Genomic DNA, 60,948 nt, shown 5'->3' with positions numbered 1-60,948 from the left:
AATGCTGATCTAAACCCAGCTGCATATTCTGCTAACACCAGCCTGGGTGTCCCACCTAATTATCCACCTAAAATTATCTTTGTTACCTTCACACACAGCCTAAGAAACTGAGTGCCTACTGTCTATTTTGCCTGACAAGAATAACCATACCAATATTTATGCTGCTGCAGTTTGTATTCCTGCAGATTTACATCACTAACTCCCAAGTTCTCCAAAGTTTTCAGCAGTGATTTAGTTATATTCACACAACTCATCCAACAGAGACCAAACAATCAATTAGATTTAATCATGTTTACAAAATTTTAAAAATTGACACCTGCAAGGTGATGCCTTAAAGTGCCAAGCTCAGAACTGAAGAGCAGCCGCAGTGTTGCAAAGCCAGCAGCAGGTGGCAGGAGGTACCTACTGAAGCACAATTGCTAATAAAGCAGTCAGAGAACTCTCTCCGAGGCTGGAATCCCAGCAGAATAGCTACAGAAACAAACCTCACTTTATTACTTATGCTAGTATCACTTAGGTCACAGCACGCAGAGTAAAACCAGATAAAATATTCTGTAGCCATTTTCCAAGAGGAAACAAATATCTGCATTTCAAGCGTGGCAAAGTTACCACTATTGGTGAAACCCCAGATTTCACAGAATTAAAACCTAGCTCAATTAAAGTTGTAAGACTATAGGTGGGGGAACCCAAATTAAGCACCTAGTTTAACAATAGCAAAGAAAAAGGCTTGGGAAACCATGAATCCTCAGTTAGCAACAGTAATTCCTGACGTTGTAGAATCTTACAAAATGAAAATTCAAAGTGTTGGAGAACAGTTACATGTCTTACTTCTGCTGTTATGACTCAATGGCTTAAAAAAGTATACCAAGTATGAAGCAGTATTTTAAAGACACTGGTTTAAAGCTGTAATTTTATCTGTGTCTAAAAAAAAAAAGATGCAGCTAGCTATGCCTCCCCTCATTTGGATGGAATAAAAAGTCAGTAAGAAAATGCCCAACATTACTACATTTATCTACTTGGTAAGTATTTAATACATTCAAGGAAGATTAAATGTATACAATAATAAAATTACTCACTCTAGCTGTGCATATTAATGCAAGCATGCAATTTTAGATGCCAGCATTGTTAAATTAATCCAATAAGGCATTTACTTCTTATGCATTAAGACACAAGAGGAGTATTCGGAAGAACAACATCCCATGGACACAGTGAATTCTAGTTTTGCCTGAAATAATTTAAAAGCTCATTAACAAAAAAGCTACATAAATTGAAGAAACTTCCCCCATAGATTGTAATTTTTTTCCCCCTTTATTACAGAAAGGTAATTTAGTAAAATTAGCTTCTTATTCATACAAAACCCATATTTTACCACAATTTAATGGGAAAATTAAGTTCATTTTCCATATATGTATGTGATTCATCAGGCAAGCATTGCAAGCTTTCATTCCTTTGATCAGAAATTATTCTAAAGAAACATTGAAATATGCAATTGCAAAGGCATCAATTTCCAAGCTTAGAATTCAGTATTTTCAGTAAAAGTAGCCTTGATTTTTTAATAAAAAATCCAAATAACCCAACAGATCATCACAGAAAAGGACTACAACTTGAAACACTCAACTGGTTTCCTGATGAGGGAATACAAAGCAAGAAATACCACAAATTTATTCCCAACGTGGACACTGAGGCATCTAGTTTTGTGTTAAACTTTAGTAAGAACTGTTTAAATTCCCAGAATGTAATTTTGAAATTACAGTACAAAATAATTAAACAATATTTAGTTATGTACATTCTGCTCAAAAAACGGATTGTGGGAATTCTTTACACTTCTCTTAGAAATACATAAAAACCACTACACAGCTTAAAAATCCACTGGCAATTAATAGAGACAAATCAACTTAAAGGAAATATACCTGTGGAAAGTTTTAACACATTACTGCTTCAGTAACAGCATTTCAATGTCTCTTCAGACTATTTTAAGTAGTTTGTTCTCCTGGCCTCAAAACATTATCCCAGTTTACGTTGGACGTTGGATGATTTCTCATTAGAGTGAGTCTTGGGACAGAAAAAGGTGACAAATAACAGGAAATGAGACATTCAGAAAATTATAATACAGGAGAGTCCAGGCAGGTGTACACTGTTTTTAAGTCATCTAAAACAGAAGTAACATTGACTGTGCCACTCTGATACCACATGTTTCATGGAAAACTTTACGTAGCTCATGTTCATCTTACTTCAAAACACACCACTTAAATGACCACTTAAAAACAACACAAATAAAGTAGTTGGTTTGTTACACTGTAAGAACAAATAGTTTAAAGCTCTTTCACATATACATTTATTTGAATGGGAGTTCACACCAAATGCTGCAAGAAAGCTATGACGTTCAGAGAAATGGCTATCAACAGCCACCCCACGTTTACCATCAGTATACACTAATCATCATCAATTTGGGTGAGGAAAGCACAATAAAAATTCTCTTACATGGCCCCAAAGTGCAAATAAATAATTGGTTAAGAAAAAGAATAGGTGCAGTAGTTTTTCCTACAGGTGACTGAATTGCACATAATGTAGAAATTGTTTCTTTTTAGTTGTGTTTTATTTTGTCAAACAAAATGAAGAAACTACAACTTCTAATCCCATAGAAGTCTGCTCAGACCACAGCCTTCCCATTGAATCAGAGAAGCAACAGTTCCCTGATTTGACTCAAATGTTCGTGGAGTAACAAATTCATCCATTTTTGCATTGTGCACATTCATTTTGAGAATCTTTAGTGTTCTGCTTCTCCTCTCTTCACTCAAACCAATTTAGCTGGGAAATAATTCAGAAGTTGCTTTAAAGCTGTTTTTCAGTTACTTGATGACAAAAAAATTAGACTACTGTAATAACATGAGCATTCAGGCAAACACACTGCAAGTTTCTTCAGTTCATTAGAGACAGACCAAAGTAGGGATGCACAGAAAGTCAGTATTTATGAACCAGGGCATTAAATAAATAGAGATCCCAGCTGCAATAGGTTTTCCAGGGATGAGAACTGAACTTTAGCTAGTATTCTGTCTGAAAAACATGTATGCCAGTCACCAAATATCTCTCAGAATTCTGAATACCATCAGAACAGATGAAAAAACTAATTGTGATGCCTATGTTCTTCTATTTACATAAATATATATATAAATTAACTTACATTATAGTAGTATCAAACTGCATAGCATTACAAAATAAGGCAACTTGAATGGCTGAAATGAAAAAACCTGAACGTTACCAACGCAATTATTACCATTCTGAAATTTATCATACCATAAACTGATACTAATAACAGCTGTAGCCCAGTTAAAGCAAAGTCTGCCTTAATTCCAGAGAATGCAGAAATTATTAACTTGGCCAGACTGTTGCATGCTCTGCTTTCACGTCCTCCTAGCAGGTTTTGCTGTTAACTGCTTCTCTCTTTCAAGTTCCTTCTCACGTTGCTGCTCTCGTTCCAGTTCTTCCTTCTGTCTCTTTTGTTGCAGCTTAAGTGCTCTTTTCTGAACAGAAAAGACAAGCAATTACTGTAAATTTTGCAGCTGTATTTAAGTTGGATTTACAAGCAAAACCCCTCACATTGGCTTAACTTTCTCTTCTCCAATCCACACTGCTCATGTCTGAGCACTGCATAAACTGCTCCCTTTTTTTCCCTCCCTCCCACTTCCATCTTACTGGTCAGAAGCAGCAAGTCTGTGACTGACACAGGTTAAGTACAAACTGGATCCCCTTCCATGTGTCTGGAAGTTATCCCTTATGTGTACCAGACAAGGTGAGTACTGTGCAGTTTGTTGCCTCAAAGAAGAAATCCTTTTGCTGAATATACTGAAGGACTGATCTTGCCAGAATGTAACCAGAGGCTGCCTGTAGAGCATGAAGTCAGTGAACTTAGCTACTTAATATTACATTGGAGAAGTTCTTGCATTTATGCCAATCTAGTTTTCATTAAAAAAGCATAGAAATTGAAACAACAAAGAAGTAGTTGGACCAGAGTGGATTAAGCAACAGAAGAAAGTGTGATTCTTACACTTAAACATGATGATGACACTTGAGATATACTAGTAGCTCACATGTGCAAGTTGCTTGAGCATGGGCAGGAGAGAGCAAGTGCAAGTTTAAAAGCATCCATGGTTTGGTGCTATTGAAAACATCCTTTTAAGAAAATGACTGAAAACTATTTTAATCAGAGTTTTCAGCATGCATCCAAAATAAAGTTAGATATTTAGTTATGTATCCTTGTATTCTTTGTTGGTAAGTAAAAACATTTACCCCACTCACTTTTAACTTTGATGTCTTCTCATGGAGCATCATCATCTCATTTCTAATATTCACTAACTTGTTGTGATAGAGCTTAGCTTCTGAAAACTGAAAAAACATAAGAGTTGAAGCAGCAACTGTCAAGTTGGAACAGTTGTTTTATAAAGCTACACAGTGGGAGAGCAATCAGAGCCAACCATTGCCAACACAGTTTGGTAATTACACATGCTCAGGCTTTACCTGTAAAGTTTATGTGTTACATGCAGTAATATAGAAACCGACCATACCTCAACAGGTTCACCCAGTTATCTACTGAACCAAGATTTGTTAAACAGAATAAAAATAGTACCATTTTGTGCACCATGTATTAGTACTTCATGCACTGCTAACCTGGAGAGGTGCACAGAGCTCATGCTGAAGCCTCAGTCCTACCCATAAACAGAACCCATTTGCTTCAGCAAGTGGTTTTGAACAACTAGACTTAGTACCACTGGCTGACTGAGCCTGCCCTTTCTTCCCAGTGCCCTTCCTATTTCAGGAAAAGATGCTGGTTCCACACCCTCTCCAGCAAGAATTTGTCCCATTTGTCCTGAATATCTGAAATGGTTGGTTCTCTTCCTGTAGGTCATATAGAACAAGGAAAATCCACAAGTTGCTACTAATGTTTCAGCAGGAACATCTGCACGAGTAGAGACTTAAGAAAGCACTAATAGTACTTACCAAAATATTGATATCCAGAATGGAGTTACACTCTCTGAGTTTTGAAATTTCTTGTTCTAATGTTTCTAGTAACACCACTTGGTTCTGTCTGAAAGAAAAAAGTAAAGCAGCACATATACTTTTCAACAAGCCCTTGCTTTTGATCATAACATCAGCACCACAAATAGCATAACCCAGTACCAGATTCTGCTTATGCACTGCTAAGTGATTTCAATTAAGTCACAAGTAAATGGTTTTAGAAAAATCCCAGCTGAGTACACACAAAACCAGCTGGCATCATAAGGTATGATAAGTTATCAGGGAGAATATCGGAAAACTCTGAACAGGCACCTTGCAGGATGCAATGAGTAAACACCCCAGGCTGAATGAAGGGAAAAACAATTAACTCTTGAGTTTCCACTTGGCTGCCTCCACATCATGTGCCGGACTAAGTTATTTCTGCACAGAACTTGCATGGATTTTTGGTGCTTATTAAGGATTTTCCACCTCATACAAATCAGCTAAAGTCTTCCCAGACACAGGCTGTCCTTGGCAGCAGCATAACCACATCATGCATCATGAAACCCAAATCAGTGCACCCTGCATAACCCGAGATGGCTCTGTGTAAAGTCCTTTCCAGCATCTTTGCATTTCTGGCAGATCCAATCTGCATTTGATATAGACTATTCTTAGTTGTCAGTGAGGTGCCAATGTACAAAGAATTATTACCTGTTTAGCTCCTTAATTATATTTTAAAGTGTATCTTTTACAACACAGTTTAGAATGCACTACAAGCTGCCCTGAACCTCAACTGTGTCTCTGCAAACAAACCAAATCCAGCTTTCAGCAGACATTCCACTACAAAAGTAAGTAATTTAAGAAATATACATGTCTTCTGCTATATCTGGCTTAGGGGATTTTATTGTACTAGCATTATACATTCTTCAGATAAAGTTCTGATAGGCTACACTGCAGCTTATACACACCCCAGTATTCTGCAAATCACGTAGCTATTCAGGGTGCTATAGCCAGAACACAGAAATGCTAAAATAAACTATATTCCAGTTAAGGGCAGCTGGAACATTATATTGAAAAAAGGTGGCAAACAAAGTGTAGAAGTCGGCTTTAAAATTTTGCTTACGTAAGTTCCTGTAGTGCTGATTTTGATCGCTGGAGATCAGGCAGATAATGAGAAATCAGTCCTTCAGTTAGCTGCTCCACAGCTTTTTCATCTATTAAAGGCAGATCTTCTACTACTCCTTCATCTGGAGATGCATCACTAGGACCTACACCAGCAAATAGCAAGGTTGTATGTCATGGATCAGCATGCACCTCAAGTTCCACCTAGAGCAACTATATTTTCCTGTTTAAAAGTTAAAAGCATAGCAAGACTGAAGTCACAATTATTTACGCTTCATCAACTCAACAGTGCTTCCTTTTTTTCACCCCTCTCTTTACCCCTTTCTTATTCCCAGTTCTGTATTATGAGCTTCCTGGTGAACAGTTCTATCTGAACAACAGTAGAATAGAACGAGGGAAACAGAATATTCCAAAGACATGTTATAAAAAACCAAATCCAAGTACTGCAGTCTACTGAGGAAAGAAAGGGGCAATGTGAGCTGTTGCAGCTGTGCATCAAGAATACCTAGACATTAACACCCTCGTGCTTTCAACGGTAGAGAATAAGCCTGGGTCTTATGCTGCCACTCCAAAGACACACCACCACCGAAACGCGGAACCCCAAAGTGTGCAGCGGTCGGTTATCAGTTACTGTGAATCTGTCTGGGCAAGCTACAATGTTTTACTGCCTGCAGAGCTCTCGGAAAATAAACACTTTATAACCCGCACCGCAAGGGAGAAAACCGGGCCCGCGGCGGCGCTTGGCTTCCCAGGGAGCCCCGCCGTGCGGGCCCGCCCGGGGCGCTGCAGCCCAAGCCCGGGGGGCTCGGGGGGGCACAGGGCGCTCCCAGGGCTTCCATGCCCCGGCCGGGCCGAGCCAAGCTGCCCAGCCCGCTCCACGGGCCTCCCTGCACGCCCCGTCCGGCCAGGCCGCCCCTCACGTACCCAGCGAGGGAGCGGGGCTGCTCGCGGCCGCCTCCGTCTCCCCAGACGGCTCCGCTCCGCTCATGGCGCTGCTCCCCGGGACGCCCGTCTCGCCGGGCAGGGGCTGCTCGGGCTGAGGCCGCGACTGCGGCGGGAGGGGGCGGGCAGGGCCGGCCGCGGGGGAAGCGGCAGGGCCGGCCGCGGGGCTCGGGCTGCCTTCACCGGGGGCGGCCCCAGCGTCCCGGGCCGTCACCGCAGAGCGCCCGGAGCCGGAACTGACGCTTGCGGGTGAGGCGGGGCGGGGCGCCGTGCGATGGCGGGGGGTGCGGGGGGTGCGGGGTGCGCCCGGAGCGGCCCGGGAGGAGCCGCAGCACCTTCCCCCCTTTTATATGTAAAGGTCTTCAGGAAAGGCGGGTACAACTGTGGGAAGAAGCCAATGAAGGAACCACTCCGGGAGTGTTTGAACGCAGTATTTTCGCAACAGCCCAAAGCTACAAGACTAAATGACACCCAGGTGGTCCTACTGATGCTTTTCAGAATCACACAGAGGCGAAAAATGGACGTCTGAGATGATATATCGACATCTTTAATGACAGGATTGTTGCAGATTAATTAATATTTTTATTCTCGTATATCGTATAATTAAGTGTTGATCACAATTATGTCATTATTCTGTAATTGAATAATAAAAAAAATACCTGTGTTTCTTTTTTTGCTTTTGTTTTAAAAAAGAAGCACCAAAGGCCTGATCTGAAGCCAGCTTTGCAACAACAGGAACTTGTCCATTCACATTAACAGACTCAAATTCCCAGTTACAGCTGGGTAGCAATTTGAAGTGAAGTTTCTTTCAGTGAGGAAAAAATTAAACTTTTTTTCAAAGTTTCTTGGGGAAAGACATCTTGGCTTCCAGATGGAATTTCTAGTAAGAACAAGTGAGATAATCACTTGAGATATGGGAGTTTCAGAGATTTGTGCTCCTGCTTTGCCTGTTCCAGGCCCTCCCACGTCTTCCAGAAATAGATAAAGGATTGGAATATAAAATCAGTACATGTTTTCCAGACAAGTTAAAATGTAACTATTGATCAACCCAAATGCTCCAAGAAAAAGAGAATGATAGAAAACCTTTCTTATCCTCTTTAATCTACAAAACACTCTCTGTTTCAGAGTAACTATTTCCCAAGTATTACTGAGTAAATTATCCTGTGAAGGACTAGGTAAGGTTTTGTTCTAAGAGAAAAAAGACGTTTGGAAAGAAAGTTAAGTGCACCCTGTAATAAGGAATGTAAACATCTGGTTAACTAACAAAAAGCACAGTTACCTGTTGGTCAAAATTTTTAAGTTCAAGGAGTTGTGCAAAATCAGTACTAACATTACCATTGTTACCTAAAACTAAGAGACCACCCAACAGCAAACTCTATGAACCATGGAGCCATACCGTGAAACAGCTTTAATTAACCAGAATGAAAATCATGCTGAGAACACTTCTATATAATTAGTGGGACTGGATTTATAGTCCCTACACAGCAACAGAGCTACTCAAGGGAGACTGTGAAGACCTGGACTCTTTAGCTGGTGGCTCTTCCACCCACCCATGGGCAGCACTGCACATGAATCTGTGTTTAACATCCTTGTGTGCTTCCTCTCTTTCTCCCCTGTTCCCTCTTGTATTCCTGCACTCATTTGTTACTCCTAACCCAACAGCAATTCAGCATTTCCTCTCTATCTCCAGATGATTCTCCACAGCTAATACACAATTTTCTAGCTTTCTTGCTGAGGTTTTACGATTGGAGACTCACATCCTGGGAAACTTACATTTCAAACTACTGGCAAGACAAATGTCTATGTATGTGACACCATGACAGTGAATAATCACTTTTCATTTTGTATTGTGGCCACTGTGTTCAGAAACATTTAATGCAACTCTCACCTACACGTTCTGGATTGTATTCTAACTGATTTGGATACTGATGCATGTAAACTCCCCTTTCCCCCGCATCCTAAATCTGACTAAAAGTGGAATAGGTTAGTCAAATTATACAGCAAATAGTATGTTTTAAATCATCAGCTTTAAAAGTATGGTATGACTTAAAGGATGGCAGTATGAAACTGAAATACTTCACATTAATAGGTGGCTTCTTAAAGACTCTCTGTCCTTATAAAGTAAACAAGACTACAGAGGGAGTGCAGCCTTGGCTGTCACAATAAATAAATGGTATGGAACAGGTTGTAACAGGCAAGCTGGCAAACCTTGGTGCACTGGTTTAGAGTTTTAAGTCCCCCCCAAATTACCATCCTTCTTCAGGGCTAGAAGTTTTTGTCCTCGTGGGAGGGGCAGCAGAAAGGGCATAAGCCCTCAATCCCCCAATGCAAAGCCCAGCATTTTAAGACAGTTTTACAAGGAGTTGTTTTGGCAGCTCCTACCCAGACAGTTGTTCATGCCTCTGAGTCCTCACTCACTTGTGCTGGAACAAGTGGTGAAATTGGTGAAACACCAAGTGTGGGTGTCAGAATGAGCAGCTGAGGCTGGGAACCTGTGGTGCCAGCCTTGCTTCCTTGGGAAGCAGTCCCAGCTGTGTTGAGCCATGTGAATGCTTCTGTACGCTGCTCCCTCAGTCATCATATGGATGTCTATGCACGTTGTGATCACGAAGCAGTCTCAGTTACACATACATGTGTACCCCAAACCCCTCCAAAATGTTAATCTGTTTTTTAATTCTTGCACATTTCAGGGCCTCAGTTCATTGTTTGACCCTAAAACAACTGTGCTGGTATCCCTGCTGGGGGGATTACGAGGTGGATGAAAGGGACACTAAAGAGAAGACTCTTTAGCCACCTGACAAAGAATAACTTGATAGTACATGCTCAGGACTATGACCACATTGTACAGTGTCAGGGGAGCTCAGACAAAGTGTAATGCTGTTTATTTTTGGACATCATAATAGAAAACAATATGGAATCTCCACCCAAGGCCCGTTTACCATGCAGGACTCCCTTCCTGCAGGGCCTGTTCCAAGAAGGGGCTCACTCAGTGTCCTGAAGCACCACCATGATGGCTGCCAGAATCCACTGAGCCCTTCTCCAAATGCAGCAGATCTGCACAACTCCTTGGTCTTTATTTGGTAACTTCCTTCAACCAGGGCAAAAAAAACAGGGTATGTACTTTCCCTCAGGCAGGCGTGTTTTTCCAGAAATTGTTAGGACTTAGGGAACTGACTGATGCAGTAACAAAATTTGGCCATGGGTACAAACTGGCCCTTAATACATTCAGGCTGGAAACGAGAATAAAATTTATAGCAATCAGACTGGTGAGGAAGGCGAATATCCTCTCAACACAATTAATAAAGGCAAAAATAAAATTACTTTCCAATTACAGCAGGGTTTTAAAGGAATGATATGACAGCAGGGCCTCCGCGGTTTCTTTCTCCCTACATCCTTGATGGAATGTTCAGAAACGTGCATGTGACTCCCTACAGCCCTGCCCTGGCGGGAGCTGTTGGAAGCGGTGTCAGGAGCCGTGCCTTTGGCAGGGAGAGGAAGAAAAACAGCTACACAATACAAATCTGTGGCGTTTTAAAATGCGCATGAAAGCAGCTGCTTGTCTGCCAATAGATCACGTTTGGATTTCACGCCTTTGGCAGTTCAGTCTCTGCCTCGCATGACATTTATCCACCGAAGGCCGAGACACGTAGGGACGGGACCAGCCTGCCGGGCTGCCGCGAGGGAAGCGCGGGATCCGCCAGGCCGGGCACCGCTGACCGGTACCGGCACCGCCACCGCCACCCCGCCGCCCCCCGCGCTCCAACCGGCGCAGGCGCGGTGCCGCGGCGGTCCGCGGGCGCGCAGGGGATGCCGGCTGCCGCCAGCCCGGCCCCTCTGCTGCCGCCCTCCGCGGGGCTGGCCCGGGGCAGCGCCGGGCACGGGAGCGCGCAGGGGGTTCAGCTGAGCGCGGCCGCCGCCCGCGGCGCTGCGCGGAGCGCGGCTGCCTGTGACGCGCATGGCGACGGCGGCGGCGCTGCCCCTGCGCCGGCAGGGAGGCGGCTCTGCCTGCCCGGCCCTGCCGTGACCCAGCGCGGCGGCCAGGCGGGCTCCGCGGGGTGCCCCGCGGCTCAGCGGTGACAGCGCCCGCGGTGCCTCAGAGGTCGGTGCCGGGCGCGGAGCCGCGGGCGGCGGCAGGCGGTGTGGAGCGGTAGCGGCGGGGCGCTCCGCCGCACAGCCCCGCGCTGCGTTCCGGCCGGGCTGCGCAGGGCCCGGCGGGGCGAGGCGGGGGACATGCCCTGACGGGACGGCGGGTGGACGGGCGCCGCCTGCGAGGGGGAGCTGCGCCAGCGGAGCCGGCCGCGGCGGATCGACCGCACCCGGCCAGGCCCCCGGGCGCCGCCGCTATGGCTGGGCCCGGCCTCTGGAAGAGCATCAAGTCGCTGCTGCGGAGGAGCGAGGACCCCTTGTTCCTGAACGACTCCAGTGCCTTCGACTTCTCCGACGAGGTGGGGGACGAGGACTTCCCTCGGTTTAACAAGCTGCGCGTGGTGGTGTCGGACGACGGCTCGGAGACGGCCCCGGAGACGCCGGTGAACGGGGCTGCCCTGGGCCTGCCCTCCGACGACGAGTCCCTGCTGGAGCGGGACATCGCCCTGCGCGGCGCCCGGGGCGGCCCCTGCGGCGGCTGCAGCAGCCGGCGGGAGCGCTCCAAGCAGAGGAGGGTGAAGAAGCGCCTGACGCTCGCTGCCCTCCTCTACCTCCTCTTCATGACGGGGGAGCTCATAGGTAAGTCGGGGGCCTTCTCTGGCGTCTCGCCGGCCCCGGTCTCGCTGCTCCGGCATCGGTTTTCAATATTTACTAAGAGAAACCGTCTGTCATTTAGACAGCGCGGAGGGATTAGCTGCGAATTCAGAGAGTGAGAAGGCGCTAAGTCCGCTTCTATTTTCCATGCATGAGAATAAAGAGGAATTTGCAACTTCCCTTAACCTGAATTTCATCAGTCCCCCTCCAGTAGCATAAAACACATTCTTTTGTATGTCTAATGGGTTTTTGTTTCTCCTTGTAAGTTCTTCTCATAAGTTGGTCAGGTGTTTTTAGCAAGGGAGAAGTGGCATTTTATTACAGGCATAAATAAGAGAGGATGAACAATTTAATCCTCAGTAATTTTGATTACTGCCATAAAATCTGGCTGTGTTTGCAACAAGAGGAGGGAAGTCACTGAGAGCATATCTGTCGGGGGCTTCGGGTCTAATTCATGCTATTGTAGACCTCTCCATAGCTAGTACAGGGAGAGCTTTAGAAATAATAGGTGTTGAGAATAAAAATACTTTCTCATCACTGTCACACCATCTGGTGTTTCTCTGTCACAGCCAGGACTTTTGCAAGCTCAGCTGAGGGTGCTGGATTTGTCTGTACAAAGTGTTAGTGCTGCAGTGTCGGCTCATCCTCCCCAGGTGTATATAGGCTGTTACCAGCCCTGTTTCATTATTTGGGCACCGAGGCAGACAGCACTAAGGGCCAGACCCACAGAATATCTGGGCATCCATAAATACGAATAGAAGACTTGGGTGGCTCTCTACTTTTACAGCTCTTGACCTGAATGACTTGTCATAGGACAAGTAAACAGCAGCAGAACGAGTAATTAAGATGGAGCCCTCAAGTCCTGGGTCAGTGCCCTGTTTAATTTATTTCGCTCCAGACTGGAATTGTGATCCATCCAGTTGGTTTCAAATTTTGGAACTTTTAAAATTGATCTGTAGCTCAGGTATTAGGGAAACTTTGGTCATATAGGACATTTTAACTTACTTCCTTCTGTGATCTTTGACAGAATTGAGTTTCTGAGAAAAAGGCAGGAAACTCTATCAGACAATTAATTCGTTCAGTAAAAATCTTTCTGCTGTCTGTTACTGATGTCAAGATGAAGGAAATCCTGTTGATTGGCATATTTTTTCCAAAGTAAACGCGAGCTCATTACCCAGCCCACCTCAGTGTTTGTTGTTGATAAACAGTCGTTGTCAAATAAGTTAGATAATTTGAACTTTGTGGGAACCACGTTGCATCAATAAATGAAAAACATGTTGCAAGTCCTAATTAGCTTTTCTGACAGGGTTTTGATGTTTTCAGCTATGTTTAGAGATTTCTAATTGATTGTCCATGGACTGCTGTCCTTCACGGGTCACTGAAAACAGTAGTGAGCCATCAAGCTGTTTGTAAAGGTTACAGATGTCTTTTTTTTGCAAGTTACCAAGCGTTTAAACAGCCCTTAGGCAGTGCCTTTAACCAAGCAATGAACGGATACGTTTGGAAACAGAGAAGTTTTCATTTCAGAATTCCATAATCTCAGTTATGTTTTCTTAATTCACATGCTGCATTACAATTAGCTTCAGTACCTGAATTCCTTCTTTATAATTTTAATTTTAAAATCTTTAAAAGTGAGAGGCTAGCTGAAATAGAATTGACTTGGACTTCTTGGAGTGAAGTGACTCTGAACATTAATACATGCGAATTAGCATACACAATGTTATGATAATAACGTTGATCATACATGTAAACTGCTTAATTGTATATCCTTAGATGTTAAGTATCATTTCTTCTCTGTTGACTATGAAAGAGGCAGGGTTGCACATTTCTAAGTAATATTTTTTAAAATTATGTGAGAACACAAAGTAATTCAGAAAGGACAGACATAACTCATTTTACTCAAAAAGCTGCTGAGTTGCTAAGCCTTAAAAACATTATGTTTGAGCTGTGCTGGCCTTTGGAAGATTTCAGCCTCAGAAGAATTTGACTTAGAAACTTACGAACAACTGAAGGAGGATGGAGGAAAGGAACTGGTTCAAATGTGGTGTATTTGATAGTTACCCACAGTACAAGTGATACTTCAGGTATCAGCCACACTGCTTGTGGTTGCCTGGGGAGGAAAGTGTAGCTGTGTCTGAGGATGTGTGTGCATACAAACACCCACAGCCATACGCACACACACACACATTTTATGACTAGTCTTGAAAGCAATCAGCCAGTTACGAATTTCCCTTTGCTCTTTCCACATGGTCAGGCTCTTCACTAAGACAGTTTTAATTATATACAAAGACACCTTTTCTCAAAATGTCAGTTGGAGCCTCAAGCTTCCCAAATAGCACACCAGCTGCACGCTTTGCAGAATTTACAGGCCGAACGACAATTTCAAGGTAAAAATAAACTAAATCATAGGTGAGCTTATGCTGAAGATAAGACGTTTTCTGAGAAAATGGGGCTTAACTTCATGCAACCTATCCTTGATTACTATTTGGATAAGGGATGCTTAAGAGAGAGGTGCATTGTTTAAATCTCTCACCCATCCAATGGTAGCATTAACAATTGAATTGGAACAAAGATACTGACGTTTGATCTGAGGTTCTTTGTCTCAATGCAGCTTATAATTACAAGAAAAAATTATGGTAATAAATAACAAAGAGAAACGCGGTGCAAGTGAAAGTCATTGTCTGCAATATATGTTGGCAGAACTTACACACCTCTTCTAGGACAAGGAATAATGAAGCTAAAAGATAATGTCATAAAAATCAAAAGAGGGCAGGGTAAATTTCCTTGCCATTGAGTCATTGAATTTCTGTCCCTGTTCTGTAAGGTCAAAAATATATAACAGATGTGATTTAATAAAAGGATCAGCTGATTAAACACATATGCAGTAATATATAGAGAAGAGATAGAAAACTGTCGTGGGCCTGATCTTGCCAATGTTACAACACGAGTAGTCTCTAGGAGAATAGCAGGAGTGAATCCTTTTTGTGTTACTCTTAATACAAAGCACACTTCACTACACTTGTAACTATGGTAGCTTTAAATTACAGCATGGCATTTTGATTGTAATAGTAACACCCCCCCCCCAACCCCTGTTCCCGTTTAGTGATTATAAGGACTCTCATGCCCTTAACACGCTGATCTGAAAATAAGTAACTGTAAGCTGTGCTAAGAGGATATAATCTGGAATCATCAATGTCAAACGTCCTGACTTTTCCAACTTTGTTTTCAGGTGGCTATGTTGCTAACAGTCTAGCAATTATGACAGATGCACTTCATATGTTAACTGACCTTAGTGGTATTATTTTGACCCTGCTCGCTCTCTGGCTGTCTGCAAAATCTCCCACAAAGAGGTTCACCTTTGGATTTCATCGCTTCGGTATGTAAATAGCAGCTTTTGCTATTAACAGTATTTTCAGCAACAACTGTAAGATCACCTAATTCTAGAAAAATAGGGAACTAGAAATAAAGCAGCAACAAACCAAAAAGTTTTACTCAAATGTCCTTTCACTGGCCATTGTGGATCTGCTACATAGGTTGTATTGCCACAAGGGAATAGAGAATAAAAATATAGAATTTTAAAATTTAAACCTCTGCTAAAAGTGAAGTTTGATGGCAGAGTTTTACTCATTGGGAGCAGGATGAGTCTTGGCATCTCTGCAGAAGTAGGACTTGGCAGATTCAGAGTTAAATTTTGAATGCCTGGTTCATCTTCCATGTTAAAGAGGAAGATTGGGGAACTGGATACATGATGACATTGTAAATATTGTAAAAGTTACTTTCTACAAATGAACAATGGCCTAAAAAGTTTAAAAAGGGTTCAGAGGAGGGAAGCTGTCCCCAGCAAGAACAAGGGTGGATGTGCAGCTTTCTTTCATAGCCCAGTTGCTGGGCTGTTGCATGAGGTGAGGCCACTGTGCACCTTTATGCTTTGGAATTGAGGCTGTTGAGCAAAATACAGACACATTCTTTGGTTACTCATTGCTGTACCACTGTTACTGCTTGTGTGGTACAGTGTTGGTGCAGGAGCTGTATGCGTTAGTCAGTTGTTCACTACAGATTATTGCCAGTGCTCAGGATTTATGAAGTCCCGTTGACTTAAGTAGAATTACGACATGAGAAGGTCCTATTCAACTTGAAAAATGACATCTTAATCCAGAACTAAGTAGTTTTGCAGAGTGTATTATTAGAGAGCTCTGCCCTGCCAGAAGCCACATAAATCAGTATTCCTCTTGCACTCTCCAAACCACATAAAGCAGAGGTCAGAATGTCCCATAGTTTGCAATACAGTAAGTTACTTAACCCTTGCCTATTTTAAGTGTATCAACAGAATTATGTACTAAACTTGGGAAGGGTAATTTTAGGATTAATTATTTCATGGATGGAAATGTAATGATGGTAAAGGGTATTTTCATGTGGTTGCTAACTGGATATAGTAGTTCATAATACAGTTCATAAGCTGCAGGTCTTGTGGACATGTTACCAAAAGCTTCAACCTTTCTTTTTCATGACATACATAATTTCTACTGCCACAGTTAGCTACCTCTGCTGTATACATTCTATAGTGTAGATTTTTCAAGAAATTTCCAAGTCTCGTAGTCACTTGCAGTTCTTACTCTGGCTGCTAGAACACCAATAAACTTCAACAACTCCATCACTGAGTCATTTGTCATCAGTTAGTCACTAATTCATGAATGCATGACTCTGTATACTAGCAAAGAGCTTTGGGGCTTTAGCAAGAAAGCATTAACAATGCCAGCATTTCCCATTACAAACTTTTCTTTCAAGAAGTTTTAATTTTGCAATAGGAGCTCCTCTAATACTGAAACCTGACCTTGCAGGTATGCCCCTGGCATTTTCTCCTGCTCTCCAGAAGGTTTGCTAGCCTTTATATATACTTTAACCCTAGTTAAAATAATTTGAGTAGTTTATGTGTCTTTGTACCTTTTCTAAAATCAAATAGTGCATACGCTGAACATGCCATAGCCTAGCTTAAAACATGTATTCATCTTAAGAAACATAAACAAAACTTATTTAACCATTAAAATCTTACCCAGTTCTGCACTTCAATTAATTAATTTGAGGGCTCCAAAGCACTTTGCAAACACAAATCCCTGAGAATTGCTGCCACCTCAATTTCTGTATCTTTTTTTTCCCATTTTGCTGCCAAGACAGATGCAGTGGTGGCCCATGGGCCGGATCTGGCCCATAGAATTCGTCTGTATCACCCACCTTGGAGAACACAGGGAGCAGCTTCTCAGTTCTGCCACAATTACTTCTTTTTTTCTGCTCAGTGTCACTAAATGGTCAAACACTAGAACAGGTTGTGAGGTCTCCACAGTTGGAAATTCTCAAAACCCAACTGGATGCAGCCCTGAACAACCTGCTCTAGCTGACCCTGCTTCGAGCAGGACCACGCAGTTTCCAAGAGCTCCTTTCTGCCTCAGCTGTTCTGTGTGAGCAGCAGCCGTGCAGCTTTCTCTGCAGGAGGATGAGAGCCTGGCAGAGGCCTGGGGGGAAGAGTTTCTGTGTCTGCAGTGAGGAAGGTGAAGTGGGTAAAGGCCCTGCAAGAGACCTCCAAACCTTGACCTAGGCTCTGCAAGTGCAGAAGATGGGATGATTCAAAGTGACTATACAGAGTTTTTTGAAGTCACATTTGTGAAATTTACTTGGCCGATTTTAGGCACCCGATCTGAATGCCATGGCCTGAGGGCCCAGTTTCACACATCGGTGAATGCTGTCAGTGCAACAAAGCTGCTTCTAGGTTATATCGTCTCTGTAACACATAAATAACCTATATATAAGAAGCTTGTCAGCAAAAAATAGGAGCTCAACAAAAGCTTGAAACCCATGGGAGAGATGTTAAAACATGACAGAACGTTAAAAATAGGGTAAAGATCGAGCATCTGTCACAGGAAAAAATGTTGAGCACTTGTTTAAAGCTGGGAATATGCAGGATCTATCTCATTGCTGACCTGCTTTGCATTAAGTTTTAAGATAATCTATACATACAGTAAGCATGAAAACATAATGAACAGTGTTTCTGGTGCTATTACTTCTGTTTGCAGAATAATACATTTTTCAATCTTGTTCCCATAAACATTGCATTTTAAAGACAACAGACCTATTAGTTGTCTAGTCAAATTCCTGAAGGAAATTAGTACTTGTTTGAATTTATTTGAATTCTCTTTCAGTACATAATATGTATGCTCCATCTTCAGTTTTATTCCATTTTCAGTGGTGCAAAGGAAACTGACACTCGGGAATTATACTCTTTAAGCCAAAAATAGTTCAGTTTCACCACCAAGTGGAGATACCTCCTTCTCAGAAAGACCCTGGGTAGATTTCAGCATGGATACAGAACCTGGTATTTTTCCATTGCTGCAGAGACAATGTCAGTAATGACAGAATCAGTCAGTCGGCTGAGACTGTGGATACTTCATTTCACAAGAAGTGAACAAATCTACAATGCTGACATGACAATGTCTCTGTGAAAGAAACTGCAAAGAGAACACTGGTTTCATTGCAGAAAGCGTGTTTTTAGACTCTAAAACCACAATATGTTACTTCTCTGGTAAATGCTAATGTGCTATGGCTTTACAATTTTTTTTAAAAAGCATTCTGGAAAACCTAAGCAATGTCGTTGTTTTTTTTTTTTTTTTTTTTTTTTTTTTTTTTTTTAAGGCAGTTGCCCTGAATAATCTGCCTGCTTTGTAAAGAACACTACCACTTGCATGGATATTTCCAGGATTTTTGTGTTTCTCTGAAATAATCTGAGATTGTGAAATAATCTGAGTTGCCTTTCAGAGCCTTGTTAACTGCCTGGTAATGCTGGTACTCCTCCAGGCATTGACACACTACTGAACAGTTGAATGTGCTGGTGTGAGTTTCTTCTCCCATAATGATGTTAAAAACTCAGTGTCTGAATCAAGAGATTTTGGTGATATTAAAATGCTTATATAGCTGCATGTTTTTGACGGTAATATTCAATACATGAAATTAGGCAGTTCTGTGTCAGAAATGACACCTTCTGCAGTAACCAAAGTTGTACTACATGCTGACAAATTCAAAGCAGAGGGAGAAGTCAGACAATTCTCAAATCAGTATTCATAGAGCTATGGTACAGCCAAGAACAGAATTTTGCCCTTACTGGGGAATAAATCAGGGAAACGTGTGGAACCAGGGGGAAGAACAACCATTACAGTTCCAAGTAAATGAATTCCAACTCTGATCTTTGAATTTGCACAGAAAGGCTAAGATCTCAGTGATTATCTGGCAAGTGACAGTAATGAGCATTATGCATAATGATTACAGATTACTCAGGCATGGCTCTGAATTTACATGCAATACATAAGCATTAAGGTTTTCCCAGTGCTTTTTGCAAAGCCCTGTATTAACTTGCTTATAAATGAGACAGTTTTAACTGGGCCAATGTTTTCTCTGTCAGGTACCTTGCCTTTTTTTTTTTTTTTTTAAGAGTTCTGCCTGCAACTGGGCAATAATTTTCAGAATATGAAGCTAGTGGGTAAAAGTTTGTTTATATTAAAAGGAATCTAGTGACCTATTTGGAAATACCTGTATTCTTTATAGTGGGACCTTAAAACTGTAGTGTGAACTCATCCTCCTCAGGTTTATGCAGGCTATTATCAGCCCAAGTGCATGACTTGGTAATAAGGCAGACAGCACTAAGGCTCAGACCCATAAAACATGCAGCCCTATTTACCTCCCATCAGAACAGCAGGAACTGTGTCGAAAACTGTAACCATGTTCCACAGATGTAAACAGCAGTGGAAGGTGCAGGACAATAAAATATGAGGAGTTTTTATTAGCTTTCTAATTTTGTCTTTATTTAGATGTATGTGCCCTTTTGAAAGTTCCTGCTGGTCAGATAAAAATCCTACACCAAGATCATAGACTCATAGTTGGTTGTAACAGTAACTTTAGTGAAATACCAGTATTTGGGAACCATTAGGTAATGTTAAAACAGCATACAGTAATAGAGAAACTTACATTAAGCAGCCCTTCATAGCTGAAATCTGCAGTAAATTACTTGTATGTACACGTGTCAAGAAGCTTAGTAGTCATATGTCTGACAAGTTTGTACTGTTCAGTTTATAAATATTTTCTTTTTTTCCCCCTTCATTCTAAATGCAAAAAATATATATATAATATATATTATTATATATATAATATATATAAAGTAATTTCTAAATCCAGCTTAATACTGTGGACACTTTAAATCAACCTTTCTCCTACTTGTAGGTGAGCTGGTGATGTTTGAGATCACCTGTTTTCCTCTCCCCTGGACAGGGCTTTTGTCTGCGACTTCTCAGGCAAAAGTTGTTTGAACAAGTCTCAGTCATGACCCATGCAGATGTTTTCAGAGAAAACATAATTTGAGAGATACATTGACAGGGAAGGGTGAAGGAGGAGTTGGTTAGAACAAACTCCATTTGTTAATCCTATTTTACAAGTTTTATTTACCACACAACTTGTTCATTGTGCATTAGGGTTACAATATACATAAAATAGTAAAAATAATTGAGGCTCTGTCCACATTCTAATTTGGAAATAGAAATAGACATGAGACTCACTTTTGTAATGTTGTTTGCTTTCTGTTTGCAGAAGTATTGTCAGCCATCATTAGTGTATTGCTGGTCTATATCCTTATGGCATTCCTCTTGTATGAAGCTGTTCAAAGAACTATCCATATGGACTATGAAATAAATGGCGATATCATGCTGATTACAGCAGCTGTTGGTGTTGCAGTTAACTTAATGTAAGATCTCCCTTTCTCTCCATTAACACTCATAAATGTATTTCTGAATAAGCTGCTAATTCTTTCATGGCCTGTAACTTTGTCATGGGGTGTAATTTTGCTGGACCTCTTCGTTTTCATAAATGAGAAATGATACTGAGTGTTACTTTTTCAATCCTTTTGTTTAAAAGGAAAGAAAAAGAAAAAAGCATCAGAGAAAACCCACCCACCAAACCCTAAAGCCTGGTTCTCGGAGTGTTTTTCTTCTTTCACTTTCAGAATGGGTTTTTTGCTGAATCAATCAGGCCACCTTCACTCCCATTCCCACTCTCATGTCCCTCAGTCGAACTCTCCTAGCACAGCCCACAGCGGCAGCCACGGGCACAGCAGCCTTGCCGTGAGAGCAGCATTTGTACATGCCCTTGGGGACCTGGTGCAAAGCATTGGTGTGCTTGTAGCTGCCTACATCATCCGCTTCAAGGTAAGGAATGGCCAGGCTTTCAGCAAGGTGGATTTAGTTTTTTAATTTCACCTCCAATGAGTATGTTAAAAAGGGACTTGTTTCTGTAAGTTATTTAAAATACTTTGTGATATTCTATTATAAGCTTCATACATTCCTTCAAAATAAGCAAACACTAGCTCTGTTATGTATTTTCTAACTATTAAAGCAGAAAGAAATATTTGTGAAAGCTGGAGCTAGGAGTAACTGCATTTTCTGAGTCACATTTTTTATAAATGGGCTTATTTTTATACATCTTTAACACTTTGGAACTTCCCTTGCAGCCAGAATACAAGATTGCTGACCCTATATGTACATACATATTCTCCATACTGGTGGTTTTCACAACAGTTCGAATTCTGTGTGACACAGGAGTTATTATTCTGGAAGGTAGGATCTGAGCACAGTATGCAGTACTTCACATGTCAAACACCAGTGAGCACTGGCACTTGCTTGATGTCATGATCACCATCTCTAACAAAAAGGACTGTGTCTGAAGACCTGTTTATCCTGCTGCTGCTTTAGTCTCTTGGTTCTTGATGACATTTAAGTTGCAACAGTCTTCAGGTGTCTGACCTCTGCAGGGAAACGTACAGAACTTTCTTGTGTGTCTGCCAAGGCTGTCAGCTAAACTAAGTGAACTTTTGCCCAGACTCAGTTCTACACTTTCACTTTAATTACTGTAAATTTGGAAGTGAATGCCTGTAATAGGAGGAAGCAAGTTTAGGCCAAATGGCTGGTCAGGTGGTTCACCCATCTTCCCCTTTTCCATCAGTGCTGTTGTATCACTTGTGTGCTTCTACTGTTACCAAAAGGGAAGCTACCTGTGAGTAAAAAGTGGTGTTAAAAGGAATTAAAGAATTAATTAAAAAAAAAAAGAAAAAAAAGCTGAACATAAGCTGAAGAATCTTACCTCCTGTAGTTGACTTGTAATAATGCAAAGAATGTTGCTGGTATCTCTCTCTCTTACTAACATGCCAGCAATTACTGCTTGATCTAGTACTTTTACAGTATGAAACTGAAAATGTTAGGGGTGGGAGAAAAATTGGATCTGTCGTGACATTTTAAGGGCCACTGAGATTTTGCAGAATTAATTTTACCTTACGCTTGCTGTCACAGGAGTTCCAAGGCATTTAAATGTGGATCGCATTAAGGAAGACTTGATGAAAATTGAAGATGTTTATTCTATAGAAGATTTAAATGTTTGGTCTCTCACTGCAGGAAAAACAACTGCCATAGTCCACTTGCAACTGGGTAAGCTGCTGTATAGCATAATTCCAAATTAAATCTAAGTATAGAAAAACCCCCAACAAACTATTTTATCTTCATATTGTTATTTAATTAAATTAGGAAGTACACTTCTGGAAAAAAATCTACTAACTATGATTTTGTACAGCGAGGTGTAGAACCCATTGGCCCAGAAAGACAGTGTAACTGAAAACTGTGCAAAGAAAATATATTCTTAGTGAAACATCCAGTACAGATTCCCTGGCTATGTGGGGGGGGGAAGAAAAAAGAAAAAAAGATTTCTCCTTAGAAATTCTTGTCCATTGTGAAGTTATCATCTGGAACAATCTGACATATGAAAAAGAAATATGTTTTGCCAAAACATGCTGATTTAGACATCTGTCAGTACCATGAATATTCTTAGTAAGAAAGCTTAATGTTTTTGGGAGAGTTAGGGGTGGTGTCTAGCACACAGTTTTATCAAGATGTGATTCTAGCTAGAGGATATAGAACTAAACATGTAAAATAATAAAAGAGTAAATAGTGACCAGAGAACAATATTGAATTAAGAGCGTGAACAAAGATTATTCTAGTTCTGTGAAAAATTTGAGACCAGCTGCATTGTCCAGGTTTCTTGAGGACCAAATTCTACTAATTCTGTTCTATTATTGATTTTCCAGTTCCTGGTAGTTCATCTAAATGGGAGGAAGTTCAGTCCAAGGCCCGACAACTGCTGCTGAATACATTTGGAATGTACAAGTGCTCTGTCCAGCTTCAGAGTTACAAACAGGAAATGAGCAAAACCTGCGCAAGTTGTCAGAGTTCCAGTGCCTAATTTAATATGTTTTGGGAACTGCTGCCTTATTCTTGATCTTGTAGTCAAAGACTGAGAGCAATAAATGCAAAATGAAAATAACCAATTAGAAACCATTAATATGTGGATTTTTACAATGTAACATGCAGCAGGGAGAACTGGTGCTGCAAAAAGTGCAGTGTTTGCCCTACAGAACACATATTTCCCTCTCTCCTGTGTACTGGTTTATTCAATTAATTATGATTTTCAGACAAATCTTTTTCAGATTATTGTTTACAAACTGCAACGTGGCTCTGCAGATACCTCACAAATTACAGTCCAATATAACTATGTACCACAAAGTACCTGTGCTCCAAACGGAGCATCATGTATTCAGTATTCCAATTAAAGTCTCTAATGCTGATCATGCCAGGGTCCATACTATGTCATGATCCCTGAATTCATTAGACAGTATTTTTGCAATAGTAATTTTCATACAGTATCTTAAACTGTAATGCATACAGTGCTAGTTGAATTATTTTGGAAACTGTCTCTTGGGAGACACTGCAAAATACCGAATTTAATGTACCCAGACCAGAAATTTAGCTTTAATCTGGGCATTCAAAGATCCAGACAGGAAGATCCTTGTCCAGACTTCTGGTATATAACTAGAGACCCAACAATGGATCCAAAGTGTTTTAAGTGATCAGTTATCTTTAATGTATTTTAGAATAGGGTTTATACATTAGAAACAGGTTATTTATTTTACAAAGCTTTGACTTGTAAGATGAATTTCTTATTCATAATCTTGAATGTCTAAACCAACATTTGATTCAGATTAGAAGGCCAGTTTATTAGCATGCATTCTAGTTATAATTAATAAATGTCCTGTAATTGATAATTTTTCCATTATTGTTTTGTTTCAAAAGGAAAATCAAATGATAGAAAATATGCTTGACAGAGAGATATTCTCAGACACAATCTACAGACTTGCAAAATACATGCATCTTCTGACAGGGAAGTGGGGAGCAGAAGTTTGAGATACATGCTGTTCCCTCAGCCACAGATCTCTGACCTTTTTGTCTTTGCTTTGAGCACGGTATGGCAGCTCCCACAGGAATGCCACTGCAATAGCAGTCCTTAACTACGTAGCTTTATGAATAAAGCAAAATCCAAGCAAGCTCAGTAACAATGATGTTGGACAACAATATCATAAAATCCTACAGAGGTAGAAAGGCCTTTTCTTATTTACAGAGTGATTAGGCAATTTGAAAAGACTATTTATTCATCCTCAAAGTACACAAACCTGAATTGTTTAGCCTCATGGCAGTGAAACATTGAATGTACACAGGCTAGTAAGACCTGGCTCTAAGCTATCATATGCCTCTGAGCTCAGATTTTCACCTGCATCCAGAGTAATTTTTATTGGAAAAGCTAAGGGCAACAAGAATATGACCAGCAAAGTTCAGAAGACAAACTCAGAAAGGAAAATTCTTGCCCAATAATGGATGTTGTGGTATTCAGCTGTGAATACTTAAGCTAATGCTGGTCTTGAAGTGCTAAGGTTTCACATAGTCATCAGGCTGATTTACACCTTCAATTAGTGGTAACAATCTTGGCTTCTTTTCTCCCCTTTTTTTGAGGTAGGAGTCACATAATGACTTTTTAGAGCTGAAAACTGACAGCACAGTATTAATTTGGACAAAGTGCACATAACACTGGATTATGTTTTGTGTCTGTTCTGGCAAGAAATGGGAATACTTGAGTACAGCATGGGAGCATATACAGCTCAGAGGCAAAGTAGCACTGTACTTGGGAAGTTAATGCTTCAACAGAAACACTATCATTAATTAAGCCATATCTCAGTTCATGGAAAATATGCATCCCATCCTTGCGAACTTACTGGAAGAAAAATGCCACAAACAAAAAAAAGGTACTTTGCACATACTGGTACTCAAATGGGTTTTAATTAAATTGGGGTTTACAGTTGCTGTAATTAGAAGTTGAAGTACAGTAGAAAAGTTATTGTATTTGGAGTTTTTTATTGTAATAATTTACTACACATTTGTTTAACTGAAGAAAAAAGCAGAAATGTGTTGCTTTATTGTGGGTTTTATTAAATCAATTATTAAACTTCACATCATTGTCTTATAAAATATTTATTTGTATTGCTTTGTCTTATCATCTTTGATTCCTCCAGCAGCTGTTTTTTGACATCTGAACACTCAAGCTTAACTCAGTTTGCTATATATAGAATGAATTGTATCTCCCTCTTAGAACAGTTTAAGTCTTGCTATTTCCCATGCAGTAATTGCACTTTCGAAAGTCCAAGCTGACAAAGCATGATAAAGGAGCAGCCATAAAACAACTGACAAAACATGACTGAAACTTTACATTCACCTTGAGGGGCCCTTGTTATCGAGGCCTGTAGAATAGAAGGGATTCAGAGAAAAAGCAGCGGATGGTGAAATGAGAACCAAGAAATGAATGCACCTGTCTCAGGGAGACTCCAAAGTGTACATCCCCTATTTAAGGTATAAGTAAACTCACATTTAAATTTGTATCTGTGTGCCCTACCTCTAATCCTTTTCTTACTCTTCATAAATTATTCAAGGCACAGATTGGCACTGCTCTGTTTAATGTAAGAATCCAATATTCTTCTGAATCTGTATTAACATCAAAAGGAATATGCATATTATCATTTATAATGCTCTTAGTGATGGAATAAATGAGCCCAACAGAACCATAAAAATAACGAAGCAGAAATAAGGACTACACTTACTTATAAGGATAGAGAATTATTCAGAAAATAACACTGGTTTGTAAATAAACTACCAGGAACTTGTGACCTAATACACCATAACAGCACTCAGGAAGTACAAGTGCCTATAAAAGAAGACAAGTTATTTTTATAGGCATTGCAAGGTCACCTTCAGTATCAGCTTAGAGGAAAGGGGCCTTTGTATAAATAACATTCAGGTCTAACATCTTTCCAAGCAGGTCTGCAGCACGTCCAGTTATTTCATTTACACACTCTTACACTACTCTTTTCCTTCTACAAAATCCCCTGCTTGAAATTAAAATGCATTTACTTAGTGGGATTTCTCCCTCACCAAGAGACTCATAAGATTCAAGTGACCGGTGTCCCTGCTTTCCAGAGCTGTGCTACAATACTCTTGCTTACTGAAGAGCTAAAATCTTGTGAAAATTCTTCCACCTCTAACAGTATACGTTGGGAAGAGATTTTCGATTTCTTATTCTTTGATAGTCAACCATCTGTTTCTGAAGGATGGATACAGCTTTGATGACAATGTAATCATATGAGTCAACAAAGCATTTTTATATCAAGCAGACTGCAAACCCTCACATCCCACTCTTACTCTGAATTGTTCTTATCCTAAGTAAATGAACAGAAATCTACTTTATTTCTGAAGGTTTCTTTGATTAATGTTGTGTAGGCTTTTAGTTAATTCTGTTTTTAAGTTATATAGACATTTAGTCCTTTCAAAACCAGCAGAATTTCTTTGAAGACCAGCAGAATTACCATTTAAAATATCATACTTGAATCTTATCTTCAATTATTTTACTACTGTATATATTTGCTATTTCTTGCAGAATCACTCCTGTTTGGCAGAGTGACTATGAAAAGCAGCAGGCTGGCATTTAGAAGTAGCTTTCTGACATATAACTAAAAAAAAAACCCAGAAGACACCCAACAACTAATAAGTCTTTTGTTCAGGTATTTCAGCAGAATCTCACGAGGATGCTGCATTGGTGCTGCACAGAGCAGAGCTGTTAAGTATTATTTCTCTCTACAGATACTAAAAGAATATAAAAAAGAAAGATTACAGTTAACAAGATGCTACATACTTGACCCTAACATCTTGATTTTTTATAGATTTCACGAGTTCCTTTTCCCAAGTCCACTCTAAGAGCTAGTATGACAAAACTAGGAACTAGTAGTCTCCCCTGAAGTGTCAAGGCCTTTCCCATGTTCACCAGAAGATGGTGCACTGGTCCCAGCTTTAATAAAAAGGGAGGTGTATCGAGTTTAACTGCCGACACTTCTGTATATCAAAGGAATAAATTTTGCCGCAAACTTTTAAAATGTCTTTTTGGTAAGTAGAAAAAAAAAAAAAAAGTATTAATTTTTCCTAAGGATAACACAGGGGATTTAACGTTATCATAGATACAATAAGGAAAAGCACAAGCTTAGCACAGAGTAGTTAATAAATTACTGGGAAGGATTTAAGATACTTCTTAAAGGTGTATACAGGTAAATATAGAATACAACGTTTAAATGACTCTAGTTCAAAGTAGGTAATAGTAGTCAAAAAATAACTGGAAATCAGTTGTGGCTATGGGTATCTGAAATGCAACTAGAACAAATTATATTAACTAATGTAAACAATGCAAGTTATAAACTTTTTGTTGCTATGAAAGTAAGTATTGCTCCTTTGTGGTGCTGGACTCTTGTTTTCAGGACAACATATAACTCCATTTGAAACATTCTTGACTGTCTGCTTTTTTATAAAGGATCTGATAACACTTTTGATCAGAAACATACATTGAAGAAAGCAATTCTGTTTCAAAATAGGCAGATACAATAACAAATGTAGAATATAATTGTGTTTACACTGCTGCAGTTGCTGGTATAATGTTGCCTTTCGATATAGTTCAACAGGCTTCACAGAGAGAAAACACAGATGACAGACTCAGAACCACAACTTCCTTCCAGTAAAGCCTTCTTTCATTTCTTCAAACTATTAAGCAACTTTGTATTTTTTAGAAGTCACACTTTCAATTGGAAATGGAAATTGCCCAACCAGTTACAGACACTGGTTTCTTTCTGCTTAGATGTTTGCTTTAAATATAACCAAGATGGAACAAATTATAATGGTATTCAGCCAACTGGCTGCTTGGACTTGCCATAGAGCAAAGGTCAAGTCATATCATAGAAAATTTAAAAGAAAGTAACTCTTAGGCTATCAAAAGTTAAAGGGCTGTGTGCAGTATGCTGTATATGAAGATATGATCTATATATGCTCACTTGTGAATAGGTATGCAGGACATCACATTACATTAGATCTAATAACTGTCTTTGTAAAGCAGAAATTAAAGAAGAATATTATTCTTCCATCCCCTAGTCTTACTACATTTAAAGCTCTCTGGAAGAAGGATTGAGGGAATAGGTTAGTCCATAATTTAAGCTGTCAGAGCTAGAAACAAGCAGTACACAGAGCAGGAATAATAAGAAAATTAAATCCTACTAATAGGTCCACCGACTGCTGTGACTAAGTAAAGATACTTATAGTGCTTGCTTTTTCTTTTTTTTAATTTTTTTAAGAGTTCATACATTGTTGCTGATACAGGGTATATTTGTGCACAAATGAGGAAGAAAAGAAGAACACTGATAAAGGCAGATCATGTGGGTATTGCAGATAGCAACTGAAACACAGTACACACCATTACATGATCAGGCAGCCAACTAGGGTGCCAAATATGTATCAAATTGTGGTGGTCACAAATGAAGTCAGTACCAATTTTGTTTATAGACTGCAGCATTAATTAGCTGTTGTGCAGTTCAACTGGGATGTTTGATTATCAGTCTTACAATAATTTTTCTCTTAAGCAAGGTGTGCATTACCCATCTAGTCTACACCACACACATCCATTACTGTTGCTAAAGGAGGGAAAAAAAAGATTGGAGTGTTGTACTCATCTCCCTTCTTTGTTGAGTTGCTGTATTTTCTTTTATCTGTTTAGTGAAGAAGAAAAAAATCCAATTGGAAAAGTTATCTTAGATTTTGATTTTTAAACTCTGACAGACATTGTTTCAGCAAATGCTCATCTAGCTACAGTAATACTTTGTGATGTAGCTTTCCTTGCTGAGGAATGTACAGCACATTTGTAGCACAGCTAAACAGGTAACTGTGAGGATTTCTAAAATGAGACAGGAAGGTCAGACACGCTGGTTCTTTACTGAGTTAATCCATCTACGACTTCAGCGGCAACTTTGTTCATTGAAAGCTCCCACTCACAGAGGGTGTATACTTAGGTCTTTACAGCTACAAAGAAGTGATACTCTCAACACACCTCAAACAGAAACTGCCATGGATCAGCCTGTTTTGCATACCAAAGCTTCCTCCTTGAACTAATTCACATACAGGAACCTGAGCAAGGACATGTCTGATTCTTAAATGTTTTTATTTCTCTTAAGAGAGAATTAAAAAAAAAAACCCAAACAAATAAATACTAGTACTTATATGCAGCCCTACAAGCTTTGTTATCTTAACTCCATGCCTCCCTGAAATAAATATAAAAAAATTCCAATAGCTTCAAACTGACTTTTTCTACTTTTCTGACATGGTATTGTAACATTAACCTTACTCTTAAGAGTTTGGCAGTGAGGTCATGAAGAGAACTGCAAGTCATTATGACTAGGATTTTGCTGTGTGTTTCTGCTTTTGGGAGTAAGGTAGATAGTGTAGTCTTGAAGTACAATTCTGTTTTCTGGCCATAGCAAGTTTCATTCAAAGCACAGGAGGAAAAATACAGTAAAGGCAGCATCATGCTAACATTTAGTAGTGCTAACAACATTGGCAGCATAATGCCAATACTCATTAAAAAAAAATTCAGACTTTACTGAATTATAAAATAAGTCATACAGCAGGAGGGAGAGATGCAACATCAAACAAAACATTCCTAACAACTTTACTAGAAAAGCAGCTGTCCTTTGTTTTCATGTAGTAAATCAGTGGTTTATTACAAGTAGATGACTGTGCTTTTCTTTGGCAAACTGATAAGATTTTCCTGTTGCTACCAGCGATTACAACTAATCTGGATTTTCTGCATTTACTTCCTTGTTTGTACAGCAAGAGCATCAAGTCTGGTAAAGGATGGTGTTTATTAGTTACTGCCTACTGCAGATACATTTATTTCAATTAAAGAAATGACACACAACAGGAAATCAATAATGAAAAACTTTTGCTAAACTTGAACGCTTGAACGCATTTATTTACACTTAAGAAGTTTTTCAAACTTGTGTGGCATTCTGACCTCTCAACTCAGTGTTTGCATCCACAGCTACCCTGCTTTGTCCTCTGTTCATCACACAATGTATGACTGTGTTGAAATAAACTGTATCCATTAATGCATCTTGTTGACCCTACATGAATTTTGCAATTTTGTTCTATAATACTGAAACAGGAAGATGAAGAATTTCAGCTTTTCACAGTGATATTAACAATCTACATAACCATCTAGAAGGGTGGGCATTCCCTGCTTGCACCTCACAAGATGCTTCAATCCTTTCTAAAGACAAAATATAGTTCTGTGCCAAAGGCCGACGAAGCACTCAAGCCCACAGTCACTTTAAGAGTTTACAGACCATGCATCCTTACTGTTATTAGTAATGCTCCTATTTTATTATTTTTTTTAATCACCCCTATGGTGCACTTATAACAATGCCATCAACATACCTAAAGCAAAGCAGAACAGCAGAGAGGGAGAAGGAAAACAAACATTACAAGCAGGGCCCTTTTTGTTTAATGTCTGAGTTGAAACCACCAGGCTCATTATATTCTGACCTACTCATTTTACATATGTAACTTTATAGTACACAGTGCAGGTGTACTAATAAATAGTATTAATAGCAGAAACAAATTAGGCCCAAGAACATTTTAAGTTTTTCTGATGTGTTTTGGTGGGTGAGACAGAAAGACAGAGATTTGGCAAGAAGAAAAGATGTGTCAACATGTGAAAGAAGGAAGGAATCTCAGAAGAAAATAGGGAGGAGGCTGTAAGAAACAGAACATGAGTAATACCAGAGTCTAGTATAGTCCAGATCAGTTGTTTCAATTTGAAGAGACTGGTTTTCTACTGCTCAACTACTGGCAAAATTGGAAGCACATTTACTTGACTTTTAACAGACATGCACAAGCAGTTTTTAAACCTTACAGAAACAGGGTCACTAAGATGATTAGCTTAATTTTAAAAATACTGCATCATGAATTCTAAATTATTTATACAGAACACTTTCTAGGGAATGCTACAGGAGGTCAAATCCTGACCAAGAGCAGCAGAAATGGTACCATCACCCAGGCCAGGCCCAGCTGCAGCCGGAGCAGCAGCGCACACAGCCTGACCCTGGCCCTGGCTAACCCGGCCGGTTCAGCAGCCACAAACCAAACACGCAGGGGCCAGGACACCTGAGTGACAGGTCCTGCAGACTACAGACAGGCAGCCTGAAGAGCAGGGGCTGCTGTGGACCAGGGGCACTCAGCACCGCAGGAACAGAGGGGCCCTGGCCATGTCCCACAGCACCCGTGTGACGCGCTGGGCCAAACCCCTGCGAGTCTTAGGTCACCAGGAGACCAAAACCAAACCAACCTTTTGTACGTGCTCCCACCGCTAATAAATGAGGGGTTTAAAAAACTAGTTTTTCAGTATTGGCAGTGTCACCCAGTACGTGGCCTGTATTCTTAAGTCCAGACAATTTCTGGGCCTCTCACTTGCTAACACAGCTCCGTGCCAGTTAAAGCTCTGCCAGCCCTTCACACCCGAGATAGTTTTCCGACAAATCCCTCGTTTGCCACACAGACAGATCCTTTACCTTGCACAGTGCTGCAGCCCAGGCCGCACACCGCTCAGGGAGCTCGGCTTCTCTAACCACACACGGGGGAACCCCTGACCCGGCACCCAGAGCAGGAGCTTTGCTCGCTTGTACCTGAGGTCCCGGCCTTCTCCCCGCCGCAGCCCCGGGCACTGCTGAGGGCTCAGAGGCTTCAGGCGCACCGAGGAGCTGGCAGCGATGCCTACCGGGCTTGTCCCCGCCGGCTCCCGGGACGCGAGGGACCAGCCCCGCCGGGCCTGCCAGGGACAGCCCCGGGAGATGGAGGCGAGGCCCGGCCCGGCCCGGCCCGCCAGCCCCGGGAGATGGCAGCGAGGCCCGGCCCGGCCCGGCCCGGCAGCCCCGGGAGATGGCGGCGAGGCCCGGCCCTGCCCGGCCCGGCCCGGCAGCGAGAGGCGGCGGCGGGAGCGCGGAGCGCGGCCTCGGCCCCTCACGGGCGGGAGCGGGAGACGGGCCTGGCGGGGAAGGGCTGCTTGGTGGTTTTTCACCCACGGTGGTTTAAGGTGAGAGCTGCAGGACACGACATCCCCATCGATGTGCCAGGCCGGGACGCGCACATAACAAGGTTATCTGAAAGGAGAAGCTAATCAAGCCGCAACCCTTCGGTCCCCAGGTCAAGGTACGGCACGAATAGGACGGTGCGGCTGCCACGGAGCGCAGAGCTGGGTGAGCTGCGGTCGGGGAGCAGCAGCACCGCAGGGCTCTTTGGACTGGGCGGCTGCGCGCTCTCTGGCCTGCTTTGAAGGGCGCAATTAGCAGCGATGGCTGCTAATGACAGGGGAGAGCTTTCAGCGAACGATCTGCCTGCTCTCTCCTCACCTCGGCACCTGAAGGTCAATAGTTACTTAGCGCAGCTGCGGTGCCCTGATCCACTCCCTCGCTAATGCTTTTTTGTTTCCATCTCAGTTGCAGTTCCAGGTGATCCCGTTACCTTGTGTGCGCCCTGCATGGAAGGGATGTGCTGCACAGCAAAGGCTTCAGACAGCAAATTAAAACTCTGCTGTGTTTGTTTAATCTGAAAGCTTTTCTGGGAAATGTCCAACACCAAATTATTGGCCAGATCCAGTGAATCATTCCCATTACTCTGTTTATTTTCCACAGCTAGTGTTAGGGACAGCAACCCTCTGAACTGAGTGAGAGAGAGAACTGCAGGATGAACAATTTCCTTTAAAGATGGCATCAGACCCTTCTATAAGTTATATTTTCTACAGAAACCACACACACCACTGAAGTAACTAGAGAGTATAGTACATCTCGTGGTAGAGAAACACAGCAGGTAGGGGACTTCAGGCAGTGAAATACTGACACTGAGGCTATCATACACAGGAAAAAAAAACAAAACTAAAAACTCAACACAGCTCTAGGACAACCACAGATCTTCTATCATTGTGGTTAAGGTTTTAAAATGCTATTGGAGTAAAAATACTAATAATTCCATGCATAATGCAGAAAGCAACTTCGTATGATTCTATGATTCTATTATTCCAGAAAACTATTTACAAATGGACTACTTATCACCTACCTGCAGTTAGAAAAGTATGACCATAGACTTTAATGATACATTTCTAATGGTGATTTGAGCCAAAATCTAGCAAGCCAGTGAACATTTTAATTAAAAATTGTAATTAATATGAAAGTTGGAAATGATACGGTAACATGGAAGAGTACTAGACAGGGCAAGTAAAGACAGTAATTATTGAAACAAAACCAAGAAGTAGGAGACAAAACAGAGAGAACAGAATGAAGAACATTGTGAAGTTTATTCCATCAGCCTCTAAATTGTCCATGGAATACAAGTCATGTGTTTGCATAACACAGAACATGGAAGTCTTATTGTTCTCACAAAGGTCAGCTCATAACATTCAACCAATTAAATCTTTACTGTCTTAACTCTGATGTTGTACAACACGTAAGTGATTTGTACATTGCTTTATAGATTTGTGTTAAGTAGTTGAGGGGAGATACAATAATTGCTCTTGGTGTGCTCTACTAAAAGAAAAACATTTTTGCAGGCAACGGATTATTTTTACCATCTGAGAATACTCAACATTGTCCCAAGAACTTTAACAATACTCATAATCTTTAATTGCAGAAAATTATTTTGATTAGTCACATTATGTGAACCCCCTCCCCACAAATCTGTATTAAAAAGACAGATCAGCTAACAAAGAAAAACATTCGATTACCTTTGCTATTATGCTTCAGCATAGGCTGAGAGAAGCAACAACCTATGACTGGAGGCAGTGGCACTGCTTGATGTGCTACTGGAAGACACCACTGAAAAGTAATTAAGTACAAAAATTACAGAAAAAATACTTACACGTATTTCCCTAATGTTGACAGGTACTTAGTTTATAGTATTGATGCATCATACAAGAGATTTACATGAACAAACTCATTTGACTAATGCATCAACTCAGAGCACAGCACTTTTGTTCAACACAGTCCAGTAAAATATGGAAACAGAGAGTAACTTACAGGAAAACATAAATGCTGCTGAGTCATCCTTACTTGAAAAACAAGTATTTATGCTGCATCTGCACACAAGTATAGGATAAAATAACATTTGAACTGTATTTTTTTTTCTCAGTACTAGAAAATCTGAAGAAAATAAAAAGACTCTTAAGCCAAGTTACCTTAAAATTCAGGAAAGAGCTTTACCAACTTAAGTTTTGCCTTTGCTGCAGCAGAGTAACCTAAAACACTTCACTGTTACTCACAGGGACTTTCTCCAGTTCGCAGTTGTTTCACTTTTGCTTTCTTCCTCACAGAAAGCAGTATTTTTTCTGAACATCCATTGTAAAAGAAACTGTATGATATACATATAGAAAATATCCACAAAAGATTGTCCTACCACTGGATGCATTTATTGCCTTATTAATTTCCTGGGAGTCCACCCATTACATACTTTCCCTGGCCAACACATAAGAAAACACAGATGCTCAAAGAGGAACTGTCTCTTCATAGTCATTCCTAATTTTAATGTTAGTTTCTCTTTGTTAAAGCAGATGCCCCTAAAGAGCACGTATCTAGAAATGTTAAAAAACGTTGCTAACTGCACTTTACATTTGATCTTGCATGAGCTACCTTCCACAAAAAGAAGAAATTATTACATAATTAGTTTTGGACAATTGAAATTTCCTAATTCTAGTAACTTTTCCTAAATTTAAATACAATATTAAAATACAACAGAAGTTATCAAATTTCCAGTTCCCTCTTAGCCATGCCTAATCCCTTTGTTCTAATCCTGCAGTCTCAAGTATACCCTTAAATAACCCATTTGACTCCTCAGTGTATTACAGTGAGCACGTGGAAGTTTTAGTATTAGCAGTAGAAAATTAGGTTTGACTTAAACTGTCATCACATCTAACATATAAAACAAATGCAAGTGTACTGTGTAACCACATATGCTGCCCTACAAAGACATCCTCTGGCTATGATGACTATTTGGTCTGTATATAGCATTAAAATACAGTATAGAGAAGGAAACTAGAAATCCCAACTTGGAAGGGCTTTTGGGAAATATGCATTTATGGAATGAATATGGAATGTTGTAAAAATTTAAAATGTATTTTATTAAAAATACAGAAAATGAAAACATCAGTGTGTTTTGAAAAAGATGAAGTTCCACAAAAAGGGAAAAGGCTTTTTCCATCTATAATTACCATCTGAATATTCATAATTTGCTGTCAAATACCTACTGAAAAAGAGTATTTGAGACAGATTTTTGGACTGTGTGGATGTTATATGCCAGCTTCTAAGGCAACATGAAACTTCTCATCCAGAGTCCAAAAAATGTAGGGAGACCCTAAAAACATAGCAGAAGCATTTCCGCACACTGATTTCAGTAGCCAAGTTTGTGCAGAAATGATTCCACTAGATTCATAGGGTACCTTTTTGAGGCAACAGAAACTTGTCACTTTGTTAGCTTTTTGACATGCTCCAGCTCTTCTATAGGTTTCCATTTCTGATGGATTGTCAATAGCTAGAAGAAATTAAAAGGAAAATATTAAAGAAATAAGGAAAATCCCTGTGAGTATTTACTCCCAACCCACCCCTCCCTATATCATACATTAACTTATCAGTGAAGAAGGATTTCTAGTACCTTTACGTTTTCCTTTCGGAAGAAAGCAAAAATAGCAACAGATAGCATATTTAATAATTTTTTGAACAAAATCACAGTAATGCAAATTAAGTTTGGTTTTCCTCATCCTAGATGCTCTGCTAAACTAAGATTTTTCTCCTTCAGGCTGCAGTACTCAAAAACATTCTTAGTCAACTTTGTAATTCAGAAACAAGGCAAGGGTAAACAGCATTTCCTCCATACTCCAAATTTCCACTGCTATAAGTGGAACTGAGAAAATGTATTGTGGGGACAGGCACAACAGCAAGAAGTTATGTCATAAATTCAGGATCAGACCTGCCATGTAATAGCTGAATCTCCATAATTAAGAAACACAGGAAAGATACTTGATGTAAAGTAATGTATGAAGCAGTCAGTTCCATTTTTTAACAGATGTATGTCAGCTTTACATTTGCTTCCTCATTATTATTTTTCCAGTTCTTACACATTTAATTAAAGTTACTCGTTCTGTTGGAAACACATGCTATTTGTGCTGGCTGTATTATTTGGACAAGTTACCTTTTGAGGCTTTGCAGGATCTACTGTTTCCCATGGCTCTGGATTGCCACTCTTGTTAATGCTGGAAGAAAAGATAAAGCAAAACAGGTACTGTGTTTATAGATAGGGTGTGATCTTGCACATGTTTTGCTTATATGAGCAGCCTATTGTCATTAGAACTATCAATTTAAGTAGTTCCTTGAAACACAAATTTACAGATTTAGGCACTCTGTTCTAAATTCTGGGTAGGAATCAGTGATACCTTGCTTTATTTGCAGCTTGCAAAGTACCAAACAAGCCAACATCGTTCAAGTATAATGTATTATCATAAGGGAAGCAAGCTGAAAAAACAAAACTAAATAACGACACAAAGAAAAAGTAAGGGGATTCTTACCCTGGCAGCTGAAATACCTATGCCAATCACTTTCAATATAAAAATTCTCAAAAGCTTAAAGAGTATAGGATTTGGCTCCAATTATCAATCAGGCCATTAAAACATTAACTTATTGTAAGTTCCTATGATCAAATGCTATTCTTTATATACAAGACAATAGTCTAGTTGAAACCTATCTCTGCATGCCATCTACCTATCTGATTATCTGAAATTCATAAGCACATTTAAACCTATTGCACCTAAAGCAAAGAAAAACCATAATCTATTAAATCAAGAATTAGGAAATAATTGGACTACACTCCAAATTATTTAATTTCTTCAGTATTTACAATCTACAGATTATAATCTTAGTTACTAGTAAAAAAAAATCCATGTGGATATTACTAAATGCAGAAACTTGATGGTCTCTGTTCAACAGAGAAGATTAGGGTAAACTCCCAAGCCATAAAGATTTTGCTTACACCACATCAGATTTGCAGAATAGGGAATAGATACAAAAAGAAAACGCCCCAACTCCTGCAAAGGACACTACTCCAACCAGAGGAATGAGCTGAAAGACACAAAACAGAGAAAAGACTTTAAGAACTAGAGTCCTGGCTGCAGAGCCATGAACAGGGGGCATGAGAGTTACAAGGAATTAAGGTGTGATTACCTGTTCAACTTTATTACCTCTATGCTACTATTCACCACTACCTCATTCAGCATTAATTTCAAATTACAGGGGTCCCTTGCTATCCCTCTCGTTATTAAAGGGCAACCCCCGTGCACCTGCTGGAGCCACCATCCCCCCCCGGCCGAAGGGGGTTACCGCAGAACCCTCTCTGGCAAACTTACTTCTTTTTTTGTTCTTAGCATCTGGAAGAAGCTCGTGTTCATCCTGGCTGCCGTTACGGACCTGAAACAAACGTATCCCAGTTACCGCACCCCGGACTGAGATCCCCTCCGCCCCCGGATGCGGGACCTGGGCTCCCCCCGGGAGGGAGCACGGCAGCTCCGCTACCTGGCAGAGCGGAGAAGGACCAGCAGCGCTTCCGAAGGGCAGCAGCTCGGGGGCAGCAGCTCGGGGGCAGCAGCCTGCGGCCCGCCTTATATACACCCCGCCCGACGGGACGGCCCCCCCTGCCCCGCGGGCACCGAGGGCGCCCCCCGGCGGCAGCTGCGGGCAGGCAGTGAGGGCGCCCCCCGCGGGCAGGCAGTGAGGGCGCCCCCTGCGGGCAGGCAGTGAGATCGCCCCCCGCGGGCAGGCAGTGAGGGCGCCCCCCGCGCTCTCGGGCGAGCAGCGCCGCCTGGCGGCGCAGGGCGGGAGGCGCAGAGGAGCGCACCGAGGAGCTGCGGGTCTCGTAACGATGCCCGGGCGCAGGGGGGGACGGGGTGTGGACTCTTCCCCCCTTCTGCCCGCAACTCCTTCTCTCTCCGTTATGGCATTACTCAAACCTTGCTTCTCCGTATCTCCTTTTTCTTCTTGATTGTCCCCATCTCCAGGCAGTTGCCTGAAGAACAGCACATTCAGGCAAATGCACGCGCAAGGCCTTGATGTGCCTCTTCTCAGAGCCCAGCAAGGTGCATGCATGGACTAAAACAGGCCACCTGTTTCACTGTCAGCTTTTGCTGCAACAAAAGCTTAACCTATCACTCTACTGTGTTACACAGTTCCTATCTCTTCCCAATAACCCTGTCTCACATGAACTCCTACCAGGGGCAGGCTGGAGGTGTGTGCTGCCAGAGCACTCCTGTAAATCTTTCTCCCTTTCTCTCTTGCCCCCAGGAAAGCCCACTGGCAGAGGAAGGAGAGGCTGCCTTTGCTGCATGCTCTGCTGGCTGCCTGTAGCAAAGAAGGGATACCACAGGGCAGAGCTAGCTCTGTTGGTCCTTCTAGGAAGTGAGTACAGAAGCAGCAACATATTCAAAATGAAGGAGCTGAGAGCATTTTGCTATACTAAAAACTTTCAGGTCTGGAAATTTTAAATCAACACTCACACACTGGAAAGCTAATCAGTTATCTTGAGGGTTTTCATACTTTATCTCCAGAACTGCTGCTGAGAAACCTTTGGGCATTTGGGAAGTTCATGTGTTGCTAGCAATAAAGCAGTAGGATGGTCCTTCCTTAGGGAATTGTGATTTAAAGGCATGGAGCTTTTACATCTGGACCCCTTCCCTAAGTTAAAACAGCTTCTACTACATTCCTTTACCCTCTACAGTCACTAACTACCTCAGGACTTCCTTTTGTGATCTATCTCACTGTAAACCACGCTTCAGTGCAGCTCCTACAATCAACAATGTATTGACAAAGAAGGGTTGAGGGGAGGAAGAATTCTGCAGAAACCCTTATAAACCAAACTCCCTTTTTGTAGTTTTAATTGATTACAGACTTTGTATCTGCAAATGCTTGTACAGTATGCAGTAACTTACCTAAAATTATTAAAAAGCAATCAGACTCCAAAACTTGCAACAAGGTATTAAGTACTGACAATCTTTTCACTGCAGCTGTATTTTGGAATCTGCCTGTAAGAAAGCAAGCCTGTGTATTTCCACAGATGAAACACCTCACATTTTATACAATACAGGACTGACTTCCTCTTATTTAACATTCTGAACATTCTGTTTCTTAAATATTCACTGTCCTTTAGAGACTTCATTTTTAATTCAAAATATTTTTACTATACCAGTGTTTGTACTGAAAACTAGGTAATCTACTGTAACACTAAGCTGTTCCTCAGTGCTTTAAAAATTTTGTTTCAGACAGAAACCTAGACAGAGCAAACAAGACTTTATTCTTCATTATTGAGATCACAGATGTTAACAAGTGAAATTTGACTGTATTTCAGAGAAACTGAAAACTACAGTAAGTACAGTATTAAAAAGCAAGAGAGATGTAAGACATGGCAAAGTCTTACTAATATATTTAAGAATACTTATGTAACTCCTTTTTGATTCAACAAGCTAATTCTTTATTATAAAAGTTTTCATAAAATTCCAAGTCTTTTTTGTTTAAGGATGGTTTTACAGTCCTCAATGATTGTACAAAATGCTCATGTTTTACAGCAGTTGCTTCAAGTCCATTTTCTTGCAAAGCCAACAAAGCAGCCTTTAAAAGAAAAAAGAAACAATTTCAAGTGATTATCACATTCCAAGTTTCAAAGAAGTTACTGTCATCTAAATTATTTTACATTAAATCAAATTTTAGATAAAGCATCTGAAAGCAGCATTGTACGATTTATGGCTATTTAACCATAGATAAACATCAAGTAAGATTACTGTAACATTAATTCACTTTTTTGCCTGGATTAGACAAGACATCCTTGATCACTTCCATATTTGGATTTTCTTCCTAGTCCTCTCTTTTATACAACTTGTCTCATACTTACAGACATCTCAATTTTCTTCTCTCTGGCTTTGACAGTACATGCTAATTTCAGCTAAAAATGCAGTTGCTTGCAGGACACAGAATACAATTAATCTGCACAGGGTAGAATAGTTCCTTAACTTCTAGTTAATTATCACAGAAAGCCTTAATTATTATTTAGCATTTTTTATTTGAAGAATTAACCCTTGTTCAGTTCTTCCCTTTGACTAATTCTCTTGATATTTTCATTATGAAGTGTGAAACAATCTGTAGTAGAGAAGGCTTGGTGACACTTATGAATTAGCTCTCTTTTCATGGAAAGGTTTTGTTTACAGTTTATTTCACAGATCAACCATTAATATTTCTCACCTCCTTGCACAGATTTTCAATATCAGCACCAGAAAAGAGGTCTGTTTGGACTGCCACATCTTGTAGGGACACATCAGTATCTAATGGAATTTTTTCTGTGCAAATTTTCAAAATGGAAAGCCTCTCCTGAAGTTGGTGCATGTAAGAAAACCAAACAAGCCAGTAATTAATCCCTCTCCAAAGCAGTATAAAATGTGAAACTGAACCAAGGAAAAATCCAGAAGAGTACCAATAAACAGAGCTACACACTTTTAATAGTAAATAAATATAAAATATTTATGAATATATATATATATACACAAACTATATATACACATGTACTTTTTATATACTACATATAACACTATGCAAGAGTAAGTATTAGCTTATATATGGAAGTCTGTCATTCAGCTACTCATTACTTCATGAACACACAGTATTTTAAGACTGAAGAAGTCACATTTGGCCTGCTTTGGGTCAACTCTTTTTGGGAAGCTCAGGACAAGTAGGTACATTACCCTTGGGAACAGGGCAAAGAATGATATGAAGGAAGGACAGTCAGCTTGTTACAGTATTTCCTAAACTGCAGCTTGATTTTATAAATAATAGTTCAAAGTTATTCCAGCTTTTGTCTATATTCTATATGCAACAGTTTAACTACAGTACACCAGTTAAAATGTTACTGGTGTTTGAACTACAAATACAATTATTCCCTTGTAAACTTCATTGTAACTTCTTCACCAATTCATTATATCTATTATAGGAATATGCACCTTTTGCTCTTAAAAGATGTTGGCAATTAACATCTTTCAATTTAAAGCCATGTGTGGATTTGTAATACATCACCTTCAGATCTGGAGGTGGAATATAGATGACCTTGTCTAGCCTCCCAGGACGCAATAAAGCATCATCCAACATGTCTGGTCTATTGGTTGCAGCAACTACCATGAAGTCTTTGTTCAAAGTTTCCTGAAACTCTAGCTGAGTAAGAGAGGACATAAACAAATTAGTGCAATGTGGTTTAGATACTTCTTTTTTAAACTGGACAGCATTTACCATTCTTCCTATATAGAAAAGGGAACACAAAATACCATTCTTTCCTCGTCACTTTGTTCTTGACATTGCCCCTCCAGCTGTAGTCTGCTTCCTCTGCTTTCTGTAGCTTTCACCCCAATACCATCCAACTCGTTGAGAAGAACGGAAAGAACCCGCTCTGAGACACCATGGCCAGCTCTGCAGTGTGACCGAGAGCCCAAGATAGAATCAATCTCATCTAGGAATATGATTGCTGGAGTGTTTGCTCTTGCTTGGCGAAAAACCTTTTTTCGATTAATGAAGTAAAATGTTAGTACATCCATTCTATCAGGTAAAATTAAGACATCTATTTACATATGCGCTGTACTTTACTTCACTTTAAAGATACACTTGCAGAGACTCATAAGAGCCATTCTGGCTTACATTTAATATAGGTAAATTCTGCATCTTATTTAAACTGAAAATAAAAGGGTAGAAATACTTTTAAAGTTTAAAACTGGTATCTTTTTAGAGCTAGGTTCTCAGTTATATAAATGTGAATCCATAAACCATTTCTATTTAATAATCAGATGAGAGCTTTCACTATAACCTTTTTGATAACAAAATTTAGGTCTAATACTTCACAAAAATCAAGCAAAAATAAACTATAGACACGACACAAATTAAAAACTGTACCTGAGACAAAATCTTCTCAGAATCTCCAACATAAGGTGAGAAAAGGTCAGCACCGCTCACAGAGAAAAAGGAACAGTGACAACTTGTGGCCACAGCCTTCACCAATGTGGTTTTGGCACACCCTGAAGGCCCATAGAGAAGAATACCCTTAGGATGAGACAGGCCCATCCTAGCAAATGCCTGAGGAAATTTCATAGGCCACTCAATGCTCTGTCAATACATAAAAAAGGGATTAAATTCTTAGTAACAAAACTAGAGTTCACGGGTAATCAATGAAATTGCCGAGCATATTATTTCTTCTCCTTGGTACAAACATTAGTTTGGAAACAGAATACTAATTTGGTCTTCCTTCATATAATGCTCTCCTTAAAATTTCTTCTGTCTCAAAGCAGAACAAAAGACAATCCTTGAGAGATGATATGCAAGAGCTATCTCTGGCTACAGATTCAGGAATGGACAAATTATCTGGCTGCAAGTAAGTGTTTTTCAGGTACGGGAAAACATGCTAATTTCCTCATGATATTACATCTTGTGGCAATATTGTGACACTGGAATATTTCTAATTCAAACATTGTAATAGCTTAATGTAGCATGAAAAATGTCAAAAAATATAAATTATAATCAGGTAATTTGCAAGCTAATTAATTTACATACTGTGGCATACAAATAACTTGGAGGACACGATTATTAGAAACTAGCTGTTTATCTAAACCTATTTCATATGTTACCTGCTTTAACTTTAATTTCACATCTTCAAGGCCACCAATTTGCTCCCAAGTGACAGGTTTATACTCCGTTAGCCCAATAGCACTTCGAAAAGAGGATGGTTGAATTTTTTTAAAAGCTTCTTGGAAATGTGCAACATTAATCACCATTTCAGTTGAATCCTGGAGAAACCCAGATAAGACATACTAACAATGTATATATGAAGGAACTTAAAAATACTGCATTAGTATGCAAAACATCACAAATGGCCAAGTGCAGCTAACAAAGAAGCAAGTTGCTGTCCTAACAAGCTTAAGGACTGCAGACACAAAGATGTAACATAAAGCAGAATATAATCCCTTTAGTGGCAAATTTTACACAGGGAAAAAAAAAAAAATTAACAGAAATTAATGTTTCAGAGCACACTTGTTTTTCCCAAATTGCAACAGTGATCTGCTAAATCAAATGGTTGACAGTTTCAGAGTTACTGCACCTGAATTCCTACATTCTCTTGAACTAACATTCATTTTCACCACATGCTGGAGAAGGCAAGGTACTTCATATCAAATAGTCTACAAAATACCATTATTAAACTACAGATACAGTAACAGAAGATGTATTTTACAAAGGAGCTTGCAGTTCTTAAGGCAAGCAGGCCATCTACTATTTTTATTTGTCCATGCATTTCTTTCTGGGTACCAGACTAAAATTATTTTATTATTTTCAATATTGACAAGTTATCTGGAAGAGATGCAAGTTATAGAAATACTATGTTCTCTTCCTTCTACCCACAATATAGAGAGCTCTAGCATTCTCCGCAGATGCTCTGACTCTGGAAATGCTGCACTTCTGGGTTTAAACTTCTGCTCAGCCATTCCAGGTGAAAAAACACAGAAAAACACATACCTCACAATTCTTGTAAAAGTTAGGGTAGAAAGAATATTAATAAACAGCAGTTCTCTAATTCTGTATCTACGAAGTTAAATTTCTGCACAGGGGGCAGTTTTGTATCTTGTGGCTATAACAATGTTACATCCAGCCATACAACACAAATTGTAATAGTTATTATCACTAGGAGTTATATATTCTGTGTCAACCTAAACTAACTTATAATTATTATGAAGTAGAATTCTAAACAGCTGATAGCTTCACAAGAGAGCTTTGTTGGACATTACAGTTTAGTTTGCAAAAAGGACTAAAACCTATGTTTTGCACAATCCTAGAAAGAGAAGGATAAGGATAATGACTTTTGGCAAAGCTTTTCATCCAGAAAGGTAAAAACATTTTTTTCAAATGAGAACTGAAAGGATTAGGAAAATGGTGTTTTTATGTGTATAACACACTTGGTGCTTTTCAGTATTTTAAGGTGAGTTCTTCCAACTTGCTGAGCTTTTCAAGTAAAGCCAAGTATTAAGGAGGAAAGGGTAGTATATATTATTAAGGACATTCTTCTTGTCTAGTTTGCAACCATACCAAAGAGCTGTGGAACACAGCCTGCATAGCAGCTTCTCTGCAGAGTGCTGTAAGGTCAGCTCCAACATACCCAGCTGTCATCTCTGCCAGTTTAGCCAAATCAACGTCTGCAGAAACCGGCATACTAGATGTAAGCAGCTGCAGGATAGATCTTCTTTGCATAAGTGTTGGCGTCCCAATAATCACCTAAACCAAATATAACAAACAAACATTTTAAGTAGACATTTTGATATATTCCTCTTGCTTTACAGACTTAGGCAAGCAAGTTTCTCTCTGCTTTATAGCTTACTGAAGATTTACACGTACTTTTACTGCAACTGCAGAATTTTACAAAAAACTTACTAGCAGCACTATACAAATGACAAATATTAAAACTACCCTTCATTTACACTTACTTCCCAAGGGAACAGTGTTTATATAAACAGTTGCTCATAAGACACTGTCACCTAGTGTCCATCAAGTCCTATTTTAAGGTAACTTCAACATATGACATTACATTGAAACAATTTCCTTGCATCACAAGGGCTGAATTAGATTAATCTGAGAGAAAAAAAAAAATCAACCAGAGAAACATTCGTACATAATTAAAAACCTGGTAAAATGCCACCATAAAATATATCACAATAACCTATAAATCCTGACAAACATCAGAATTGTAGTTGTGAAAGCATTAAAGAACTTGACCAAGCTGGATGACTTGACAAGAGTGCATTGAGCCAGTAAAATGAACAATACAAGCAAAAGCACTGTGAGCTGTGTAACTGCACGTGCTCTTTCTTCTTTTGACCCTTAGGCTAGGAGAAGTTTTCCAGAGTAGACCTAACTTCTGCTACTGAAATCTGAATAGACAGCAGGTCACTAGTTTTCCACCACAACTAGCCTTTAATGAGAGATGCACTGATCTTCAATCTGAGATTTAAATGAGAAAAATCAAAGTCAGTAATACTTTGTGTCTATAAGCAAAAGAAAACCTTCAAGCACAGATCCATGCCTTTATCGTAAGGAAACAAATATACTCTTATTTTTGATTTTCAAGTTGTTGGAGCTCTGTTTCTGGGGTAAAACACACTCCCTACCTTACCAAACTGCAGCTAACCACAGAAAGAAGCAGGACACACATTTCAAGCCCATAGAATCCACTATTTGGAGATATTTAAAAAAAATTAAAAAAAAAAATCACTTTATTAACTGCCCTCTGCTCCACCTCAAAGAGGAAACAAATAATTAAAAAAAGAGAGCAAATGAAGAAAAGGGTTTACTTACCTCTCTGTCAAATCTGCCAGGTCTTCTCATTGCAGGGTCTAAGGCATCAGGCCTGTTTGTTGCTGCCACAACGACCATCCTACCCTCAGTGCCCACACCATCCAGCAGCGTCAGTAACTGAGCAACAATTCGATCTTCAGGAGCATTGTTTGCACCTCCTCGCTTTGGGCACAAAGAGTCAACTTCATCAATAAAGAGAACGGTCGGGCCTTCAGACGACATTTCTCTGCCCTTCTCAAAGACCCTTCGCAAATTCTCTTCGCTTTCTCCTGGCCTTGAGCCACAGAGGGCTGGACCACTGATGCAAAACAGATACGCACCCACTTCTTTTGCTACTGCCTTCACCATAAGAGTCTTCCCTACACCTGGGGGGCCTATTAGTAGCACCCCATTAGGGACAGAAAGCCCCAGCTTCTTAAAAGTTTTTGGGAAGCGGAAAGGCAGCTCAATAATTTCTTTCAAAGACTTTCCCACATCCTCTAGTCCTGCAATTGAAGTTTTTGCAGTGTCTTCTGCTAAATGTCTGTACCATTCAAAAGTGACCATCTCTTTAATTTTTATGCTCGTTTGGGGGGTTATCAGGCCAGCTTCATCTGTCAGAGGGTCTACAGACAGTATTTCAATACACGCGATGGGATTTTCAAGACTTGGGGTAAAAGTAACAACATAATTAAGCGAAACATAAACATTTCTTAGCAGTTCTCTGATCGTCTCCTGCAACACTGCTCTGGGAGTCGACTTCTTCAGCGCAGAGCTCTTCAGGACAACTTTCACCGTCGCTTTCTTTAACTGGCGATAGGTCAGAAGCTTCAGCTGCCCGACCTGCAGCCTGAGCCCCCTGAGGCCCCCGGCAGCCACACCCGCGGTGCTGCAGGTCAGGTCCACCTGCAGGTACCCGTCCGCCAAGTCCTGCCTGGGCCACGCCGTGCACAAGCAGCAGCCCGTGGGGAGGGAGATCCGCAGCGGGGCGCCGATCCTGGCTCCCAGGAAGGAGAGGGCGGCAGGTCCCATCCTGCACCTTTGCGTGCCTTCATCTCGCGGGTCGAGGGGAAGCAGCTTGAAGGCTGCCGCCTCCATGGAAGGTGGGCGCGGCGTTCCCTCCCCGGCGCGGCCCCGGCCAGCTCCTCGCCTCGCCCTCCCAGCGCCAGGCCTGCCAGCCCCCCCGCAGCCGCCCGGCCCGGCCCAGCCCGGCCCGGCCCCCCCGCCGCCGCTCCCGGGAACCCCCGCGCTGCCCTGACTAGGAGCCGCGCGGACGAAGGGTCGCGGCGCACGCGCGGTCGCGGCGCACGCGCAGAGCGGGCGTTCCCCGGGGCTGAGGCGGCGGGGCCGCCCCTGGCGGGCTCTGGCGCTGCCCGGGACGGGAGCGCGGGCTCCCGGAGCCGGGATACCCCGCGGGGAGGCCGCCCTCGGCTTCTTATCCCCTCGTCCCGCTGACGAAGTGGGTTGGCCCTCCCCTCCTCATTCCCGCTCGCCTTGTTCTCCACACAGCTGGTCTCGGTGGAGCTTGCTTGCCTCCCTTGTTTCGCTTCCCTCAATGCGCCTGCTCAGTGACTTCTGCTTGTCAGGTTGGCCCTTCTTAAACATGGTCCCCAAAGGTGGGCTTCCTCCTTCTCATGTCTGCAGTCACTGCTTCCCTTCACGCCGGCTAGCACCTTTTCACCCGGGTTGTTGAGTTGTAGGTTCTGGTTAAGAGAAACAGGTGGGGAGCCACGCAAGTGGCAGGCTGCTGGCAAATTATTAGGACGCAGATATGAATTCAACAATTAGTAAAACTGTAGTATTACGTTGCTCTGACAAATAGTCAGCATTTAAGGAAAATTAATTGTATAACTTTTCAGTCCATGACCTCAAAACGTGCCGTGAGTTGTGCAGTCCTATGGAAACGTTCCAGATCTGTCAGCGTTGTGGGATACACGATAAACTAACGATCTATACAATTTAGTATGTCCATAGCTTTATCCTTGCAAGTAGCTTCACTGTGAGTTAAGTTACACATACAGTGAATATGCATGGACTTCACCTGGGATCGCAGACCGACAGGAGTGGGGATCTCAAGCACGGGGCACAAGCCAGATGCGGTTACCTTCACGGGAAGCTCAGAGGGTGGTTTACAGCACAACTACGAGCCGTCCTGCAGGTATTTTGGAGGCCTCTGGAGGGGAAGCATAAGGAAGTATTTTCATGGTGTCCTGCTTAAATCACATTCCTTACTGAAACAACAGCTGTACACAAAATATTCTAGTAAGCCATGTGAACAAAAGCAGACAGTGTCAACAGAGCCAGTTTAGCTGATTTTAAATGCTGAGTAGAAACTCAGAAGGAAGGTGTAGGGCTGAGCAGTGTGAAAGCCAGTAAGCCTTCTCTTTATGGCTAATAATGTGCAAAAGGGCCTATGTTCTGTTTCCTTTCAATTCATGACCAAATTTTCTCCTTTCAGTGTTTATTTTCTGTTCATTTTCCCCTGGATATCTACTTAATGTTTCTTTCCATGGCATGTTATTGTACTGCACATGCATGCAAGTGCTTATATGGAATATGCAGACTTACTAGGTATTTAGTGTGGGACAGACTAATGTTTGTCCAGAGAATGTACAGACAAAGATTATAAGGAGCTTTCATTCCAAGAAGAAGAATGTATTTTCAAGCCAATGTCTTATAAACACATTCTCTTGTTTTATTTCTTTCCCCTAAAGATCCTCGTAAACACGAGTGCCCTCAAGTACGTATTTGATTAAAAAAAAAACATACTCTGTTTAAAATGGCAGACTTGTGTTTCAGAGAATTCCAAACTGTAAGTGGTAGACCCTCTGCTTGGTTTTAAAAAGTTGTGTTTAGGAAAGAAAAGTATGGAAAAATGCCTATTTGAAACGAGCTCTGTGGTTTATATTCATATATAGTTGTTCTTTGTAACAGAGTGATTGCAACATCTGGAAAATCTGATTTTTTTATGTGAAGGAAAACCACCTGCAAATCTAATCTTGCATGACAATTCCAAATCATAGTTGTTGGAATTATTGATTTGAGTTTCTGTTGGCAATAGTGACAAGTTAAGGTCTTCTTGCTGGTTATTTAATGACTTGTGCAGGGAAGAGGTGCTTTGCAGTAATCCGACTGGTTTGGTTTTTTTTGTTTGTTTTTGGTTTTTGTTTGTTTGTTTGTGGGTTTTTTTACTTACTTTGATACAGAAAAAAGCACGTGTAATTTTTAAGTGGTAAGAAAAGAAAATTTCCCCCAACTCAGTAAAACAATAATATCTAGTTCAGTATACCTTTTCTGTCAGTATTTCCTATGGCATAGTACAAGATTTTTTTTTTCCTTCTTGTTTCTCATGATGCTATTTTAAGATTTCTGCCAGAGTTACTGTTTTCTCCCTGAGTTTTTAATAACATCAAATTGTAGTTAAAAAACCAACTGAACAAATTAAGACTCTTAGGAACTTGCAAACTCAAGAGTAGAGCTCTGTGTTCGCCATTTTTAAAAATTCTTTCTTCTCATGTCTATAGCAGAAATCTGGTATTATCTGTTAATAACATTTGCTATTATGACCAAATGTTTCAGAAGAAAATAAAACCCTAAAATTTTCATATTTGAAGCTAAGTTTTATTGTTTTCAGCATGGAGAAGGACAATTGATAAACCTAGTTTCCAACTTCAGTATTTTTAAAATTATTGATAGTGCAAGCTACTCTAGTCCTGAACATATTCACATAAATACAAGTGGATAAGTAGCACATAAACAGTCTCTTTTCCTCCCTGCCTTCCACTTACCATAATTCCATGATCAATAGAAGACCGAGTTCCATGCTTTATCAGCTTCATGATATGATTCCTGTCCTTTCTTTTAATACTAAAATCATCAGCATGGAAAAGATGATGAGCATGTTTAGTGTAGTACTTTTGTTTGTTTTTGTCAGTTAGTTAACTGGCACTAAATCTTGGTTTTGTATATTGCTCTGCCATGCAAATGCTTGTGTCAGTGCAAAGAATGGCTTGAAATGGGCAACTGGAAGGGGTGAGAGAGCTGTGGCCTCTTTTGGTGACGTTTTCAGCTAGTGTCACCACATTGATTGTGGAAATGCAGGCTGTGGTTTAGGGGAAAAACACGGCAAAGCCACCAGCCTGCTTGGCACGTATCTACTAGTAATAATTGCTGAAATATGAATGGAGTTCTTCTGTCACAAAAATGTGACATGGGAATGGAGTACTAATTCATGAAACACAGCAGTCTTACATATGAATAATTAATGTGCACTGCTAATATTTCTGGTTTTATTCTAATTATCCATAAATTAATTTGCTAGTAAGTGTAAAACATATGCATAACAATAACACTTGGTGTCCAACATAAAAACTATAGTATTATTGCTTGATGTGCACATCTTAGTGAATTTTAACTTAAAATTCTTCAGTTTCCAACTGTAGTAAATTGCTGTAATACTGAATACTTTTAAGACACTGATTCTTCATTTATTTTTAGTATAATGAAGTAGAGCCCAAAAAAACACTGATAGGACTACTTGAAAGTGCGTAGGTTAGGCTTTTTTGGAGTAACCTGCAGGATCAAGACTTTATTTATGTATTTTAATAGAAAACATTGCTGAGTGACATTGCTGGGCTTTGGAATGCATACCTTTTAGTAGACATGCTACTGAATCATTTACAGACACCAAAATTAACAGTGGCAAAATGGCAAAATGTATTCCACACAATCTAGTTTAAACTGTCAAAAAAAAAAAAAAAAATTAATCAGTTTTCTTACCCTTCACTAGATGGCAGCTGATCTTCAAGAATAGGCTGTATTTCTCCTTTCAGATCTGATAATTTGAAGGGAGTAGTCATCAGTTCTTGGAGAAATCAAATATTGTCCAGCATTGTCTTCACTCCCTTTTAATATGAAACTGAAAAAACAGCACAGTGAGTGTTCAGATAATTTTCAGCTTCATTACTGTTCCAGCTTTTTTGTGTTGAGTTTGTTGCGCTTTATTTCTGAGGAAGAATGTTCCTTTATTCTTTGCTTTCATGTTTAGTGGGCCAGACTGACATCTTTTAAAGCAGAATATACAATACTTTAAGAACTTTATAAAAATAAGGAATAATATTTCTGTTTTTCTTTGGGATAAATCTATTGGCTTTTGGTGGAATAAAATACTGTTCAAATTCCAAATTACTATAGCTCACAAAATGAAAATAACTACATCATGTTATGATAAAAGTAAAGAAGATATTAAGCTGATTATATTTTTGGTAAGTTTGACTACATCTAGTACCAGAACTGAAATTTTTATTTAAAACTGTCAAATTAACAGTGTCTTCAACACAGCCTTTTTTAATGGTAAATGGATTTTAAAATGTGCTGTGATAGTCTATTAATCATATAAAGATAGTTCAAAGTGGGTAGCTGGCATGTGTATACTTTAGGGCAGGATTTTAGTATTTGTGGAGGTTCTGTGTCTAAGTATAAATGCTGTATTATACTTACGGTATACACCAGGCTTGGTTATAACAAAACTTCACAGATAAACTGTAAAGATGTGCTTAGGAAAGGAGTGGAAATAACTTTTGTACGTCTGCGTGTCTTTATGGGAGGGCCACCCTCAATGTGTTTACTGAATTTTCTGGTGGACCTCCAGTCTTGTGTCTTAATACAGGAAAAGTTCCTATTGCAGTTAGTAGGAATTTTGGATCTGCAAGGGTTAGGCCCTGCATTTCTGAGTGCAGAGAGTCTCTACTGGCCCCAGAAAGCTATGGTGAAGTTACTGCACCTTAGAGAACATTCATGCTTCATCTCTGCTGGACATTACTGCCAACACTGCAGATGCATCAGAAAAGAACATGTGCCTGCACCTGAAGTCTTCCAATGGAAACTCAGTTCTCTTAGCTTAAGCTGCCAAGGAACTTTTATACTTGGACACTACATTTTCTTGGAAGTGACTTGGGGCCCCAACTGCACAGTGCATTCTCTTGGTAATTCTTTGGGGTGGTAGCTTTTCCAAGAGGGAAAAAATGGACAATTTGTCAGTATTTGTCTTTAGCACCTTTTGATTATTGCTTAGAGATGCTTGGTTATTTGTTCCAGCATAATGTATAATCCAGTGGTTCACTAGATCCTATTTTGGATATGGTATAGTGAGCTCCTTGTGTGGTATTCAGTATAGGAATGACCGACGGACCATACAAGACTGATGGACCTGGCAGTAAAAGGACAGATGAAATTCAGTAGACATAAATGTGAAGTGATGCACAGAAGGAAGAGTGATTAAAGGGAAGGGTCGCTTTTATAGCATCAGGATAGATGATTCCATTAAAGTGTCAGCTCAGTGCTTGATGTGCAAAAGGCAAATAAAATATTAGTATTAACTGAAAAAGGAATAGAGAACAGAACAAAACCATATCAGTTTCAGTGTGTAAGTTTGTGGTTCACTTTTACATTAGATATTGTGTGTACTTCTGATCTCCTCTCCCCATAAATCTGTATTAGAACTGGGAGAGGCTCAGAGAGGGCAACAAGAATGATCAGAGGTGTGGAATGTCTTCAGTGCAAGGAATGAATAAAAGTCATTTGTGTTTCCTCAACACAGAAATAAAACTTTGAGGTGGATATGGAAGAGATCTGCAAAATTGTAATTTGGATAGGAAATGCCTGTTTTAAAGGTCTCTTCCAATGGCAGAATAACTGGTGCTACTTAGACCTGTGTTCAAAACAAAGAAAAATAGATAATCCATCACATGATGGGCAGTAGATTTGTAGATCTTCACTGAAGCATCCCTTCAAATGCAAAATTGTACATAGGTGCAAGGGGAGTCTGGACAAGTGCTGAGGAAAGGATGCTGTTTGAGAGAGTTCTCAGGATTGAGGGTGTCTGTGTGAAGAGAGTGCTCACAGAGGACTGCTGAAGAGCCAAACTGTCACTGGTGTCAGAAACTTCTGCAAGTTGAAATAACTGGAAGCTGGGGGGTATGAGAGAGAAAGTGTCATGCATGCTTATTCTGTCTATTTCTGACCACTGTTCTTAGGTTTTTCTTTTTAAAGTCACGTTCTTAAAAGCATCACATGCTTGTTTTTTAAATTATGCAAAGAATTCTATAAAAATAATTGGTTTCACGCATACAAAATGTTAGGTGTATGTTTTGTGTTCACATTTTTTTCTCTTGGAAAATCCCACATAACAGTTACAGATATTAGTGTATAGTTTATATGGAATTGTCTTGCAGCTTTGTAGGGATTTTCCCAGTGCTTTCTAGGAATTTTCCCAATTGTTTTCAAGGAATTCCTGCTGTGGTTTCTAGGAATTTCCCTTGTGCTTTTAAAAAATACTCAAGAATTTTTAGGCTTGATAGAATTTTTCCTGGTGCTTTCTGGAAATTTTCCTTCCTTGCTTTGTAGGTATTTCTGCCAATGCTTTCTAGGAATGTTCTATTTCTCTTTTGCTTTCTAAGGATTTTCTGGGAGATCATAGGTACATTCCTGGTGATCCAGCATGTTCCCCATGCTTTCTAGATGCATGCAGGAATCCCTTGTGTGCTTTCTAGGAATCCCCTCTATGCTTTCTGGGAAGTCTTTCTAGAAGAAGAATTTCTAGGAATTTCCCCTGCGTTTTGTAGGAGCGTTCCTACTTTTGAGGAATCTAACCAGAACCACCTAAGGATTCTCACCATGGAATTCCTCCATAGGAATTCTTGTCATGCCTGCTTTGAAGAGCTAGTCAAGCAGGAGCAAAACTTGAAGTACCTGTGTATGAAGCTACCTGTTCAGTAGATCTACTTTCCACCCAGAACTTGGCTTGAAAAATGTTTAACACTTTTTTTTAGACTTCCTCCATGTCACAGCTATGTAGTGTACTTTTTTTGCTCTCTTCTTTCCTCTTCCTCAGATAGATTTTATTTTTTTTTCCTTATTCAGGTTTTATGGTAGATCCTATTGCTTCCTTCAGAACAGTTCCATCATTTCTTCACACATTTACAGAGTCTTCATGTCAGACTCTCATTTAGATGGATTTTCAGAGCAGGACTTTACGTATCATTTGAATTTTAACTTGAAAACTTCAGATAATATAATGTAATTTACAATTTTCCTGATAGATCAGTAAAAGACATTGATCTGCAGACAAGTATTTGTAATAAAGTGGTAGCACAAAGACTAAGTACTGAATTAGAAGGTAATTAAAGTAATTAAAAATTAATTGTATGTGAAACACCTGTATTACCATAGCTAGCGTCACCTGCACTGAGGATGTAAATTTCTCAGGTACTTGCTTTGCCTAATCCAGTAGTCAGGATACCTCTGGCTTCTGATAATCAGTGTTTATATTTGGGTTCAATGCTGTAATGAAAACAATATTTTGTCCTTATTTGAAGTATTTCTATGAAATATTAAATCAATTTTCTTTGAAGACAGCAGAATTAGATAAATGCATTAACAATGAGTCCAGTTGTGTTAGCGTGGGAAACAATCTGCTGTTAGGAAGAGAAGCTCGGTGGTTAATTTTGTGAGAAAGTCTTTGATAGGTTGGGTTTCGTTTCCTTTTGTTTCCTCTGTTTTTGTTCCTGAAACCTGTCTGGGCTCAGAGCAGCCTGACAGGCCTTAATTACCCAGGCCAGTCTCAGCTGGGGTCTGTACCCACCACTCTGCCCCAGAGCCCAGTAGCTCTGTTTAAGGCCAGGCCTGGGTCTTCCCTCTGTGGTGGCTGGAGCCTTGTTGTAGGTGTGTTAATCTTCAGAGCTAGCTGTGGTTATGGACCCTGTTGTCTGGGACTGGCTCCTGGCTTCCTTGTGGCCTTGTCCTGTTGGTAGAGGTTTGTCTGAGGGCTTGGACTCCTGTCTACTCTGTCTGGGTCTGTGTTGCTTGGGTACTGTGGGATTGTGTTGGGATTTGCGAGAATCTTTCTTTTCAGCCTTGTAACCAATTTTTGGCTACTGGGATTTTATCCCTTATGGAGCTGCTTGTCCTTGCTGTTCTTGGGCAAGACCTTTTTTGCAGTGTTGCTGACATAACAAAATTGTGTGACAAATTGTGCATTAGATTTATTTTTTTTGACTATGGACTTCTTGCTTGGGAACTGTTGCGCCTCTGTAAGGTTTTATATTTTATTTGCTTATTATTCCGGTTCTCAATAAACAGCTATCAGTTGATATGGGTGTCTGCAGCTATATTAAGAGTTTCTGAGTAGATCCTCTATACTCTCATGTTTTGTTACTTTTTTTTTTGCAGTGTCCTGTTTGTATACCTTTATTCAAGCTTTTAAAAAGCTCTTGTATTTGTACATACCATGAAAGATGGACCATAAGTGTTTTTTCTGCTGTCTTTAAGTGACTAAATTATGGTAATTCATAATGGTATATGCTGGTCTCTATTTTATTTTATTTTATTTTATTTATTTTTTTAACTCTGACTTGTTTAATGTTAAACTGTCTATGGTGCTGGCTAAGTCTCACTTAAACTATCTGAGACAAAGAATCACAGTTTACTTTTAGACTAGGACCTTGGAAATAGTATACTTGAGCCTTCTGGAAGCTTTGTGTTACTAAACACTGACTTCTTGCTCACTAGTCTCGTGTTCACTGTTGATCATTGCTGATCTTGGGACAACTGTTTTGTCTCAACTTATAATATAAATTTTTTAGATTTCAGGTTGATTATTTAAGTCTGTCTTGTGTTTTTATCAGATGCAGGTAGCTTCAGAAGTAAGGAAACAAATACACTCTTAACATGTGATTAAAGGTTATTATTACTATTTTTGGAGATGCACTGAAACTTGTGTGATTTCCCTAGCATGCTAATATTGCCATAGCAGTCCTCTAGTGTTTTATATATGCTTTTATGAAAATGTTTAGGAAAAATATAAGAAACAAAGCATTAATATAATCATTCTTCTCTTAGAAAGGGAGTGTTATTCTATGGACTTAAGTGGCATGATTAGAAGTAGTGTCTAGATCATAATTTTGATAAAACCATGGGTGGAACTGTTCTTTATAAATTAGTCAATTCTCTTTTGAACTGCTTTATGATACTTTTGGCTTCTGAAGTTCTGTGCTTGTGTAACAGTGTTTTTCACTTTTTTTAATTTGACTGCATTTGAAGTTCTACAAAGTGGTTTCCACTACTCTTTAAAGTTATATGTTGCTAAATAATTAATTCTAATACATTTTAGCAATTGTAGAACATCCATTTAATAGTATTAAAATGATGACTACATGTCCAAACACAAAATTTAGCCACCAAAAAATGCACTTAAAATCAGTTTACCATTCCTAATGTCTGAAGTACTTTTAAGACTATATGTCATCTTCTGAAATTCTGAAACAGAAGAGTGGTGCTATATTCCATTATTTAGTAAACTTACCAAGGGCTTTATTTTTTACTTATGCAGGCTGTCAGGGTCTGCTTCTTTGAAAACTGACTTGATCCAATGATGCCATGTAGAGAAGAAATTTTTAGGTAAGTTCTTTCCCATGAGTGATTTCTGTATAGGATAAGTAAATACTGTGTCTCCAATTTCAGTTACTGGGTGGTAAGCAGTTAGTCTCATTGTTGATATGTAATTTGTATTAAAACTAGATAGCTGCTTTCTATAGAACAATATGCTGTCAGAAAATGCTAATGTACATTCTGTTTGATGTAAGGATCATTGTATCACAGAAATTAACTACTGGAAAAAAATATTTATTCTGTCATTGCCTGGAAATTCAGTTATAAATTACTTCCCTAGGTCTTGTTGTAGTGAGTCATACAGGAACGTATTTAAACATCTGTTAGAATGGTTCTAAAAATTAATCATAACTTTCTTCCTATGCTTTCCAATTTTTTCTTGTAAAGGGAGGACAAGATTTCTAGGAAAGGCAGTACTGAGTTAGTTTTATAAATGTTTATTTTTGTATTACATGTATTTAGTCACAAGCATAGTGGATTAAAGGTAGTTATATTAATTCACAGCTCTTGGTCTACTATCAAGAGAGTAGAAAATAAGACTGTAGTAAGCTGGTGTTGCTGCCCTACTTATCATGGAAATGAGGCCATAGCTGCTCACTGCAGGAAGAGAATTCAGCATGTACAAAACAAAAAATCCCAGGCAGCCTAGTTGTGGGAGGTAGATGAATATCTTCAACTTCCTGGGACAACTGAGGTCTTGGCATTACCTAAGAAATGCTCATTATGTTGGAAAATCTGACTTTGACTTAGTACCAGTAATTTGATACAGATATACCACATGTGGTGGTAAATCTTGAATTCTGCTAGTTAAACTATTGTGTTCTGAACTGAGTACAATGTATTTGGTTTTTCTGGTATACCAATTGTCTTTTAGGCATCAAATACACTGCAGTATTAATAGAAGTAATTTGTATTCCTTAAGAGGAACAAATGACAGTCAAAGTAGAAAGGGAACAAGACAGCAAAGAAAGGTCAAGAATATTTGAGTAAGTTCAACAAGGGTAGGACAAAGTAGGAAAGAGAGTATGAAGGGAAAACCAGGAGTTATTTTGAACAAAAAGCTTGCATTTTCATGTTCCTAAAGTGATGCATGTATTATTTATTGGAGTGCAAATGATTCTACAGATACTATCAGGTTGTTTTGTATCAGAATAACTGTGTATGTTTTATCCAGACTTATGCACATCTCTTGTGCTTCAGCTGAAGATAAAACTTTGAAAGTTTTTAGAGAGACAGTCAGTCCAACTGCTGGTAGGAGCAATTGTCCTTCAGTGGTACAATAGCTTTACACTGCATCTGGGAGGAGTCTTACGGCTTCAGCATTCCTCTTTCCTAAAACAAAGATCTTGGAACATAGTCATGCCGAAATATCAATGTTTTTTCCCTTGTCATCATCCCTTACAGCTAGATTAATTATTCTAGGCTTGTATGAATTTTCACTTCTGTGTCTGTTTTTGCCTTTCTGTTTTCAAGCTGTGTAATTTTCACTTATTGCTCTTTTAAAAACTTAAATGCTTTTAGAATAAGACACCTTTTCTACTTCCCACCCCAACTTTTGATTACTGATCTGTGTCTGTTAAGACTTACAGGGGAATCAGAAATGATTTTAACACTGCTGGAAGTTCCATACCTCAGAAAATATGACAATGTAAAATATTTCAGAGAATGCAATACTCTTAAAACATACTGACTCTTAGGCGCTGGCCATTAAGTAGTGTCATCCAAGTGCTGTAATGAACAGTAACGAAGAAGACCACAGCAAGAATTTTTAGTGCCTGACTTCCTTAGCTTCTGCTATTGAATTTTTAAAGTCAGGTAGCAAGTAGCAATAATTTAATTTTTTGCCATTTGCTTTTCATACAGAAGCTGGTGTGATCTGTGTGTGCTCAAACCAGGACAATTTCTTTGGTGTTTCACATGGGCGTTCTTGCTGTTCCTTTACAAAATATACTTGCTCCAAAAGCTTTAATATTGACAGATGCTGAAATTATCAGACAGTGCTATTATTGTCAGCTATACAAAGTGGTTCATTATAGTGATGATTCCCAGGTATTCACTGACTGATATACACAGATCCATTACTGTCCAAATACCAGAAGTGGTTTCATGTGTAAGATACCAAGGTAACTAAAAAAACAAAACTCAGAAGATTCTCTCTGCAGTTTTGATTTGATCCAAAGCAAAAGATCAGTTGAAAAATTCAGCGTCAGATCTTGAGATGTCCAAAGCTGGGATTTGAATGCTCTTAGGAAGTCATAACATCATTGTCTTTTCTAATAGAATTCCTCCTATTGAAAAAGAAACCAACATTCTCAGTAGTTATAAAATTTGTATGGTCTTTCTTATTTTAAAAATCCTTTGTATGGGTTCCAAGGGACTGAATCTCTGTCTGGGATATTATCTACAAAACAAGTTTAACTGAAAATTGAAAATCATGGCTTACAACTTTCCTACTGTTTAATTTACCACTCTGGGGAAATGATGAAGCATGTTCAAACAGTTACATAATCTCTTTGGTGAAATTTCAGAAAACATTGTTTTATGAAGTGTTATGTTACTGTTTTATATGTTGTTTGAACAGGGCACTACAGGAAAACGATGAACCAGGTAAGAGAAGTAACATCTGTACACTGCATTTCTAAAAGTTGATTTAAATTGTCAGTCTGTTACTGAAAATTGGTCATATTTGGTTTCTCAGGCTGTGTACTACATTAGTTTTGAATGTTCTGTTTTGATGAAAGCATCTGTTGCTTGCTGTGATCTGTTTTCTGCTTTCTAATCTTTGGGGATGTGAGAACAGAATTTTTCCAAACACAGTTACATCTAGCATGGGTCAACTATTATATATAAGCTTGGTTCCTTAGAAACAGCCTCATATCAGTATTGGTTTGGAAAAATGTATTGGTTTTGAAATGTATTTGAAGGGTCAACTGGCAGTACCAGGAGAAATAAAATTCCAAGATCCACAGCATTTTTCTTTGTTAAAGTTTCCCTGTGAAAACTGAGAGGGCTAGGCAGATGTTTGTTGATGACAGGACAGCTCAAACCATGTTCATGAAGAAAGTCCAGATGTACTCGTCTGTTTTGTCAAAATACAGATATTAGACAGACTTTCACATTACTTCTGGTTTGAATTGGGTGTTGCTTTGCTGCACTTCAGTTACAAAGAACACACAGTCGCTTTTCTGAATGCAGGAAGAATCTGACATCTAGAGATGGTGTTACTAGAACCTTCAATTAGAATATAAGGGGTAGAGCTTTTGGATTTTCTTGAGACCACACAAAGATTTCTTACTGCTTAGTGATATCCCTCAAAAACCTGGTGAAATGTGTTTAATAGCAATCATTTGATTTCATGAGCAGTCTACTCTTGTCTTGATTTTAGCATAGGGACAGGTACTTCAGTGTCTCTTGTAGCCCCAACTGGAAGGTAGCAGTGGGTAAGCCTCAGCCACACGTAGTCTGGTGTGATCTCGATTCAGCATAATCCTTCTGTACCTTTCATAGTAAGTTAATATCACCATGGTATTGTGAATAAAACTACATATTTTAAAATGCCCTTGTCTCCTCTGCATCCATAGTGCTCTAGTTTTGTTGGCTGCAGGTGTACAGTACATATTAAAAGAGAGGATCTGTTTTATTCCCATTATGTTGCCTTGAGATGATCATTAGTCTGTTCCTTTGAAGCAGTATTTGCAGCATAAAATAGAATTTTCAGACTTAACATAGTGCTGTTGCATGTAATAGAACTTTTAGATAATCTAATGTAAAGCTCTTAGTTGTTGTTGAATTTCTAGCTATTGCATCAGTAGTAGATGTAACCAAATATTAAAGTGCATAATTTAGTGATGGCTGATACCCTTTAAGAGTATCAGATCTGCCAGGTCCTTAATACTTGGGTACACTGGTTACAATTAGTTCCTTGTTCCTTTTGCTAGTGCTGTGGAAGCTGACTTGAATTCATAGCTACCAAATAACTGAAAACAGATGTTTGTTTTTGTAAATCAACATCATCAGTGGGTATAAAAAGCATTTAAGGCTTTGGGAATAACCTGAAATCTGTGTGCATGGCTCTCTAGCCTTTGAGATAGCAAATTTTAACTTGGAGAGACGTTTCTAAGAGTAAAGGAGCTACTACCAGCATTAATAATGTAGAGATCTGGATAACTGTTAAGGGGCCATGAATGCAATTGCCTTGAATTTTCATCAGCTCTCAGTGTTACCAAGACCACTCTTGTTCTTTTGTAAGTAGCTGTGTCTTATTTTGAAAAATTTCTGCCAGGATCTCTTTCCTAATAAGGGAGTGTTCTTTTTCTTTAACTTTTCTTGTTGGAAATTCATCATGTATCATCCTGATTTCCAAATTAATCTTGTCTATAATGAGATCAACTTAGTGTTATGATGCAGATGTCATAATTAGCCTTTGATCTTAAGTTAAGTAGCTTTTTCATTGAAATAACTAAGCAATGCTCTACTGATAGTGCCTGTTTTGAGATCTTACCTTGTACTTTAAAAGTGCTTTAGGGAGTTAGCTAACTAAACCTGCATGGGAGATTTGACTCAGATATCTAACTTATTTGGAGTTTCAACCTAACTAGAGTTAGAAGTATTTGCAATAGAAAGACCTTTTTCTTTGAAGGTTTAGGCCTGTCTAAATTCTTGTGCCATGAATCATCCCATTGTCGTAGAAGGTCAGAAGCATGAGAATACTTTTCCAAATTAATATTGCATAGATGTGCACTATAGGAGTCATTGGCAGTAAAAATGTATACTAGTTGTGCTTTGGAGAGCACCCCAGAGGAAAACAAAAATAGTGAAAGGGGACAGAGTCTTGTGTTTCAGCCTATAACGCTAATAGCATAGGCTTATAGATAATTTATTACATCACCCAAATGGCTGTTGCAACTTGAAAAGCATCATGAATGTCAGTAGCCTGAAGGAAATGAAATGTATTTCCAGAATAT

General features: G+C 39.8%; 4 protein-coding genes across 12 annotated transcripts; 1 reads left to right on the top strand and 3 right to left on the bottom strand.

Moving 5' to 3' along the window:
• Positions 1 to 1,539: 1,539 nt before the first annotated feature.
• On the bottom strand, positions 1,540 to 7,280 carry BLOC1S6 (biogenesis of lysosomal organelles complex 1 subunit 6). The gene is made up of 5 exons (XM_051628568.1): positions 7,039 to 7,280; positions 6,116 to 6,260; positions 4,996 to 5,083; positions 4,297 to 4,383; positions 1,540 to 3,521 (listed from the first exon to the last, which is right to left on the bottom strand). The coding sequence occupies exons 1-5, from the start codon at positions 7,100 to 7,102 to the stop codon at positions 3,402 to 3,404; spliced, it is 504 nt and encodes a 167-aa protein (XP_051484528.1). The 5' UTR covers positions 7,103 to 7,280; the 3' UTR covers positions 1,540 to 3,401.
• Positions 7,281 to 11,026: 3,746 nt separating this feature from the next.
• On the top strand, positions 11,027 to 25,226 carry SLC30A4 (solute carrier family 30 member 4). 2 transcript variants are annotated; one of them, XM_051628232.1, is made up of 7 exons: positions 11,171 to 11,781; positions 15,026 to 15,172; positions 20,419 to 20,572; positions 20,831 to 21,032; positions 21,335 to 21,440; positions 22,170 to 22,304; positions 22,958 to 25,226. In XM_051628232.1, the coding sequence occupies exons 1-7, from the start codon at positions 11,400 to 11,402 to the stop codon at positions 23,110 to 23,112; spliced, it is 1,281 nt and encodes a 426-aa protein (XP_051484192.1). In that variant the 5' UTR covers positions 11,171 to 11,399; the 3' UTR covers positions 23,113 to 25,226. The 2 variants fall into 2 exon arrangements, with proteins under 2 accessions (XP_051484193.1, XP_051484192.1); XM_051628233.1 differs by lacking the exons at positions 21,335 to 21,440; positions 22,958 to 25,226 and having other exon boundaries at positions 11,027 to 11,781; positions 22,170 to 22,288.
• An 8,217-nt stretch (positions 25,227 to 33,443) lies between these two features.
• Positions 33,444 to 37,801, bottom strand: C10H15orf48 (chromosome 10 C15orf48 homolog). Of its 8 annotated transcripts, XR_007890450.1 has the most exons (7): positions 37,718 to 37,801; positions 37,552 to 37,612; positions 37,179 to 37,267; positions 36,345 to 36,405; positions 34,339 to 35,687; positions 34,181 to 34,239; positions 33,444 to 33,979 (listed from the first exon to the last, which is right to left on the bottom strand). XR_007890450.1 is itself a non-coding variant. In XM_051628628.1 (6 exons), the coding sequence occupies exons 2-5, from the start codon at positions 37,591 to 37,593 to the stop codon at positions 35,619 to 35,621; spliced, it is 261 nt and encodes an 86-aa protein (XP_051484588.1). In that variant the 5' UTR covers positions 37,594 to 37,612; positions 37,718 to 37,801; the 3' UTR covers positions 33,444 to 34,239; positions 35,596 to 35,618. The 8 variants fall into 8 exon arrangements, 3 of the variants coding, with proteins under 3 accessions (XP_051484588.1, XP_051484590.1, XP_051484587.1); XR_007890449.1 differs by having other exon boundaries at positions 34,181 to 35,687; XR_007890448.1 differs by having other exon boundaries at positions 33,444 to 34,239.
• Positions 37,802 to 39,465: 1,664 nt separating this feature from the next.
• SPATA5L1 (spermatogenesis associated 5 like 1) lies at positions 39,466 to 46,719 on the bottom strand. Its single transcript, XM_051628585.1, has 8 exons — positions 45,560 to 46,719; positions 44,297 to 44,482; positions 42,847 to 43,005; positions 42,119 to 42,328; positions 41,500 to 41,727; positions 41,255 to 41,389; positions 40,430 to 40,555; positions 39,466 to 39,802 (listed from the first exon to the last, which is right to left on the bottom strand). The coding sequence occupies exons 1-8, from the start codon at positions 46,634 to 46,636 to the stop codon at positions 39,650 to 39,652; spliced, it is 2,274 nt and encodes a 757-aa protein (XP_051484545.1). The 5' UTR covers positions 46,637 to 46,719; the 3' UTR covers positions 39,466 to 39,649.
• Between the last annotated feature and the right edge of the window lie 14,229 nt (positions 46,720 to 60,948).

Source organism: Apus apus, chromosome 10, assembly GCF_020740795.1.
Source record: "Apus apus isolate bApuApu2 chromosome 10, bApuApu2.pri.cur, whole genome shotgun sequence".
Lineage (NCBI taxonomy): Eukaryota > Metazoa > Chordata > Aves > Apodiformes > Apodidae > Apus > Apus apus.
The sequence above is the reverse complement of the archived record's forward strand: the minus strand, read 5'-3'. Positions and strand labels throughout refer to the sequence as shown.

Bases quoted from the DNA above. Each gene is read 5' to 3' on its own strand.
- BLOC1S6 (XM_051628568.1), bottom strand. From the start codon at position 7,102: ATGAGCGGAGCGGAGCCGTCTGGGGAGACGGAGGCGGCCGCGAGCAGC. The intron at 6,261-7,038 runs GTACGTGAGGGG...TTGCTGGTGTAG, and splicing joins CAGCCCCGCTCCCTCGCTGG to GTCCTAGTGATGCATCTCCA. The intron at 5,084-6,115 runs GTAAGCAAAATT...TTTTTCTTTCAG, and splicing joins TCAGCACTACAGGAACTTAC to ACAGAACCAAGTGGTGTTAC.
- SLC30A4 (XM_051628232.1), top strand. From the start codon at position 11,400: ATGGCTGGGCCCGGCCTCTGGAAGAGCATCAAGTCGCTGCTGCGGAGG. The intron at 15,173-20,418 runs GTATGTAAATAG...TTCTGTTTGCAG, and splicing joins CTTTGGATTTCATCGCTTCG to AAGTATTGTCAGCCATCATT. The intron at 21,441-22,169 runs GTAGGATCTGAG...TTGCTGTCACAG, and splicing joins AGGAGTTATTATTCTGGAAG to GAGTTCCAAGGCATTTAAAT.
- C10H15orf48 (XM_051628627.1), bottom strand. From the start codon at position 37,593: ATGAACACGAGCTTCTTCCAGATGCTAAGAACAAAAAAAGAA. The intron at 36,406-37,178 runs GTAAGCAAAATC...CTTTTCTTCCAG, and splicing joins TTCTGCAAATCTGATGTGGT to CATTAACAAGAGTGGCAATC. The intron at 35,688-36,344 runs GTAACTTGTCCA...AATTTCTTCTAG, and splicing joins ATCCTGCAAAGCCTCAAAAG to CTATTGACAATCCATCAGAA.
- SPATA5L1 (XM_051628585.1), bottom strand. From the start codon at position 46,636: ATGGAGGCGGCAGCCTTCAAGCTGCTTCCCCTCGACCCGCGAGATGAA. The intron at 44,483-45,559 runs GTAAGTAAACCC...TATTTGGTTTAG, and splicing joins CTGGCAGATTTGACAGAGAG to GTGATTATTGGGACGCCAAC. The intron at 39,803-40,429 runs GTGAGAAATATT...TTTCTTTTAAAG, and splicing joins TTGAAAATCTGTGCAAGGAG to GCTGCTTTGTTGGCTTTGCA.